This window comes from Quercus robur, chromosome 2 (assembly GCF_932294415.1).
Source record: "Quercus robur chromosome 2, dhQueRobu3.1, whole genome shotgun sequence".
NCBI classification, from domain to species: Eukaryota; Viridiplantae; Streptophyta; class Magnoliopsida; order Fagales; family Fagaceae; genus Quercus; species Quercus robur.
The window spans coordinates 11,589,297-11,650,244 of record NC_065535.1 but is presented as its reverse complement, the minus strand read 5'-3'; the positions used below and the strand labels follow the sequence as shown (position 1 = coordinate 11,650,244).

Here is a 60,948-nt window from a genome sequence, read left to right as displayed (position 1 = left end):
TTTTGTTGATAAATCCCATGATAATTTTATCCATAGAGATTCATCACTCACCAGCATATAGTGCCCACGCAATTGCTGAAATCGGGTTTGCATTATCATTAACCAAATGCTGAGTATTTCTAAAATTTTAGAAGGAAAGAGTTGGGAGATCGAGATTCAAATGATTACCTGTTGGTAATGTCATTCTTTGTGATGTCTCATACACACACACACATATATATATATATATACACACATATATAGAGTTTGAACCCCAAGTCCCCCAACTCCTCCCCACTACATTCTTATAAAAATACTAAAAATAAAAAGAAGGAAAGAGTCGGAAACCCAAACATTTACACAACATTAAAAGACACTTATAATAAAGGCAAAAGGAAATACAGAAATCCAATTTATTACAATAATTGGTCAAAGCCTTTAAAAGATCTCAACCTTGTAACATGTAAAAACATCTGGTAATTCACCTAAATATTACACTCACAAACACTGTTAAACTTACATAATACCGGGGAAGAAATTTAATATAAAAAAAAAATTATAAAAAATAATGGTAGTGATAGTGGTAGTAATTTACACGAAAACCTCATTCAGTTTCATATATATGTAACCTTTCCACACAAACCCCCAATTCCATCCATGGATTAACTAGCACAATCAAAGAGGAGAAAAACCAGTATACAAAACTAAGTAGCTACCCGTCAAGTAGATCAATAATTGACTCCAACTTGCCCATCTAGGACACTGGTGATCCACCATCATTTCCTTTTGAGGCATATGATAAATTCAAATGTCTTCACCTCTGCCATTTTCTTTCTGAAAAAAAGCAGGATCAAGCAGTAAGTTACCAAGTCTTAATGCAGAGATGCTACTTTATACTTCTTACATATTCTTTCCTTTGCTATCATCAATAAGAAGAGAATTCCAGAGGCTCAAAACAAACCTCTACCCACTGTGCTTTGCTATTGCGCTAGAATGGCATCAACACATGCCAAGTGGGATACACCATAATAACATGTAGAAGACATACTATAAATATTTGATTAAAATGCCAAATTGTGGTTAAACTGGTATATATATAATGGATTACACATCGGAAAGATGGTAAAAGCAGAGTAGTCAAAAGGATGCACTAACAGGACATACTTGAATCACAAATCTAACACTTTTTCAGTGTGGGGAAAGGCATTCAAAGTGTCAGGAAGAATGAAAATTTAATTTGTACTTAAAGTAACAATCCTATCAAGTAGATGATGATTACTCTAAGCATATTTTGTCTAATCAAGACGTTCAGCAAATATAATAGTGAAGAGTGTGCGCTGCAGTTCATATGGGAAAATTAAGAATGATGTGACTCATACAATAAGAGCAGGTGAATGAAATGGGGAAGTACATAAGAGTATTGTGTTAACCCTAAAAAACCTATTGAGCTAAAGAAAAAGGAAAAAAAAAAACTATAGGACTGCTATAAAACCATTTATACAATATGATAAAAACATCAAATTGTTGAGAAGAAACACATTCATAAAGTGACAGTAGCAAAAATGAAAATGTTAAGATAAATAATAGGGAATGCTACGAAAGATAAGGACTAAAGTCATTTGTTCAAAGGTAATTCCTATGGAAGAATAGATGAGAGAGTTATGTAAGATGGTTTGGCTATGCTGCTATGGGCAAAAGGATTAATGTACCAGTGAGAACACATGATTTAATTCAGATTGGAGTGAGGGGGGAAAAAAGAGGAGGCAACAAAATTATGATTTCAAATAAGATAAAATGACAAAAAAGAATACACATGCTGACCAGGATTAGTTGGTAATGATCAGTAATCCACCCTAATTTAATTGGGATTAAGGCCAAGTTTAACTTAAGTTGAATATAAATTAACAAGACTTCAAATAATACATATGAGGTCGAGAGAATACCATGCTGATAAGTAACATTTCCCTTCGCACTCTGCTGGGCTTGAGACGTTGAACGTAAAATACGTGGAGACCCTTGCCTCCCATTTGCACCCGGTAAGGAATGTCTCTTCTTTATGTAACTGTCTCTGTCTTGCACATCTGGACTTGATCTTGGAGAGTTATTTGCTTGGAGCTTGGCTCTAGCAGATTCTGTGGCTTGCATGAAATGGGGAAGAGAACTATTAGTATTGCTCTCTATTGGTTCTTGATCAATAGGGTCTGATTTTGCTGAACCAAAGGAATTGCGTCTCTTCCCATTTTTCTCCTCTCTTGGCAATTGTTCCACACTACCTCTTGAGCCAGAATCATGATTTGGATTCGAAGGTGATTTCTTACCCCCTGACAGGGATCTAGGCTTTTGGTTGGATCCACTCTTATCACTTCTTTTCTTTTTAGATTTCACAGATACCTGACTAGAAGGCGTCCCATGAGATTCAGGCACAGTTATATGGCTTCTGGGAGAAGCTTCTGGAGATGTCCGGTATGGTTGATGACCTGTCACAGAGTCCGGCTGTCTCTGCAGATCAGCTGATGCATCCTTCTCCAGCTTAGGCTCTATCAGTGGGGTGTCCGTGGTCACAATTAGATTTACAGATTCACCATTGACATCACCAAGATTCTCTGGCTTATCCAAGACAGAGGTAGATAAGTTAGATATTGAGACGGAAGATTCATCCTTGGATTCAACATCCATGTTTTTCATGCTGTTTGGATTGTAAATTCCATCCTCTAAAACTTTGGCTTCATGCTCACACTCCGGTGCTCCGACTTCAGATATGTCAGGCGAATCAAGGGTAGAAGAAATAGAGAGTTCAGTGCCACATTCAGAGCCACCTACTTGAACCCTTGAACTGTGAGGGGTTGAATTTTCTGCTATACCGAGCTCCTTTGTCCTGATTACAGTACTTGCTCCAGACAGAGTTGTGTCTACATGTGATTCAACTTCAGCATCTTTACCTGCACTGGTAATTGTACTAAGATCTTCGAATTTTGACTGGGCAGCAATAAATGCAGGATTGCTCGGCTTTCTTGATCCAAATACACACTTCTTCTCTTCAGTGTCCAACTGTTCTGAGGCAAGTCTCTTCATAGAGCGTTTTGGCTGTTCGGTTTCTGTTTCAGGCTTCACAGGAAGAAAATTGAACTCCACTTGAGAATTTGAATCTGCTTGAGTACTTTGATTTGGAAGAGAAATCATGTCCAACAAGGTTTCTTTTGCATCAGATGTATTTGTGCTTTCAGGCCGAGGCTGATCTAAATCATCTTCTGACAAAGAGGTAGGATTGTATGCCTGAAAGTTGAAGTCGTTGGGATCATAAGTAATCAGATTATCTTCGCTTTCAGATGGCACCAGTGATTCCCTATTGTTGGACTCAGCATCCTTTGACTCAGGAGATACTTCAGATGGAATTTCAGTTTCAAAATGAGACACCAAGTTCTCATCCTGTTCTCTTTCCTGTTTTTCTGTAATTGGCTCTGCTTTCTTTGACTCAACAATATCTGGTGAAGAAACAGACATCCATCTCTCCAACCACTTCCAAGCAGAATCATGTTTAGAAGGATCACACTTAACATGGATAGGTTTGGTCTTTGGTGTTGATTCCAACAGCTTTAATTTTGAAAAGTAATCAATTTAGTCAGGCTATACATTTGTAAGAATAAATAGGCTGACAAGACTATAAAACAGCAGAAAGAAATATTGTCATACCTGACGGGCAAAACCATTGCTTAGCAGCTTCTCAATGGAAGTGCATGTTACATTAGATTCCATTGCTAATTTTTCCTTCTCCTGTAAAATGGAATAACCAGGCAAGGTTGTCTAAACATGTGATAACAGTAATTGTTGCTTATTAAAAGGATAAGAATACATTGCCTAGCATCCAATAAATTGGCAATAAACCAAGCTCCAACAGTAAACAAGATTCAGTAATGGGTCAATTATGAATCCCTAACTTACCCTGTGATACTCACCATTAATGATACCGTTGATAGTTTACAACACTTCATGAAAATTTTAGACTCTAAAGTAGATTAATGATATTACTTAGTTTCTAAAACATTATTCAATCTATCTTTTCATTCAAGTACTACCTAGTAAGATGAAAGCTCGGGGGCCATTATCCCACTATTATGTGAAATCCTGGCAGCGATTGATAGGTGGTGAATGCATATGAACTGCAACAAAGGCTATTTGATTGTTCCAAAAAGCATAGGCAATATTTGCATGTCTGCACAATCACAAAAAGCATCTCACTCTGATTTTTTTCATTCTACATTGTTCCATAGGTAATATTTGCATGTCTGCACAAATCTTTATTAATTTGCTCACCCTTTTAGATCTTTTTTTTTTTTAAGCTTGAAATTGTTTGGGTATTGAAACCTACCCTCCCCCTCCCCCTTCTCTAGAAAATTATTATATTGAACAAGCAGAGTTTGAAGCACTAACTTTTGTTTCCATTTATTTCTTTAGAGGGTAATATTTCAAGATATAGTTATTGTAATAGATTAGCATTTTTACAAAGGGGGCACTGACTTCTTTTATGCGTTTATTTATTAGGCAAGTGACATTTCAAGAATGGTTATAACTTATAATAATATATTAAACACTTTTACAAAAGGAATCCCTGACTCTTTTATTTTGTTTATTTATTTAGCAAGTTGAGATATTGTTATCATAACAGATCAACATTTTTACAGAGGGAGTTTCTGAGGTTGATAGCCAGTATATAGATTATAGCCTATTGTCAAACCAATATGAACAAGAATACTACAACAACAACAGCAAGCCTTAATCCCAAAATTTTGGGGTCAGCTATGAATCCTCAACAAATTAGTTAGGATCAGTCAAATGTATTCTTTTCCTCCATTCTATTCTATCTCAAGTCATATAAAAAATAAAAAGCCTCATCAACCCTATATGGTTTGAATTTCGAAATATACTGAGTAAGATTCCAGTAGCATTACCCAGGTCTTTGAAGTATCGGTATTGTTCTCATGCTTCCCACCTAATTTATTTTCTGGATATGAACCCTCTAGAGACAAACGAGCACGGCGGGCTCGAACAAGAGCTTGCATTTTGGCAATGGCTTGAACACAACGTAGGGTTCCCACAGCATGACTTCGAACCAGATACCCACGAACAGCAGCTTGCAATTTAACAACATTCTTAAGCTTCAACAGCATTATCTGACCCTGGAAAATGGTTTTTAATAAAAAGAAAGGTAAGTATGGATACCAACCTAGCAAGTTTTGCACTCATACAGTTAAGACAAAGAGACTACCAGAAACCCTCTGATAGCAGCCTGGATGACAATAACAACAGACTCCTCTGCGTATACATCAAGCTTATTTTCGACAATAACAACAGACTCCTCTGCGAATACATCAAGCTTATTTTCGACAATAATAACAGACTCCTCTTTGCATACATCAAGCTTATTTTCATTTTCAGTAGGAACCACTGTCTCAATTACTTTTGTTTCCACTGAAGTCGACAGCTGGGGTTTCTCATCTATTGATTGTATCACTGAAATTTTCTCCAGAACAGTAGAGTTGGCTGGTTGTTGATAGTTAATATTAACATCTTCTGGGCTCTCCTTATTTGCAGAGGAGGGGGTTTCTGAGATAACAGTGTTGCTAAGCACTCGATGCCGGGCAGACCTCTTCCGGAAACTCCACCCACGTTTGTCACTTGAACCCTTGGCCTGGAGTGAAGCACAAATAACACAATTCAACACAACACAATACACACACATAAAACTGACTGCCCTCCTCTTATTGCTCTGTCCATTAATAGCATTAAGTTCCAATCTATATGAATTATGACCTCGCAACACTACTTCATTGGAAAATGGCTTCAGGAAAACTTGATAAGAGTAGGAAAAAGACAGTTCTCAGAAAAACATTATAAAAATTTGCAAGATCTGCAAATGTATCAAGTCAATTGATAATTGTACGAATGAACCCATCTCTATCTTTCGTCGCATAAATCTTTCAAACACATTGCACTCTTCCAATGTGATTTCACTCACAACTTTTTTGCTTTTTCTTTGTCGAATTATTGATACCAAATCAACTACACACTGCAATATAAATCTTCCAGTATTTTTTTTTAAAAAGTTCTCTTTCTTTCTTTCTGTAAATGACAAGCAGGACCAACATAATGTGCTTCACTATCCAGCAATCTTAATGAATATAACTGCTTCATTGTGAACAAGCATTTGTGCTAAACCAACAAAGAACTGATTGTAAGAACTCAATTACTCATAATGCTAGTAAAAATAGTAAGTCCAAACACACTGCATCAAAATTTTTTTTTTTTTTTAAATAAAAAAATCAGAATCATCATTGCTTAATTACTGAATAAACCAAATCAGAAACAAGAAATCCCTCAGATCTTAATATATACATATATAAGAAGAAATCAAAAGCTCGGCTTTAATTCAATCACACAGTTGCACTGAAACTCGGTTTAATTTGATTTGACTTCTCAGATCTTAAAAAAAAAACTACAAACTTTCCAATAATAGCATTTTTGTAACCAATACAAATCTAACAAGAACACCAAACCAAATCACAACAGAAAGAAAGTCAACGAAAACAAAGAAGACTGAAACCAATCAGGTACCTCGGAGACCTCGAGATCATCCTTGTCCTTTGAATCGCTACCGCAGGTGATTATTTTGAAGCATGAGGTAGATTTCACCATCTCTCTCTCTCACACCAGCCACCAAGACTCTACTCACTCTCAGTCTCAGTTACTCTCTCTCTCTCTCTCTCTCTCTTTCTCTCTTTCTCTTTCTCTTTCTCTCTCTTTCTGTGTCTAACTGAGACAACAAAAACAAAACCGCCTTGGAAAGTAGAATGTTACAAAAACGTAGTAAAGTTTAAAAGAACACGGACCTCAAACACGTTCCTTAAATCTAGCTAAACTCTAAAATTGGAGTCCGCCATTTATCGAGTCCGTTCCGTTGGTTCCAAAGCATTGTCCTGTGTCCGTTGAGAAAAGAGAGAGAGATAGATAGATAAATGAAAAGGCTGTGTCAGACTCAGATCTCTACACTTTACTTTTCTTTTTTTCTCTTTTGCTAAAATTTTATTGGAAATGAAAACAAAACTAGGTATCTTTCTTATCTTATCCACCCAACTTTAAATTCACGAGACTCGCGATAAATTTACGTTTTCTTCAGTAAATTTCGTGGTCTAGTCTGGTGTGAACTGTGGACTGAGTCCACTACTCTACTGTGTAGTACAATGTTTTACTTGCGATAGAAGTATTCAGAGTTTGCCGGTGTATCCATATCCAAATTTGGATCAGAACTGCCTTTTTTTTTTTCTTTTTTTTTCTTTTCCTTTTTCTTTTTCCTTTTGAGATAGGGTTAGAGAATTACAAATTTTATTTTTATTTTTTCGGTAAACCATGATATAATATTAATTAAGAATTAACAAGTCTATTACAAAACGTTTTACTATAATTTTTTTAAATCTTATAAATTATTTTTCATATTTGATTTGATTTTGTTACATCCTTAAGTTTAAATAGACGTCAACTCAACTATTAGCATTTGCTAAATTTTTTATATTGCAATAAAATCTAATCTACTCATGTCGGTATGGTTAAATGAAGTTTTAAAAACCGAATGATAAAGTTAACCTAAAAGCTCCTTCTTTTTTCTTAAAAAAAAAAAAAAGTTAACCTAAAAGTTTTAAAATATCTTAATCCTTCACATACTCAAATTCACAAATTCGAAACCACTGCATACATAGAGCTTTGACATAACTAATAATATGACCGTTGATGTTGTCATTAGTGTTGATAAAAATGATGATGCTGATGATGATGATGGATAACGTGATTAGCATTAATAATAAATAAGCTACATGGATTATATGAAAGTAAGATACTGTAATTATTTCTTTAAAAAAAAAAAAAAAAGGATAAGGTAACTTTAATAATAATTTACAACATTAACATTTGCAGAAAAAGATTGTGTGCTGTTACTCATTATTTTATCCACTGCACTTGTTTTGTACTGATAATTAAGGTTGTAAAAAGTGCTCTTGTTTTAGGTATGGTCCACTACCTAGCATTAGTCTAGTACCAATAATAGTAAAGTTTTTGTGCTACCAGTCCTATTATATGATATCTCATACGACCAGAACTTTATCAAAGCTGGGACATGGGGGGGCACGAGAGGGGCAGAAAAGGCAGACAAGATTTTAACTGTTCAAGATACACTCTTTCTTTTTCTTTTTTTTTTTAATTTCAATTTTATAGAAAAATCGATGTAGATCTTTTTGCAAGTAAATTTAGAAAAGGATGGGAGGTTTAGATTAGATATAAATATTATGTTCAAATCTTGTTAAGGGAAAAAAAAAACAATTTAATATGAATTACTATCAATTATTAGCTTAACAAAACAAATATTGAATAATAAGTTGTTGAAAGGTCTATGGCTTGGGTTGAAAGGACACCCTCACACGCCATTGATTGTTGACCTTGACAAATTTAATACTTGAGAAAGGTACCCGAAACTAAATTCTACTCATATGTTAGATAAGGCTATATCCATTTTCCACTACAATGCTAAAATGAGAATTTTAAGCGATTACCTTTCTTTTTTTACTCATAAACTATCAACTATATATATGGATAGATTCTCAAAAAAAAAACTATATATATGGATATGGTTATTTACTTATTTGTAGGTCTCGTCTTTTCCTCCTCTCCCTTTTACTAGTTCGTGAATAAAAACAAAACACACAAACATGCATTACGGTGCTCACAAGCAAGTATTGAGCCAAATTTTTAAATCCATCATTAAAAATATGTTTACTTATCTTTCACTGATTTTTTTAAAAAATTATTAATAATAAAATACAAGGTCTCTTTCAGAAACCAAACTCCCTTTCTACCTCACATATAAACCAACAAAAATACGTATTTCATTAATAAATAAATAAAAGCAAAGCAAAACAAAACAAAACCTATATAAGAATATTTTTTGGGTAAAATATAAAAATTGTTTATTCTTGATTAATCTATTTGAAGGGGGGAGGAATGTGGTTTGTTAACATAATTATTTGTTATTGTGATGTAATGAATTTACTTAATGATTATTTTCAATTAAATTATGAAAATATATAGAAAATAAAAGGATTTGTTTGAATATGGTAAAATTTATCATTGAAGTTTATATTTGAATTAATAATAAGTTTTGATAGGAAAATTTTGATTATTTTATATAAATTAAAAGTAGTTTTAAATGGGATATAAAAAGAATAGATAGAAGTAGATTTAGATGGATTTGAAAGAATTTTAAATGTGCTATATAAATAGTTCTAAAATAAATGGACACTTCATATAAAATTATAGGACACGAAGTTGAATAAAATTAATAGTGCAATTAAACTAATTTGAATCTTTCATCGCTCTTCCAATTTTATATTTGAATTTTTTATTAATCTTTCACTTTAATATCTATATCTATATCTATCTATACTGTTTATAAGAGGATTCATTTCTTAAATACTCCTATACTTTACTTTTAATAGGAACAAAACTTGAGAACAACCGGGTAAAAAATATCTCCAATTCTACTTAAAATGCCTACAAAATATGACACTCTCCTGCTAATCCATATTTTCAAAACAAATTTATCCAAAAAATTTGTTTAAAAAAAAACTTCTTAGTCCACTTTGTATTTTTATTTATTTTTTACTTTATTAAGACTCACCAAAAAAAAAAAAAAAAAAAGAAGCCCTCTCAAATAAAAAACAAAAAAAGGAGGGTTCCACTATAATTTTCCACCCCTTTCCCTTAGCATCATGTATAGTTCTTAGGTTCTATTAATTCTTTATATTATATATATATATATATATATCTATATATAATTTGATAGTTGGGATTTGGAAATATTTGAATAGTAGACTTTTTTGTTGAAAATATCATGAAATACTAATTGAATTACAAATATTGGTGATTGCTTCAAAATTTTTATAGGAAAAAAAAACTAACAAATGATGCAAAACTAGTGAATTGTGGACATTTATATATAATATTATGGTGTAAAATCTTTGTGACTTTATTTCATTGTACATTTAATATGTAAAACTAGTGACAAAGACATGTTAAAACTAACATGGATAATCATAATATACCAATAACCAAAAAAATACAAAATACAAAATACAAAATCCTAATAAAAAAGGACCACATGGGCATGCATGGCCATCCATTATGGGTTAGTGGTCCATTATTTTTTATTTTTTACATTTTCTTGTTTAGGTTGTTTGGTTTATATCTCGTTTTAGCAAATAATGCAACTTATCACGAGTCTATAACATTGTATAATTGAGGGATAAAGAAATGGAAAGAGAGGCAGTGGGGTTGGGGGGGACCCAAACTCAACTGTTCCTTTTCATGTGGGTGTAGGTATTAGAAAATGAAATAAAAATAAATAAATAAATAAATAAATAACGGTGGCTTATGAGTTATGACTTATGAGGAAGCAAGTAAATGAATGGGGGTTGGCAGTCTCAGTTTCCCTGTAACAACTAAGATAAGCCTATTTGAACCTAAAAAATCAATGATTTTTTTCTAATAAAATAATGTTAGCCCAATGGTATCTATCTAATCAATTTTGACAGCTCTTTTGTCTTTATTTGCCATGTGGCTTTCTGGAATGCTAACACGTACGAGCACATGGGGGTGCCCTAAGGCCACTCTAGCTAGCTGTATCAGAAAATTATCAGCTTTGTTTACAAACCAAAACCCATACCCATGTTTTAGTTGCAATGCTACAAGTGGGATGCCATGAACCAGTCATGTGGGGTTGCACTAAAATTATGCTCTGAGGCTGATAGGTTGGAGTTGGACATACTCAAAGCTCTTACGGACTTTTTGGTGTGAAGAATGAACCGTTGGCACATGGTATAAATTTTGGGTGGTCCAAATTTGTGTATACAATTATATATGTATAACAAGTGAGAAAATAAGATTTGAATACTAAGATTAGTATAGCAGATTCCAATTGTCTTAATTGATATAAAACCTTTTGTTTTAGAGGAGGAGATCTTGTTCGAATTTCGTTTATAATAAAAATCAATTGATTTCTTCCCCTGATGATAAAGTCAATCATTATGAAATGAACACTATAGGTTAAAAATCGACTATATATATATATATATACACTAATAGTTTAGTTCTTCCTCATGAAAAAAAAAAACCCGAAAATTTTAGTATATTGAATAAATAGGAAGAGACTTCAAAAGAATTTGGTAACCCAATAATCATTAACCTAACCAAAAGAGAAATTTCTTATATATTTCATGAATTTTATTGGATATTCATATTACTCTTAAATTATTCAAACTATCAATTTAAAGCTCTTTGCCTTCAGTTCCCACCATCAAAATAACACTATAATTTTGTTTCGACCCAACCGAAAAAAATTTCAATTTATATTAATGGAGCTGGGAAATGTCCCATCACAATCATATGAACAATTTACTACACCTTTTAAGTTTTAAAAGCTAAATGATCCATGAATTGAACTTGCCATAGCATGTACCCATGCATTAACCATGTATCAGCTCATTCTTAATAGGGTTTGGAACACAAATTGCACTGATGTTGATAAGGACGTGCTTTATTCAGTCCACTACACCTGCCCCTGCATGCCAGAGCACTACAATTAATCATTCAGCATATTGTAATTATGTGAATTTGGACCTTGGAAAGTTTGAGCACCTAGAGTACCGGCATTTCTCTATAAATATAGTTTGAAAGTGTTGATTGTGTCAATTGAAAGTGTCAATTGATCAAATTCCTACTAGGAGATCGACAAGTTTGCTGCTGCTGCTGACCCCCTTGCTATGAGGAGTGCAAATCAAAGTAAAGTTTTTTTTGTTGTATATACTTGTCTAGTATCTCGGTCTCGAAGTACTTGTACTGGATTCAACTAAGTATGCTCCCTAGTTCGAGTCTTGTTACTTGCACTTTGAAAAGAATTTCCTAGGTCAGTGCTTTACCCCTTTGTGGAGCCCATCCGGTGCAAACAGTGATTAGTCTCTGGTTAAAAGCCTCGAGAAAACACTGTGGGAAACCAAAAAAATATATATATATATATATAAATATATATATACTTGTTTAGTATCTCATGTAACTATTTCATAGAGCGTGCCTCTTACAGTCCCACATGTATGAGACCAAAAACCCTGTAAAAGATCTAGCATATAAAGTGGGTATAAGAGATAATTTATATCTAGATGGAGAGGCTATCTCATGGAAACTTGTTAAGCTATTTTTTAGTATTTTTAACTTGTGTTCTTTTTATGTATTATAATTTCTTATTTTTGTTGATACAACAGTTATCTCGTGTGCTTGCTCTAGGCGTTAGTGGTAGGACTCACATCATTGTGAGATGATTACACTTAAAAATAAAAAATAAAATTAAAAAAAGATGAAGAAAATTGAGAACCAACCCATCTTAATTAGTTGACGATTTACACTATGTTAAGAATTAAGATAGATACCCACTTTTATTAAGACCCTTGTTCTATTCTAACAAAGACGCATCCTCTGATACTCCCAGTGTTGATTGTGTGCGTAATATTTTTCTATCGTTTGATGCAACCCGTCGTAGGTAGGGATATGAATTACAATGCTTTTTTTCCCTCTTGAGCGAATAGAGTCATAGAGGAGGTTTTTTTTTGAGGAATCTGTAAGAATGAGTCATGGAGGACTTTAGGACTCGTTTGTCGGAGTTTATTTTCAACTAACTCCAGCTTATTTAGAATATGTGTAAAATTTTAAAACCATATTTTTTGTTAGGTACAACTGAATTTTTATTCAGCTTAGTTTTTAAGTCCAGTAAATTAATAGAAATAGACAAGCGTAGAACTTTTTTTTTTTTTTTTTAAAGAAGAAACGAGCGTAGAAGTAAGAACTATTATAAATGGATTATTATGACTACTTTCTTTTTGCTGAGAATGATACGCACGTATATGTATAAACTTGTTATTACGTGACTGATTTCCAGCACACCAACAATGATTTTGGTGCTCTTATCAAAAAGAATTTTATAAAAAAACAATGACTTTGTGCTTGCATACTTCGCACAGTTGTGAAGTCTCCATCGTTTCACTTATTTTCCTATCAATGAAGACACCTACCCCTTATCAAATCCATTTTTTTATTCAACGACAAACGTTTTACTTCTTAAATAATACTCCTTGTAATGGGAGTAGGATTAAAAACCCCAATCGAGGGAGTCACAAATCACAATCATTAGAAAGGGTGTGTATATATAGTCATGCCCTATATCTCCTTGTAGGTGGAGAATTATTTCAACAATCAACCATGTCGTTTAGGTACAACGGCACCATATGACTGTCCACCATTTGGGCCTCATCGCGCTTAAAAGTAATTCTGGTGGAGCCCTTTGTCACATGGGGAACGCACCATTAACACAGTGAATTGATACAATGTTCCTTTCAGAATTTTTCAGCACATATTACCTCTAAAGAGAAGCAACCAAATCATAATAAGAAAGACCATGACCCCATGGGCTTTCATGCTTTGCCAGGTTTCTTCAAAAGGTTGCACAAGCACTAGTGTGATACACATGGTAAGCTGAAAATAGACTAAATAGTTATTAAAAATGGTTTAATTCTTATATGGGTCTCTTACGATGTTTGAGACTGTATGGGCCAAAGTAAAAGGAAAAGAAACTGTGTGTGCGCGCTCAGATGATTCCATTCCAACGTAGATGTATAGCTAGCTTTTTATTTGCGTTTTGTTTTACAGTGTCAAAACAATCATCCTGTCCAAAAACAAAAGTAGAGAGAAGGTGATTTTGCCATCTCAATTCTGTGGTAGACATATAGGGAAAAGGAATTATTGAACGTGATATATTCGAAGAATCTCATACTATTTGTGGTTTTATTCACATTCAATCATATTTATCGGGGTATGTCTATACAGGGCCGGCTCAAGGTATTGTGGTGCCTAAGACGACAACTTCAAGTGAGATCTATTCTTATACTTTGAATATTTATTTAACTTTTGGTTTTTTTTTTAAATATTTAAAATCTATTTTTTAGAACAAAATTACAAATTAAAACAAACCCATCGCATTATTCAATGACTATACAACTAAAATAAACAATATTCATTGAATGAAGTAACCAAATTCTAAAAAATTATGATTGAAAATTTTAATAAAGTTATATATTTGATTTTTCTAAATATAATTTGAGTATAAATTTATTTACTAGTGTAAGATTAATGAGTTCTGGTTAACATTTATGTGTAAGAGATTAAATGATTGACCCATCCAATGAAAATATTTTTCTTTAACTAGTTTTTTTTATTATAAAAAACAACAACAACTTTTTACTTATTGGTGAATATTTAGGACTTAATTAATGTTTCTATTGGTATAGAAATATTTCTATTGGTAAAAATTTAAGGGTCTTTTTTCATTGATAGCCTTAAGCGGTTGCCTATTTGGCTCACCCATTGAGCCGGCATTGTCTCTATAATAGTCCCATGGTTATCAAAAACAATAGGCATAGGCTCTGTTTTTGACTTTTTACTTGCGTCTACGATAACGTTGTCTGTTGGGTTTCAAAAGATCTAATCTATTTGGATGGGCTGGTTTTGTGAAAAACAGCTTTATGCATTTGTCGTTCTTAGAAGTTTGGCCCTAAGATCTGTCGTGCAAGCCCTCAACCATGGGAAAGCTATCTTGCCACCATCATATGGTGGCCCCACATACTTGTGGGACCTATGTATTACTAGGGGAATTTTTATTTTGTATAACCATTATATGCAGCATCCTTAAGGGATGTTAAATATCATTTATACATTTAATATCGCATCATGAGAGACATTGCATGTATCAATTACACGAGATATTTTTTTCTTCATCATGCCTTATAAGTTAATTTTAGGATCTTAGTATTATGTATAACAGTCACATGCAACCATTGTCACACAAGTGCACAACAGATGAAATCCAAGGATGTATGATTCCCACTGTTTTTGAGAGATTGGTTGCTTGTTTACTTTTGGCCATAATGCAAAAAAGACCCTTCGAGTTTAGGTTAATTGCAAACTCTTACCCCTGAGATTTAAGAATTGCCCAATTAACCTATCTATCTTAATTTTCATTTACTATAACTGACGAAAAATTGTCACGTGGTGTGAATGAGACTACATTCCTAAAAATAAAATAATTTTTAAAATAATATGTGCATAGCATATGACTTTTTTTTTCTTTTCTTCTTTTTTTCAGTCAACTATAGTTAACAAAATTGAGATGGAGGGGTTAATTTGGACAATTCCTAAATCTCAAGGATGATTTATACAAAACTAATAGCACAAGAGGTTAGTATGCAATTGGCTCAAACCCTAAGGGGGTGTTTTTGCATTCTGCCCTTTATTTTTTATTCTTGCACATTTTGTTGTAAGATTAAAGATGGGAAGTGCTAAATTGCCAATTGTAGTTTGTGTTGTCCTATAGGTTTATCTATTTATTTATTTAAACTATGTTTGGTTATGGTGAAAAGGTAATAAAAATTGTGGGAAGGAAAATGGAGAGAAAAATATGATATTTCTAATGTTTGGTTGAGTTGAAAAATGATAGGAAAGAAAATGAGAGTGGATGGAATTTTCCACTGGCCTCACCATTTTTTTGAGTCATATATAAAATATAAAATTGTTGATTTTATCATTAAAATGTCAACAATACATATATTTCAATTTAACAACACGAGTATAATTGTCAAATTTTATGATATATTATCATTTTATCTTTTTTTTTTTTATCTTAAAAAAAAACTAACTAACAAATATAATGGATTATCTATTTTTTATTCTCCTCCCCCCTCCCCTCTCTTTAACCCTTTTAGCTTGTACCGCTACCATCTACTTTCCTCTCTTTCCTAACTTTGAAATACAACATAAGAAAAGTCTTGATGGATGATGCATCCTCAATACATGTATGGCCCATGGAATGAGGGCCGCGGATGGGCCTAGTAGTGATGGAAAATGAAATTGGGGTAGAGTCGGCAATTTGGGGTTATGGGTTGAGCACTGTTAGGCCCATATATATGTAACATGTTTCTAATGAATAGAAGATCTCAAGGCTAGCCCAAGTCTTTTGTTGACCTTACGTGAGTTACGTCTGCTATTGTAGTATCCAATTATTAAAAAGTTCAAGTAAATAAATTTTTTAATTTTATTTTTAGGATAAAATGTCAAAATTTCATTCAACCACAAAAAATATGCAACTGGAGCAACTAGTACAAGCTAGAGGAAACACCTCCAACCGAAATCAACAATAGGGACAACAATACAAAAGTTTCTGCTATATTTAAATTATTTGTCATATCCATTTAATTCTCCAAAACAACTAAAACAAAGGAACAAATGGAAGAAACAAATTCCTATGGAAAACAAAACATCAAAAAATACTAGGAACTAAAGCAAGACTGCCAAAATTAGCCTCTACATATTCTAAAGCATGAGCAGTAGCTTTTTTGGCTAAGGATGCAGGATCAAGCTTTAGAGTGCCTAGGCGAGCTTCATTCCGCTTGTTCCAAATCATCCATCTTTGGTCAACCACATCCACAAAGGACAAATTTGAGCATTGTAACATATTATTTCTCAAGCCTGTAAAGTTTCACACCTCCTCAGCCTATGGGTAGCACAGCAAGACATGGTCTATTGACTCCTCCCCATCCTCACAACATTCACATCCAACATCATACAAAATTTTCCTCCCAGTCATATTAAATTTAGTTGGCAATTTATTTTTACAAGCTCGCCAAATGAAAATTTTGATTTTGTTACAAACCTTAGCTGCCCATAGTAAATAAACCAATAACAAATAAACCAGTCAAACACTTTTTGTTTTTAGAAGGAAGTAGTCAAACACTTAACAATACCACGCTGCCTACATTTACAAGTCATTTGTAGATCTATCATCTCAAAATGAACTCACATATTATGCCAGTTTACTTGAATAATATTTTTTATAATAGTCTCACATTTTGCTTTAACAAATTGGTTAATGCAATAATATTGATTTGTTTTTTTGTGTAAACGGGAATTGAACTTTAGACATCTTATTCAATTATCATAAATTTTAAGAGTTAACTTAATTGGAACTCACAATAATATTAAGATATTGAAACTTGAAAATCCGAAGCCCTGTAATTCTTTTCGAGTTTTCCCCAAATTGAACTTGTAAAAAATGTTTGACTATGCTTTCAAACATCATGGTAATAATAACTAATTAATAACACCCACTTTTATGAATTTTTAAAAAAAACTATTATACTTTTTTTTTTTTAAATGAAAAACAATGTGAATGCTTGAATAGTTGAACCTGATAATATAAGCTCAAAAATAAATAACATTATCTACAGAATGCAACAATTAACTTGTCAACTATAAAATATTATTATGTGCAGGGGCGTAGCCAGGATTTTTTACATGGGGGGGCCGATTTTCGACGACGATGATTATCATTGTTGTATGGACAGTCTATATTTTTAGGTTGATATGGACCTTCTTTGAAATAAGCTCGTCGGATTCATCTTATTTGTTGATAGAAAATTCACATATTTGTTTACGTGATCCTGGATCACGATCTATCTCTTCGGATTGAATTCTTTAACATTTGGAAGGGTGTTCATTAGACATTGAAGTATCAATATTTATTTCTACAGCCACATTTGTTTCTACAACCATAGGTGTCCTAAATTCTAAATTGCTAACATTTTTTTTCTTAAATAATGCATCAATTATTTTTTGTTTGCTCATAATTCTTTAAGCTTTAAGAATATGACTCAAAAATAACCTAAAAATAACTTCAAAAATAAAATCTTAATTATAAATTTTTACTTAATTATATGGATGTTATTCGTACTTAAAAAAAAAAAAACAAAATTTCCACTGTAATTTAAACAGTCAACCTATCATCATTCCTATTATTAATTATATGGATGTTATTCATACCTCCTCATGCCTTCAATCATATATTTCTCTAAAAATCTATGAAAAATTAAAGTGCATGTAAATAGTTAAGTAATCGTATATAGTTGAGAAGAAAAAGAAAAAAAAAAACACTAAAAAAAGAGATGAAGGTGTAGTGCTGAAGAAAGAAAAGAAAACTGAAAACTCACCCTCTGAATGATTTATTTTAAGAAAGCAAGAAGAAAGAAAATAATGGTCAGGTTTTTTTTTGGATCGTGAGGACTGAGTTTGAAAGGAGGGCTTAGTTGAGGTTTTGTTTTGTTTGGGGGCTGCTGGTACCAGTGGAGTGGGCGGTGGCGTGTACACAGAAGACAAGAAGATAATAAAAATAAGAGAAATGATATATCTACAATATTTTCACAACATATCTTAAGTGACAGGTTGTTACTGGTTGTTATTGTTCGAACAAAAAAATAATCTTCGTATTAGGTTCAAATTTGAACCAATAACAACTAACCACTTATGATTTATAAAAATGCTGTAAAAATTTTGCGAACATAGCACATTTTTAAAAAGAATAGCAAAAGAAAGGGTTCTGATTTTGAGATTAAGAATGAGTGGTAAAATGTTATTTTGTTGGGTAATGTCTTTGGGTATTTAAATATAAGGGGGCCATGTTTTGTTTTATTAGAATATAAAAGAGGCCTACAATTGACACTAAAGCATGCTGGGGTCTGAGAGTGAATTGAATAGAAATGGGAGGGGGGGGGGGATGTACATCATTGGGGGAGCCAAATAAAATTTCTATATAGGCTGGTGGTTTTTTTATTTTTATTTTATTTTTTTTTATTTTATTTTTTTTTTTTGTAGGGGCCACGGGCCCCCAAGAAGCAATGTGGCTCCGCCCCTGATTATGTTAGAGGCAAATTTAATATTTTTTTTGAGTGAGTTTTAGTTAACTCAAAAAAATCTGTTGTTATTTTCGTTGTTGCGCGCAATGACAAGTGATGGCTTAAAAAAGTAGAAAGAAAAAAAAATGCAATCAGCCAATCACTAATTATATAATTAGAAAACAACTTATTCAGCAAAAATAAAATTAGAAACCTATTTTAAAATCTATAAAAATAAAAATAAGAGTAATGCTATAGCTACAAACTATTTTACAACATTTTTACAAACTATTGATGTAGTAAGTTCTTATTAGTTCTAATATGGGTCCATTATTAACATCACATTTATGTTTACTAATAATTATTTGAAAATTACTAAAGCCACATTAGCAGATTGTAAAAATATTGTAAAATAATTTGTGTCTATATCGTTACTCTAAAAATAAATCAAACCTACGCCACTGCTTTATTATCATCTGAGTCCAAAAAGCAAATGCGGTATCCGCGAATCCAAAGAGTTTTGACGATGGCTGTACTACAACTAGACTAGACTAGTGGAGAAAAGTAGAAATTAGAAAAATCTCATGACAGCGACTCGTAAACTGAAAAAAGAAAAGAAAAGAAAAAAAGCCTTAAAAAGAAAGAGAAAGAAAAGCGGAAAAAAAAGTTAAAATTATGCCAAAACAATGCGCTACAAAATCTAATCCGTAATACATTTTCTCTCTCCTTCTTTCCACGAAATTTATTTCCCATTATTAATAAAGAGCCCCTATTCTCGGAAATCCCAAACAATCCCTTTCTATTCCTTCTCTTTTTTTTATGTCTTACCGATTTTTAGGGTTTCCTTCTTCATCTCTCTATCTCATCGCTTCGCTCCGCTTCGTCCAAGACCCTAAATTTCCACTGCTACTCTCTCTCTCGGATCTCTTCTACTAGCCGTTACCACCGTTTCCCGCCCAATTTCAACTTCATCAAAGCCGCCAGTTCCTCTTCCCCTTTTTTCTTTTTTCAAAAACTGACCGTTAGATCTGCTATTTTAAGGGAACTAAGCTAAAAAAAAATTTGACCGTTGGAAATGGCTGCGGTGGAGGCGGAGAAGAAGGTTGAGGTTGAGGAGGAGCAGGAGAAGAAAGAGAAAGCCGGTGAGCTTTTATTCTGTGGCGGCACGTGTTGGGACGCGATCGGTCGCCGCAAAGGTAGCATCGAAGGCAACTTGGTCTCTCCGACTCGCCTTCGTCCACTCCTCGGTGTCAATATCCGATTCGTCGCCACTGGTTGCGGTAACTTTCTCTGTCATTTCGTTTTTCAAAATTTTTTTTTATTATTGGTTGTAGAAATAGAATGATTCGATTTTGACTGAAATGCGATCAATTTTGGTATGTTAAATTTTGTGTATTTTTTTTTGTGTATTGATGTGATGTGATGTGGATATATAGCATCGTGTCATTGCGTGGCGTTGGATGTGGAAGGGCGTTGCTATACGTGGGGGCGCAATGAGGCATGATGATAAGACTTTTGAACTTCAATTTTATGCATACATACATACGTATATATACATACATACATACATGTGTGTTGTAGTATATTAAGTCATGAAGCTTTGGTGTGCAGAAAGGACAACTTGGTCACGGAGATACACTTCAACGCGATAGGCCGACCGTAGTTTCTGAACTTCTAAAGTAAGCTACTGTTTTGTCATTGGAATGAAATCAATTTCTTGCACTGTTTTTGTTCCAATCAATTGAAGCGGGTATGGAATTGGAGTATCTAATGTAACTTGCTTATCAAAGCTTTGTCTTTTAAGATGGGAGAAAAATTCGATAGTCTAACAAAAATCTGACAGACATTATATTTGCCTACCTTGTTTACTTAATGACTCTAGTAGCAAGACTCATTGAGTGATGGTTATGATGAACGTTTGTGTGCTTAACAAGGCTTGCACATTTGGAGATTGCTTGACTGTTGTAAATTCTGGACTTAAATCACTTCGTAGAACTTTTAAGCCGCTACTTATTTATATGTTATATCATTCAAGTTGTTATGGCTTTGCCTTGAAGGTACAAAGTCACCAAAGCTGCATCAGGAAGAAGTCATACAGTGGTGGTTACTGCAGATGGAAATTCCCTCTCTTTTGGCTGGAACAAACATGGGCAGCTGGGTTCAGGCTCTGTACGGAATGGTAGGTTCATTTTTAAGAAATTGGTTGTATGACATTTCCAGGAGCTTGCATTTGCAATTTGGATAGCAATTTTTTTGCTAGGGCTGGTCACTTTGAGGTTCTGCTTCGCTATTTGTATATTTAATGGGTAAAATTTTACTTCATATGAGGCAGGGTGCATCGATATCTCAAAGTTTCCTATTCATGCTTATCCCCTCTGTAGCTTGTGGCAAATATATCTCATTTCATGCTGAAGTGGGGTAGTTTTAGGAAAGTTTAGGAATTGCATGAAGAATTAACCCTCTACTCACTGTGTGTAAGATTATGTGATTTCAATTTAATGGTCCATGGGGAAAGTGTGATTCAGGGATGTACGATGTGCTTTTATACAAGTTTCCCTTTGGAATTATATTGAATGCAGATTGCTGAATCCATTATTTGGGTTCACAGTTTAAAATTATTTGTCAACAAATATCATGTGATTTTAATTACAACAGGTTGTTTTTGTTGTTGTTGTTGTTAGTTTGCCTGTGGGAAAACATGTATTCTTGTTAATGTTCTTGGGCTTGTTTCTTTATCTCCATGAGACATCATTTAGCAACTAACCACCAGCTGCTTTACATTGTTGCTTTGTTGTTTGTAGAAATTGAGTCATCTCCTGTTCGCTGTCTTGTGTCCGAAGTAAAAAATACTGCTTGTGGAGCTGACTTCACTGCGTGGTTATCTTCTGTTGAAGGAGCTTCTATACTGTATGGTTTGTGGATGCTTTTCTATTTTTTGTTTTCTATATTTAAATTCTTGGTGCCTCCTGGGCATGAGGATAAATTGCTTAGCCCTTCAAGGGTGAAAAAGCCCCTAGATTACCCAGTAACTTGTTCTGGCGGATGGGGGTCAGTTGCCCAAAGGAGTTTGATTAATAGTGAGGATTGTTGTACAGTATTCTTTGTGATGTGCAACTAATTTGAGTGAAGTTATGTCATAAAAATAAAAAATAAAAATAAAAATCTTGGTTGTTCAGCCAATTCTTCATGCCTTTGTGGTTCCCAATTTATTCAGATTAGTTGCTGATTTGCAAAGTGTTTGTTGTTTCTAGGACTGCAGGTCTTCCACAGTATGGACAACTTGGGCATGGAACGGACAATGAGGTATGCTATTATGTTTTTCTGTTTACTTTTAATACTCTTCCCTTGATCTTTTGACAACCTGACACATAGTTGCTATGTGTCAGGGTTATGGGATGATGAATGCAATTATTGCTTTAAGTCTTGGTCATAGTGGCATGTTTCCTTACATGTATTTTTACTTGTGCTCTGTCGTCTTCATATATATTTTTGGGTCTTACTTCTTCTATGACCAAATTTCCCAAAGACCCCCCTCCCCCTTTGGATGACTTAATTTGCACCTTTTATCCAGCATAATTAATTTTTTTTAATGAATTTCCTTTATATATTTCTTTTTTATTTATATCATAACTAATAGACTAGTGTTATTTTTTATGTCAAACTTTCTTTGAAAAAGGAAAAGACAATCTTTCCTATTTTATCGGTGTTTTTTTAAAGGTCCAAAACTGATAAAGGAAAAAAAGGTTGGAAACAAAAATAATAATAAAGAAGTATGAGTTTTAAACAAAAAAGAAAAAAATATTGTTACTTCTTAAAGATATATAGAGTGATCAAAGAAGCTCAAAATTCATAAGTAATAAAAATAATGATAAGTAAATAATAAACTCCAAAGTTTAATATTGGCTTTAAGTTAAACATTGAAGTTTAGGTGCATATATATTCACGGTATAATTCCTGTATCAAAAATATATAATTACATTACAATTTTAAAAATGTTAAAATTTGATTATTTAATGAGTATTAATCAAAATATCACATTTCAGTTGAGTTGTATGTTATGGTTTTTTTTTTAGCTACTAGAAATCCTTTCAAATGAATTGTAAGTGGAATTTGACTAAAATAAGTGCAAATTGGCTTATTCATTGTAAAAATAAAAAAAATAAAACCCTAAAAGATAAATGTAATATAATGAATATGTTTTTGTGTGGAATTTCTTACATTAACCCAGTATTCACATGAATGGTATTATTTGTATTGGTCTCACGTACTTGTGTATATGCGTGTGGGTGTGTATGTTTCTTATATTTTTGTCCCCCCACCCCTCATCACTGAGTACCACTAAAAGTTTAATGGTAGTAAGTGGTGCATAATACCTCCCATTAGCTGTATTAAAATTGAAAATCTACTGATTTTTCATTTTAAATCTTCAGGTTTTTAATGACTATTAAGCATTGGAGTGTTTGCATATTAGAAACTTCTTGTAGTTGTATTCTTTTGTTTTCACTGCATATTCTGCCTATTCCTTTGTGTAGTCATAGAAAGTAATCGTCTGGTCGTATATTTCTTGGAAACTTTATGGAAGACATTTCTTTCTAAAAGGCATCTTGATCCCCTCAGAAAGTATCAACCGTTTCTAATAGGATCTTCCATGATGTAAAAAGCTTTGATACCAGCTGAGTATCACACTATGAAGTTGATGCAACACAAAAACTTCTTAATGGAAAGAGGGGGGGAGGGGTGGAGCTGATCCTGGATATGCTTATAATGGGCAAGATATAGGATTGGATTTAGGATATAGGCTTACAAAGAATAAATGATCTTTAGTTTTCTAATTCATCATGAATGCTCAATACAGAGCTATTAATGTACTTTAAGCTGTGATGAGGCCTTACTCCTTAGCCAAAATCACTGCCGACATTTGAAGCCTCTTAAATTTTGCATTGCCTAGTCTCTGTAGCCATTACCCTGGATAAAATTGTCATAAATTTATACACAGACGCACACAGAGACATATGGATGCACGATGTATACAGACACATGAATCCATGTAAAGTGAGACTTGCTTTAGTTTGAAGCTTGACATAATTTTTTGGATGTGCCTGCAGTACAACACTAAAGACAGCTCAGTGAGGCTTGCTTATGAAGCCCAACCACGCCCTAAAGCAATAGCTTCCCTTGCTGGGGAAACAATCGTTAAAGTTGCATGTGGAGCGAACCATACAGGTTACTAATAGCATCTGCTTCACCCCACCCCCACCTCCTCTCCCTCCTTTTCAACATACTGCCACCTGTTATAATGTTTGTTTTATGTAAATTCTTTAAGGCTAGTTTGTGTTCATTTTTGTTTGCACTAATACTGTAATAAAAACATCATTACTTATCAAAAAACATTATTGTTTTATGTACTTTTCTGGTTTTGGGCATACAGTGGCGGTTGATTCAAATGGCTTTGTTTACACGTAAGTGCTTCTTCAGTGTACTGAGTGTGAAGTAGCATTACCCTTCACTTTCTTCCTGTTGATTTGGCATTATATCTATGGTTATTGACTATTTATTGTTGAAATATGCTTAGGTGGGGTTTTGGCGGTTATGGAAGGTTGGTACTTAATATTTTGTATTGCGAATGAATTTTCTCAGACTTGATTGTTTAATGTAGTGCCTGTATCTTGTGCATGTAATTCCTTGAATGATGATGTGAAGGCTCGGACATAGGGAGCAGAAGGATGAGTGGTCCCCTCGTCGTGTTGATGTTTTTCAGAGGCACAATGTTCTACCTCCTGATGCAGTGGTATCAGCTGGTTCTGTTAACTCTGCTTGCACTGCAGGTATTTCTTATTCATTTCTGTGTTTAACTAAACTTGTTGGATGAAATCTGTTACTGATTTCTCTATCCAAAAAAAAAAAAAAAAAAACTCTTACTGATTTCTCTCATATTCACATTATCCTCTCAGCTGTTATCTTTTTATTAGTTGTCTGCTTGAAGATGTTCACATTTGTCATGATTTGTGAACTTAGCTTAAGGTTGATATATTTTTATGCGCATGGCATTCCTTGATTTAATGCCAACTGGGAAGTTAATTAGATGAGTTTGAACAATATGATAATGTGTTATGTTGGTAGAATTAATAGAATGCAAGTTGCTCTACTACCCTGCCCTGGATCTTATTATATAAGTGCATGAATGGACAAACCAATTAAGTAGACTACTTTGTATGGGATCATCATATATGATTCTTGGAAGGGCTATGGAAAAATTCAATTTATGCTTAAACCATGTTAGTTACCCACTTACCACCCCTTCTCTGATTTGCGTTTGTTTGACAGAGAGCTAAACATTGTGGCCGGTCTCTTTCTTTTGGATTCAAGAATGAATTTCTGATTAACTATAAGCATGGTGATGCAGGGTTGCAACACGTCTACATAGGGCTTTAGTTGGGCTTGCTATATCCTAAAACTAAGATGTTAAATTGTATTCTATTTATGCAATCATGTTCTTTTCTTCCTGTGATTTAAAGAAAGAAAGGACCAAAATGTTGGTTCAGCTCTTTTGGTATCCACTTGGCTTCTTGATCCACATGATTGAGGGTGGTTGAAATTACAGAAAGGACATGACTAACCTTTCAATTTGGGCTCCTTACTTAGTTCCTTAAGACCGAATTGTCTGTTTATCTATGTTACCTTATTTTTAAGCTAAATAAATATGTTATTTTGACAATTAGTCAAATTGGGATCCTACCATAGAAATGTAAGGGGTGCCTGCCAATGAGCTTTAGCTTTAGCTCTAGCTCAAAAGGCACCTCCTCTGGACCTCTGCCGATTAGAAAGGGAGGAGGGTAAGGTTGTGGATTCAAAAACCTACTGGGTGCGTGTAAACTTCATGGATTGGATTGTGGATTTGTAAGATTCTACTTACCTTGTAAAAAGAAAAAAGGGGGGGGGGGGGGAATAAGATATGTAAATATATTCTCTGTGAAGTTTAGTAACTTTTCCGAAAAAAGGAAAAGTGTGAACCTTAGTAGTCCCCAATTTACATTTTTTGTGTTTTTGTTACAGCCTTTTCCTTTTACAAATTGATTTTGTTTTTTTTTTGCTTTTAGCTGGAGGGCAGCTGTATATGTGGGGCAAAATAAAGACCACTGGTGATGACTGGATGTATCCTAAACCTCTCATGGATTTAAGGTTCTACTCTGCCCTGTGATTTTGTTACTTTAATTAGCAATTTCTTTTTTCTTTGTTTCCTTCGGCATCTATGGTTGCTGCTGTCAGCACTTAGTCGTTTCTTTTTGGTTCTTTAGACAGTAATTTCTCTTGCCATTTGTTATGTCTTTTTCTATCTATTATTCTGTTGTAAGTGTTACATATCGTTTGCTTTCCTTCTCCTATTTTCTTGGTTAGATTGTGCTTTACGTTGTTGAGTCTTTTAGAGTGCTTAGGCTATGTTTGGTTCCACTGATTACTCTGGCTCTGGTTTACCTGCTTTTCTTATCATGTTCATCATGAGTCCTATTCTTCCCTCCTTTTCTTAATTGTCTCTTATTTGCTTTTTGCTTTTTGCTTTTTGCTTTTTCTCTATTTAATTAAGTTATGGTGGCATATTGATGTTGGTTCTGGCATATTTAATTATAAGCCTCCGCAGTTGAATGGGTAGGAGCTGCTGTAGCTTCTATTCACCCCCTCCTCATCAGTGGGAAAAGGGTGGTGCAACTACGATACTCTTGGACACTGCGGAAACTTTTCTGCGTGCCTCAAAATGTTTTTAAATAACATGATCTCTTTTCTTTTTCTTGGTATTTGACCTATTACAACCTTGGAACTTTTCTATCTTAACTTCCTGAGTAATGGTTCAAAATTACTCTTTGTCCTGTAATTAATGATGTCTCTTGTGGGAAAAGAAAGGGTCAAAGGAAAGAATTTGACCCCTTTATATCAATACATTTTGCATGTTTTGGAGGCACGTATTCATAAATGACACTTTCGGAAGTATGGGATAAGGGGAGAAAATTTAAGTGTAACCTTTTGACACGACATACATTATGGGGGCAAGAAAGTGGAATTAGGACACATTATGGGGCAGGCAGTAATAGGTCAGCATGAAGATGGATCTCAAACTCAGGCTTGTATTACCATGCAAATGAGATTTTACCACAAGGACTTTAGGTTTCTCTCTTGAATTCTGGGACTTCAATTTCCTCCCCCCCCCCCCAATTTCTGTTGGTAAGAGTACTCGATCAAAAGACCTACGTCATCCCAACCAAGACATTTGGCTTAGTATGGACAAGGAAGCAATGCAGAATCGAGCTATGGTACTTTGTCAATAGAATGAATGTTGTAACATCCCTATTTTAACTTGATAATTGTTTTTTGAGCTGATAATTTCTTCCCAAGGCTTATTTAGGAAATTGGCTTGCCTTTATCACAGACCTTGGAATTGTTGATGCTTAAATGCTGCTGACCTGCTCTTGAAGTACATCAGAGACTGGTTGCTGGCTCAATGCTGGATGATTTCCCTTTTGCTGTTTTCTTTCTGTATATAAAATTGTCCTCTCCTGCCAGAATCATGTACTTGGCCTCCAACCCGGTTGTTCACGATCCCACTCACCCTTCAGAATTTGTATTGCCTTCAGTTTTACAAGTGTCCCTGGCTAATTGCTTTAGTTGCTGGTTTAGAGCCAATGCCATGTTTGGTATTATAATTTTCTTATATCTGTCTTCAAAGCATATAGCTCTTCTAAGTTACTGAAGGGAAAATTTATTTTGGCCGAGTTATTCTTATTAGGTTTCTTTGCTACTCTGCATATCACTTTAGATAATTTTCCTTGTCTGGATTTTTACAGTGGTTGGAACATACGTTGCATGGATTCAGGTAGTATGCACCATTTTGTTGGTGCTGATTCCTCCTGCATAAGTTGGGGTCATGCACAATATGGAGAGCTGGGATTTGGCCCTACTGGGCAGAAGTATGTGTTTATCACTTTGGATAATAATATTTTTTTAAGGATTCCATACTCTCTCTTTAAATTTTGTCTGTTTTTGTTTCTGCTCCTTAGATCGTCTGCAACACCAAAAAAGGTAGATATTCTTGAGGGCATGCATGTCATCAGGTGGGTATTTATTTACTTATCTATCATATTTATTTATTTATTATGTTTTTATTACAATTGAACCTATAGGATGTGACAATGGATTTTTTTTTATTTTTTATTTATTTTTAATCCCCTCCTCTCTAATAGTGTTGCATGTGGTTCTGGCCTTTCCATGGTGATTGTTGATAGAACAAATGCTGGTGATCGACTTGATCAAGTGAGTATTCAAAACAACTTTACAATCCTGTATTGGAATTTTAAAGTGCTCTTTGTATTTATGGTCTTACTACAAATGTATGTTTTGATTGTAATGCACGTTCACTCTTCTACAGTTCAGCCTCAATATCTCTAGTGACTTTTGAGTACTTTAAAAAAAAATTTATATATCCATTGAGCCTTGGCTCAAATGGCACTTACTCCTCAGAGTTGTGGGTGGAGGATGAGGATGAAAAATTAGTTGTGGGTTCAACTAGTAAAAGAAAATCCTCATAGTTGAGGATGAAAAATGTTGCCCAAAGGAATTTCTTTGACATTTAGGTTTTAAGAGTTGAATCATTGTTGGCGAGACATGCCTGGTAGTGTTTTGTGAATATAAGGATTCTGATATGCTCTTTGCTTGAAAAAATTAGCTGGATGAAATATGAATATTCTTAATCTTAAATCTTGATATGTGTTATCTTGCATTGATCTACTTTTATCTTCTTGATATGTTAGCTGCTTCTTTTTTGTTATATTCTTTCAATAACACAGGCACAGCAATTATTAACTACTGATTTTTTTTTCCCCAGCTTGATGTATATGATGGCAAAGGTTCTGGTGAAGGTATGCTGATGTAGAGGTTTTTAATATTTGGTCTGAATTATACTTATCAAATTATATATATGGTCTGAATTATACTTATCAAATTATATATATGGTCTGAATTACCGTTGGAAGATTTCATCATGTACATGTTTCGGATATAAGTAATATTTACTTGAGGCTAGGGACACTCGACAATTTTTGAAGAAGTGGGTAATGCTTTTATTTGCGGTTTTTTAAGTGTGACATTTCTACCTGGTCTCCTCCTGTGCCAGGCCTGAAAGATCTGACCTAAACTTGGCTGTCAAGAGAACACAAATCATTTTGTAATCCTGTTTTCAACTTAGCATTGAAGCTGTGTGATTCTAAACTGGTTACTGAACTCTTGCTGCAGGGAGTGAGGAACCTGAGAGCAAAACTGTTGCCAAGCAAACTACTAAAAAGGGTGCTGTTAAAGCTTCTAATAACTCCAAGAAGAGGAAGAAGTCTAAAGATTCATCCGACTCTGAAGATGAGGAGAGTGATGATGATGACAGTGAAAATGGTGAAGAACAGCCCAATGGGCAGGCAGAAAAGAAAAGTCAAGGTGGGAAGGGTTCTAATAGAGGTCAAGGTAAGGGTGCCGCTAAACCAGTGCGTGGACGGGGGCGCCCTCCTTCGGCAAACAAAAGCTCACAGCCGCCACCTCAAGCGAAAACCGGTAAAAGAGGAAGGCCTCGTAAGTCATAAGTTGCATATTCTCTTCAAGTGGAAATTTTGTCTCTCTTTGTGGAGAGGTGTACTTTATAATCCATTGGCTACTGTATTTGCAGTTCTTTTAATTGTTTTAAATTCTTCTTTTTATTTTTTAACTCATCATCTCACTAAAATGCGCTTGCGTAATTGATGAAAACAATTCTTCTGTACTAACATTTCATTTTGAGGTCCTGGCAAATTTAGAGAATGTTAGTGGTAGCTTCTACCATGTTCTTAACTTTGAATGAGATTCTCATTTGTTTCTATTTAAAGAATGATTGGTATTTCACCCTTTCTTTTATTCCTTTTGTTCCCTCTAACCCAATTGATTTCATGCATTATTAGTTGGAAAGAAGGTACATGTTAACATTCGATTGCAAAGAGGAAGGCCCCCAATTGATAATGTATTATTTGTTGGGAAGAAGGTAAATGTAAACATTGGACTTCAAAGAGGAAGGCCCCCGTAAGTCATAAGTTGCATATTCTCTTCAAGTAGAAATTTTCTCTTTGCAGAGTGGTGTACTCTATAATCCATTGGCTACTGTATTTGCAGTTCTTTTAATTGTTTTAAACTCTTCCTTTTCTCTTTCATTTTTTTAGCTCTTCATCTCACTAAAATGTGATTGCGTAATTGATGAGAACAATTCTTCTGTAGTAATATTTCATTTTGAGGTCCTGGAAAATTAGAAAATGCTAGTGGCATCGTTTACCATCTTCTTATTTTGAAGATTGTCTTTGGTTTCTATTTAAAGAATGATATCAAATTATTTCCTTTGGTATCTAACCCTTTTTGTTATTCCTTTTGTTCCCTCCAACCCAATTGATTTCATGTATTATGAGTTGGAAAGAAGGTACTTGTATACATTGTATTGAAAATGTGTGAATATGTCCTCTTGGATTGTTCTTACTTCTTAGTAATGGAGAGAAGAGAATGAGGTGTAAGATTCTTTCATGTATTTATCTCTTGCTCTCCTAGAACTTATGGCAACAAAATTATAAAAATATTAATTTGGAGCAATAAGGTAGCATTTTTTAATAGGTGAAATTTTATGCTTAAAAAATTAATATAATTTTAAAAAAATGAAAAAAAAAAAAACTGAATTTGTAGACTGTTCATCTCCTCTCAACTCTCTATGATCCCATTGAACAAAGTTTCTCTCCAGACTAATTTAGAGAGAAAATCTTCAAACTTCTCATATATTTCTTTTTTAGATGTGAATTTTGAAAATCTAACGGTTAAATTACATGTTCCTTATGTACTTAACATACATATCAATTTTCGTTCAAATCAGATGTAATTTACTATTCAATCAATAAACTTATTTTTTATATATAATTTTAAATCACAAAATTTTAAAATTTTAACATTTGTTTGATGACATAGTAATTGATTTTTGATCTTAAAATTTTGCAAACATGAAATATATAATAAAAACATATAATTCAATAGTTAGATTTTCAAAATTCACACTCAATATAGAGTTTGAATATTGAGTTTGAAGGGTAATAACCATTATTGTTGTCTCATCGCTGGGCGGAGGAAAAGGGGACAAAAACCTGTAAGAAGTTGGAAATTTGGGCTTCTAAACTTTTGTTAAACAGAGTTGAGATTTATAAAGTTGGATAACACAATAGTCTTTTGTTAATCCTTGTAAAGAGTATTCGCTCAAATCCCTCAATAGGTTGTCTCTGACAAATGCAGTCCTTCGGTGAAAACCCAACAAATCCAACATGATCAAGTTGAAAATTACGCTTGTTTTCTTTATCCAAACAAGGGAAGCTCAAAATATTACCTTGCCTCAATTTTACTCCGACGGTGAAAGTATAGAGGACGTGGACAGTCTCCAAAATTTGAATTTTTTTTTTTCCTTCTAGTGTTGGTATTTAAAATGTTTTTAAAAATTAAATGAATTTTTTTATTCATTAAAACTCAATCCAGTATTTTAATAGTTGACGTGGCACTATAAAATATCATATAAAAATGTCACCTTGTTGCTTCGTTAGCCTAGCCACAAACAAGAAAATTAACAGAATTAGATTGAGGGACCAATAGCACTCCTTTTTTAAACTTTATTTATGTAGTAAAAAGTAAAATCTCTCATTTGAAACTTTTAAGTTTTAAGGACTATTCATTTAACATAAGGGGGAAAAAAAAGTCAACATGTAACATCAAGAACCACAATGTATTTTGGTAAACTGGATTGCATTCAACCACGTTTTTTTTTTTTTTTTTTAAGTAAAATATTCCCCCTTCTTTCTACTTTTTATTTTTATTTTTAAATCCACCCTACTTGAATTGAATAATTCTTCTTCACTAGTACATCAATGGCTCTCCGTAAATGATCAACCAATTTCAAGCAATTGAGCGGTGTGCCTAATCTTTTCATCAAAGTTATGTTTTTTTCTTTAATATGTAATATACTAATATTATTCAAAGTACAATGAAGACATGAACAGTTTTTTTTTGGAACGAAAAAAACAAACAAACAACAACAACAAATACTGTTAGAAGGAGCTTGTGGCAAACAAAACCTAAAAGATATCATCCATGGGTAACAAATCCAACATGCAGCCATATTATACCCACGAAAATGACATATGAGTATCAATATGTAGCCAAAACCAAAACTATAGATTGTTAATAATGTCAGAAAAGAACTTTTCTTGGCTCTGGCTCAGAAGAAAGAACTAAACATAGAGTTTAGCTCAAATTCTAAATACATCTCATAGCCAACCAGGTTTAAAAAAATGACTAAGTTGAATAAAATAAATAATTATATATTGATAGATTTCGAGAAGCTTATATACGATCGCACACTACCTGTATTTCAAAATAAGTTAAAAGAAACCATGCAGTTTTGATTGAGGCTAGCGGTTGGATGGCCAGCCTACTGGCTCGTCTCTTGCTCACCCGTATCACAATTCTGCTGCTGGGGCGGCAATTGTGCCTGCTGTTGCAGTAGATGTTGTTGCTCCCGCGACAAATGGTAAAGCTGCCTGGGCTGGGCGTGCTGCAACTGAAACATCTGTTGATTAATGGAAAGCTGCTGGGCCATGAGGTTCGCCAAGTAGCCTTCACCACCACACTCTGTTGCAGCCAGCCTTAAACGTTGGACTTCTGTGGTCAAGGTCTCATTCAAAGCTGCACATCAAAAGCCAAAACAGGCAAATTTATTAACCCAAACACAGCCACACCGCCAGCAAGAACTTAATATACCATAATCAAATATGAAAATTCTTATGATGAGAGAATGAAATTAAAAAAGTACATATCAAAAAATGAAAGATTAGCAATGAACTGATCCAGTGCAGGTTTAATGACTTGCATCAAAACCCCCAACCATCATAAAAGGCCACAAACTTGCTTGAGATATCCATGCTTGAGACAAACATTCACACAATGATACAAACTAGCAAGGTAAGATGGGGATAACTGCAAATCTCAAGGAATGAACAAATTAAAAAGCCGCTGTTATTTGTGAATATTTTCTCCTTAGGCTTCATTTCTTTAAATGGATAAATCTTACTAAAATTTCCCACAACAATATCTCTATGGATATTTTATTAGACTTCCAATTTACCTCTCTTTTTGGCGGAAGGAGGGAGAGATTGCGGAATTTATCCCTTCAAAAAGTTTCAACAGGTGTGGAAACATTTTGTTAATACAGCATACTGGAGCAATAAAAATTCTCAATAAATTCACAATCCAACCCTTTACGACGTGGGAGATGTAAAAAATACACAGTGTGTTTTTTTTAGACAACATAGCAACGTCAATTAAAAAAGAGCATGCCTATGCATTTTTTTTTTAAAGTGCCTATGCCTGCTTTTATTGACGCTAAGGGCTTGTTTGGTAGGAGGATTTATGTTTTGTTTTCAAGATAGTATGAAAACAATTTTCAAAAAATTGAAATTGAAACTAGTTTTCAAATACTCTCTCCGTCCCAGTTTGTTTGTCCTCTATTTGGATGTCCTAAAATATTGTTCTGTTTTTAAAATTAGAAGTCATTAATTTACTAATGTTCCTATTATGCCCCTACTTTATTTCCAAAACCATTTGAAAAGAAAACCAACAAATATTTAAAAAATCAATATTGATTAAAAAGATAAACTAGAATTTGTATTTGAAGTAATCTAAAATTGTTTGTAGCCAATACCCAATAGTTTTTGTATTGTGGTAGTCGTAGATTTTTCAAATTTGATTAAGAGGATAAGTTACAATTTGTGCGGTGTAATTTCAAAAATGCTAATACTAATAAGGAGCAGATTTTTGTGTCTATAATTTCAGATTTAATATTCCTATTTTTTGATAAATTTATTTAAGGATAGTTTTGGAAACTAATACATTTTTTTAAAGCAGAAAAAACAATAAATGATATTCAATTAAAAAGTTTGATTTTTGAAACAGGACAAACAAATTGGGACGGAAGGAGTAATAATTTTTACATTATATGTGTTTGGCTCCCACTTTTAAGAACAATTTTCAAAATACTAAAAACAAAAAATAAATGTTTGGGAGACCAATTTTATTTTTTATATGTATTTTTGAAAAATTTACAAAAAGATTCGTGTTACTTTATATATATATATATGGATAAAGATAAGGGAATAGAGCTTATGTACTTTTTATTTATTTATAATGATAAGTTTCAAATTTGAAGTATGAGAATTTTTTTGTGATAAAGATAGGCTCCTTAATTTAAGGGATAGAAGAGTTTGGACAAATTTGTAGGGTTTATTGTTTTCAAGTTATTAACAATTATGCTATTAAAAACATTTTCTGTATCTTAAAAACATCTTCTCAACTGTTTTCAAAATCATGTTTTGAATAAGGAAAATTGGATACAATTTTCTAAAAACTGTATTTAGAGAATATCAACCAAACAATATATTCAAGTGTGGGACCCACTATTTTTTGGATTGCAAAACAAAAAAGTATATTCAAATACTTTTACCAAACACACCCTAATTAAGACATTAAAGAGTCTTTGGGATTTGATTTCTCAATATCACATTTACTAACAGGAATTTTATTCCTTTTCCTTACCAGTTTTTTTATAAGTACCAGAAGACCTTGAGAAAATCGTAAACATTGAAGTTCCCCCCCCCCCCCCCCCCCCTCTTCATAAATAAGATTTACAATAACAAAATGAAGCAACTATTATTCTAGTTTGTCTATGTTCATTCAAAGTTACATGAATTATGTTTACCAATTGAATATGTCAACAAGTTCATATCCTACGAGAAGGGATTAATCAATGCAAAGAGAACTATCAAATAACAATACAGCTTTAATATTGCCAAAAGGAGGAAAAGGTACAGGAAACAGGTACTTTGGCAAAGTTAGAAGTTTTCATATACTAAAGTGGTAATGGGACGAACTGGTAAAGTGAAATGAGTAGCTAGAGTCAAGTAGGTGGACTTTTGCAAAAGAGGATGGGGTAGCATTTTTCAGCTGTATAAAAATTGAAGGGGGTAAGTTATAATATCAACGATTTAAACTAGCTGGAAATACAACACTTGAAAACCAGGAGATAGGTTTTGAAAAAAAGTTTCTTAAACAGTCCATGCTTACATTTGGAGTAGTTGACAAATTTTTTTTTTTTTGGACTGATAAGTAATTTTCATATGAAAACATCTTCAAGAAATCAGAGTGGATATGGTGGAAGTAATTCTTTTGATAAGAATGTATATGGTGCAATCAATCAAGGTTGGTTCTGACTAATACATAAGAAGCAGAAGAAAAAGTAAACACACCATCTTTGAGTTTGGACTCTTGTTCCATGGCCTGAAGGCGAAATTTCAACTCCTTGTTCTCACTCTGAAGTGCAATAGACTCTCTCTGGATACAAGTATAGAAAACAAAATCAATAAAATATCATGAATATAAATAAAAATTAAAAAAGAAGAAGAAAAAAAAAAGAATCATATAAGATTAATTAATAGTTGTTATCATAAACTCATCATACTAGATACCGACCTGTAACTTTGTAACCTCTGCAGACAATGTAGTGTTCTCTGTCTCTAGAATTTGTGCCTTGTGCTCTAAGTCTGCAGTGTGCCGTGTCTTCCGCTCCTTAGAACGGGCAGCTGATTGACGATTGGCCAAAATCCTGGATGAGTAGATCACTAATAAGCAAATCAACTCAATGAAACATATATTGCCTAGAATACACCAAAAAGGGGAAAAAGCAAACCTCTTGGCACGTTTGGGGTCTGATAGTGCAATCTCAGTCAGTTTCGCATTTTCCTTGATCTTTTGCAGCTCAGCATCACTAAACTCAACATTTCCAAGCTCCATGCTGAACTTACTTGAGTTCCCATCAATTGCATTGCTAGGCAAGTGTTGAACCGCCACAGTTCCTATAGGCGGAAGCTTTGGTGATTCATCATCAAAATTCAAACTATCCATATAACTATCCATTGAAACACTTCTATAGTGTCGAACAGTAGGTGTCGTTTCTCCACCAGCAATTCTCTTTCCTTCCCTCTTCTCATTAGGAAAACCAGAACTTAACCCTTGCAAACTGTTTGGGTAGCCATTTATCCGACTTTCCACCTCATTATCACTGCTATCACATCCATTTGTCCTCGAGCCGCTGGCTCTGCTATCCAAATCCTTTTCCTCAGTACCAGATGAGTTCATTTTATCAATGTTTTCAAAGTTCATGTATACATTAATCAAGTCATCTGAAATTTCCCCCTCTGATTTCCCTTCACCTGTCCCATCAGCAATGTTATTGCCATCCCTATCCCTTTTCAATTCCGCTTTCATCACCAACGTGGCTGGCTTTTCCGCTCCCGAATTCTCTCTCCCAGAAACTGACCGTTCCAAAACTCCCCGACTCCCAATGGGCATCAATTGTGGGGAAGCTTGAATCATGGCTGAGAATCCTAACGGAAGATTATCACTATTAGAACGACGGTGTCCACCTTTACGAGGTGGAAGGCCCTCACCAACCCGAAACGCATTACCTCCATTTCCACCATGAGGCTGGGCATGAGAATTAACAACACTTTCTTCCATAGACACATCAGTCATAATCGGGTCTGAGAGAGAGCTCATAGAGGGCAAAGGGCTCAAAGGGGGCAAACTATCAAGCATGAAAAATGAAGGTTGAGATAAAGACCTAGTATGGGAAGGCCCCGGGCTCAAATTCTGCGAACCCGGCTGCCTAGAAGCTGGTCTGGACCCCGTAAACTGTGAGTACTGCATCGAATTAGCAGTGTTATTGGGGTGTGAGGGTGGTATACCAGGTCTCTTATTACTGTTCTCACTACTAGGACTCAAATTTTGTGGCAATTGACGCATAGGCACACCCTTTTGAAGGGTATTGAAATTTTGCACATCAAATTGATTCTTTGGCTTCAAACCAAATGTAGATTGAAGCCCTTGCATACCAGCCCCATTTTCATTAGTGCCACCCATCTCCCTCTAATACTAAACCTTCAATCAAATCCTAAAAACAAAAACAAAAAACAAAAACCCTAAGTACTGTTATATATATATAGTGATCAAAACTCTAAAACCCACACTAGAATCAAAGTCTACTAATTGACTAAAGCCCAATAATCTAAAAAACTAAAAGAACTGAAAAAAAAGAAGAACATACAGATATTGAGGAATACATGATCATAATCATAGTCATAGACCCTACCTCGTACAGTGAAATAGCAACTCACAGACCTCAGTGAACGGCAAAGACAAAAGTGTTATCAGCCCACCAAGTTTATCAACCAAGTGTGGCGGTGATATCCACGAAAATAGGTTAGAAGCTTGGGTTTGGAAAAGTTTTCAGAATCAGAATTGCCGCAAAGAGTATTGTATAGAAAACTTATTTATTTATTTGGGTCTTTGTCTTTTTCTTTATTATTTCTTTCACTCTTTTCGGACAATATGTAAGAGCTTGGATGACTTATGACTATATGTTTTCGGTCTACGTTAAAGCCGCGTGGATATAACGAGATTTTGATTTCTTTTACGCTATTTGATTACGCGATCGTGTCGGTTACGGTGTTTTTTTTTTTTTTTTTGTCTATCTCACGCCTTTATCTCCGCCATTTATCGTGGGGTACAAAAAGATTCATTAAAGATAAAAAAAAAAGATATATGAAAAATGAATGACAAAATAGTACTATTTATTATTATAGTATTACTTTTTTATAGGATTATTATTTTATTCCTTTGAAACCAAGGCTTATGCTTTTGAATTACCACAGCCGGCGTAGGTCGGTGGATTCTTTTTTTGGTAATTAAAGCGTTCAGACGGCCAGCGAGATAAAGATAGGGAGGGTTTTTAGGGTGGGCTTGTTTGTATTAGGGTTTAAAAATTTTCAAATTTCAGTTTTATTGATCTTATATTTCAGTTTCGGATTTTGTTTTTGGTGGGTATTTATTATTTAGTTCCGTTTAGGACTTTGTCACTTTGCACAGTGACAGTTTTTTTTTTTTTTTTTAAAAGTTGTTTTTGTAAATAAAAAGGGATTTGTCTCTCATAAAAAAAAAAAAAAAAAGACTTGTCAAGCTATAGAAAAAAATTCAGATAGAAAGTATTTAAAAACGGTCAGTCAAAATGATTAATTTGACTTAAATATTCTTAATTTGGATTCAAGAATTTCTATATAATTTAAGCGACACACGATTGTATTCATGCTTGTCTCAGCAAAACTGAAAGAAAGTTGTGACAAAATGATGTATTAAAAAAAGAATCAATGAAAATAAATAGTCTACGAGTGTAATAGAGCATTCATCGACAAATTGATCACCCTAAGATAATCGAGGATTCCTCACTTTTTTTTCTCATTCAAAACTGTACATGAGACTTTCTATAAATTATATAGTAATGAATTTTTTATTTTAAAAAAAATTATAGATATCAGTATCTTTGGTTTGATAGTTAGGAGTATAATAAGTCAATTTATAATCTATCATCTTTTTTTTCATTGAAAGTAAAATAGGAATTTAAAAAATAATAATAATGAAGAGGCTTGTTGGAAAACCTGTTGGCGGATTTGATTTGAATGTATATAAGACAAAATTTAGTTACAAAATTGGTTGTATCTTTAGGCTACAACGTTACTCAGTATCTTTTTATTGGAAGTGAATTTTGACAAATCCATCATTGGATATCTTTTTCTTATATCCTTCATGCTTGTAAGATTTTTAGAAAAATAAAAATCAATAGTTATATCATCAATAAATTGTTAAAATTGCAAGTTTTTATAATTTAAAATTATGCATAAAATATAAACTTATAGATCATATAGTGAATAATATTTGATTGACACAAAATTTGACATTTGTATTAAGAGCGTAAAGAACATGTAATTCAATAGTTAGATTTTCAAGATATATAGTAATGTTTATTTTATTAAGTAAAGTTGTAGCAAAAGGTTACAACTAATTTTGTAGCTAAACTTTATCTATGTATATATTAGAATTGTTACGTTGGGATGTGATTACATGTTGATTTGTCCATCCTTTTATGAAATAATCTTTTAATGTGCCCCCATACCTTTGGGCACCACAAGTGGGTAGCCATCTATAAACACTTCGGTCGATGACTCAATGATAAAAAATAAAACAAAAAAAAAATCTATTAATTTCCCTTTTTTCTAGTGGTGTGGATTAAAAAAAAAATCTATTAATATAATGAAGATGGTTTTTTTTCTTCTTACAATAACTGGGTTAGAGAATTCCTTACAAAGGAATCTTTTTTTTTTCCTTTTTTTAGAAACCCCTTACAAAGGAAATTAGTAATGCTATTAAACCCCAAAGGATTGGTTTAGTAGTTTTTAAAGTTTCATGATACTTTTATAAGATTGCTCTTTATAATAACTTTTATTTTTTAGAAATCTCCTTATAATAACTTAGTGCATGTAAAACAGGGGATTGCATTCACTTGCGGGAATAATTAGATACTCAAAAAGTTTAAATACCCTCGTTTGTCAAAAAAAAAAAATGCTATTGAAACTTAGTAATGATCTGTTTTATTTATTTATCGGGAAATAGTATTAATGTATTTTCTTTAAATGGAAAGTAATAATGTAGTTAAATCACATAATAATAACGTGAAAATGATGTTGGGAGAAAGAATGGAAAAAAAAAATTTAATTAGCCTGATATCTAAAAGAAGTAGACATCATCTCAAGTTTGACACCATTAAAACCCACAAGCCCTCAGTCTTATATCATGATTTAACAGGACTAATTCGCGTACGGCGAGCACCAAGTCCTCACTCTTTAAGAATAACATGAATGAATACTGATCTCATAAAAATAAATAAATTAATTAAAGATCTCTCTCTCTCTCTCTCTCTCTCTCTATATATATATATATAAATGAATACTTTTTTTTTTTGATACGATATAAATGAATACTGATCTTTAATTGGAGTCATTAGGCTTGCGTAAAATTAAAGTATCTTACTTCGAAATGAGGGACGGGTACATCTCGTCATAAATCAAAATCCGCAATGATTTCATTGTCGTTGGAGTTTTATACATGAATAATCCTTTAATTTATAATTTTAAATTTAAATGATTTTTGTGTATTTTTATCTTTTATATATAAAAGATTTTGTTAATAGATGTGCTAAAAGCATTTATTAATAAATTATTTTTAAAATTTTCTTATATATATTAATTTTGATAATTTTACTTTCTCTCAAATACGAAAATAAAATAAAAAAATGCAATTTTTATTAAAAATATAACATTATTTATTTTATAATTACTTAAATTTTATCACATTGAAAATAAGAACATCTCATAATTTGAAATTAAATGTGTGCATAAAGTAAGAATAATAATAAAATCTTAGAGAGAGAAGCTGGAGTTTATTAAGGAAGAGAAATGTGAAAATGAAAAAATAAAAAGAAAGAGCAAGAGTTGGGATAGAAGATAAAAATAAAGTGAGTGTGTATGTAAGGCAGACAAGCTCACCAAAACCCATCACCTGACTCACTTGATGTAACTTACCGAACCTGAGCCAATTGTCAGCGGACTCGACACCTTAGTGGTTGGCAACGGGTGCTTCCATCCAAAACTTGACAGCTCTTGGTAGAGTGGCAGTTCTACCTCTCCAAAACTCAATCTGAACCAATCTGTATTCTCTGTGATCAAATCTCCCTCATGAGCTCAAATATGTCTTCATCATGGGCAGATCTCCCTTTATTGTGCATAGCTTTGCCCAGATCTGCCATCTCTACTTAGCTATCCACCAAAATTTGTCACTTTGATTTCAACTAAAACCCAATCCACCACAACTAACACCTAATTCAACCCAATCCATTCTCCACTTCGGTCTGCGGCATATGCCTTTTTCTACCACCTAACTCCATTGAGTTGAGTCCCAATTGAGCCCAAACCTGAACCGATGCAACTTGATCCGTGCACACTTTTAATGGTAGGTTAGAAATATCTCAAACCACTATTCAACCCAACCTACTAAATTAATTATTTAGCCCACTCAACTTGACACAACTCACTTAATGGATCTGCATGAGTTGGGTCGGATCAGGTGGATTGATGGGTCAAACAGCTTTTTTGTTATGCTCCTTATCAAATTTGAAAGAAAAAAAATGAAAACTCCTTTTTTTTTTTTTTGGGAACTCGATTTTGTACTTTTGTAAAGTATATAACAATTCTCCGTTCTTTTCACATTCATTAATTTATTTATCTCGGGAAATTTTCAGATTAGCATGATTTTACCACACAATTTCGTTAGTGGTCATGTTTCCAAAACAATCTAGGAAAATAGCATCTTGAGTCTCTTAGATTTGAGTTCATTGTAGCAACTTGAGCCTAAGAGGCTTGAGTTCTATGTGCTGGCAAAGCTAAGGTAGATTTAAAATCCATGTTGGACTCGAGTTTTAGATACTCAAGTTCCTTTTCTTCCTTTTCTCTTTTTTCCCCTTCGTCCATGTTCTCTCTGTTCTCTTTGGACCACCATGGCCAAATCTCAATGGCTCTCATTCTCCGATCACCACCACTAACCCAAGTAGTAGTCTCACATCTAATTGATCTCTAACTCTCAAAACTCCAAACCCAATTTCAGAGACAACAAACCCATAAAACAACAAAACCAGGCAACAATACCAGAGAGAAACAACAAACCTAAGTCGGTCTAGTGTCGAGATCAACAAACCCAAGCTAAGGGAGTTGCTTTGGTGCCGAGATCATGATTTTTGGGTTTGAGTTTTTGCTTCGGTGCCAAGATATTATGAATTTGTGGGTGAGGTACAGGGAGAAAAGGAAGAACAGGGAGAGCGAAGGAAGAAAATGAAGAAAAGGACATCGAGTGTTTAAAACTCAAGTTTCACGTGAATTTTAAATCCACCTCAACTATGCCAAAACATAAAATTCAAGTCTTTTAGGCTCGAGTTGTTTTAGTGAACTTGAGTTTAAGAGACTTAAGATGCAATTTTACCAGATTGTTTTGGAAATGTGACCACTAACGAAATTGATGCAAATTTAGAGAAATGATATATACACAATATTTTTACAACAAATCCTAAGTGGCAGGTTGTTACTGGTTGTTATTTTTAGGGCAAAAAAGTAATCTTAGTATTATGTTCAAATTTGAACCAATAATAACTAACCACCTATGATTTGTTGTAAAAATGTTGTGGAGTTATGCTACGTCTACAATATTTTTACAACATTTTTACAACAAATCATAGGTGGTTACTTTTTTTTTTTAGGAAACAATAATACTTATTAGAACACACAAACACGAAAGTAACTCAAATGGTAAAGCTTGTGGTGAAGCATATAAAAGTAACGGGAATCATAGGTGGTTATTAGTTAGGGGTGTCAATGTTCGACCCAACTCGCGAACACGACACGAACCCAACACGGGTTTTTTCGGGTTAGGGTTGGGTCTTAATGGGTTTGGGTCATAAACGGGTCAACTCGAAAGGGACACGATAAAAAACGTGTCATAAGTGGGTAAACCCGAGTAACCCGTAATAGACACATTTGACACGCCAATTTATTTGTGTCAACTCGAAATGACCCACTTAATACAACCCGTTTAGCTCGTATAACAAAATAATATTTATTTTATTTTAGATATGTCAAATACTTTTTATATCCAACATATATTTTAAAATTTAAAAAGAAAAGTGAGTAATTACAAAAATTTACAAGGGATATAATTGAAAATTGAAACTTTACAAACCCTAGAACTGCTAATACTTTTTTTTTTTTTTTTTTTTGGCATAGAACTTGCACAAATAAAATTGGATGAGCTTGTAGAAGATGTTATGAATTTGGACATCAACAAAGAATCTATGGATGATAATCGTGGTCATAGTTATGATTAGTTCACTGTTTGCTCAATTTTTTCAATATTGATACTTAGCATTTGGCGAGTTCCAAAGATATTATATTTTTGTTGAACTATGTTATTTTATTTTTGTTAAACTTTGTCATTTTGAATTTGGGTTGAAGTGTATGCACTTCTTTTGGAGTGTAAAGAACTTATTTCAAGATGAATGTTATATTTTTGTTAAACTATATTATTTTGAATGTGGGTTGAAGACTTAAAGTGTATACACTGCTTTTTGGGATGTAAAAAAAATTATTTCTTGATGGATGTTATATTTAATATTATGCAGGTTGAAATGGGTTGTGTTACATTCGTGTTAACCCAACATGACTCGTTTATTAAGTGTGTCAAATGGGTTGGGTTAGGTCAACCCGCCTTATTAACAGGTCGAGTTAGGGTTGAAGGATCATGACACGATTATTAAATGGGTCGGGTTAGGGTTGAGCCATTTAGTTGAATACCCCTACCTCAACACGACATGAACCCGACACGCTAACTCGAATTGACAGCCCTATTATTAGTTACTTGTTATTGGTTCTAATCTAAATCTACAACTGAAATTATTTTTCTATCCCACTAATAATAACCCGTAGTAACTTGCCATGTATAATTTGTCCCGAAAACGTTGAAGATTACAGATTAATGGACTCTGCTTATCACAAATCATAGAAACAAAAAACAAGAAGAAGAAGATATGATTCTCGCAGCATCGACTCACTTTTTAATCATTGTTCCGACAAGCCCATCTCACAGTCACACAAAGAAATCATACCGGCTTCACTCTCACACAAGAACCTTGTCAAAATCGAACCAAATCTCAGATTCCAAATCCACCTCAATAATAATCAATGACCAATCAAGAACGTGAGTTTTCTGTGTCTGGCATTTTCACTTACACCATTAGTACAAAACTCACCACGTAGACTTAAAAACTGACATTGTGCAGGTGCGAGTGTTTCAATTTGTACAAGGAACTGGTTCCTTATGACAAGGCATGGGATTGGCAGAAACAAATTGTTAAGGAGAAGAAGGCCTTGATTGAGAAAAACCAAGATTGCCAGGATACACTAATCATTCTACAACATCACCCTGTGTATACATTAGGCACAGGTAGTTCAGAAGAGTACCTTAATTTCGACATCAAGGATGCTCCTTATGACGTTTACAGAACTGAACGTGGCAGGGAGGTTACTTATCATGGTCTTGGCCAGGTATTTGTCCCAAATTGCTAATTACATAGCTAAAATTTATAATTTGTTGGTATGTATGACTTTCATTTTACAATTTGGATAGCACATGAATTGTAAGAATAGTCTACTGAATTGCAAAGATATTAAGAACAATATATTCATATAATAAAAAAATTAAGGACTCTGCACCATAACTGAAATATTTGGTTTTTCCTCTTATAAGGTTAAAAACAAAGTTAAGGACAATGCACCATAACTGAAATCTTCAGATTTTCCCTCTTATAAGGTTAAAAACAAAGTTAAGGACAATGCACCATAATTGAAATCTTCGGTTTTTCCCTCTTATAAGGTTAAAAACAAAGCTAAGGACAATGCACCATAACTAAAATCTTCAAGTTTTCCCTCTTATAAGGTTAAAATCTTCGGTTTGTCATTGTGGTGTCCTGCATCCCCTACTAGTGATGTTTAATAGAATACATATGACCGAACTTGATTGCTCTTTTGAAGGTCTATGGTTAACCATTAAATTTTGGGCCCAAGGCTTTGTTGCTGTTGTTTGAATTTTTATTTTTATGGTGAATAAACTTACAATCCTTTTTTCACTAAGCAATAAGATTTAATGGATTATAGGGAAATTCTCTTTTTGTTTTTATACTCGCTACCTAACTTTTAATGCATGTGTTGGACTGTAGCTAGTTATGTACCCTATTATCAATCTCAGAAATCACAAGATGGATCTTCATTGGTACCTCAGGGCACTTGAGGAGGTGGTAATCCATGTTCTTTTCTCGACATTCTCCATCAAGGCATCTCGACTTGAGGGCTTTACTGGTGTTTGGGTTGGTATGTTTCCTAATCAGTCCATTATGCTATACCAGTGTGCATATTGCATGTTCTCATGTTTTCTGCACTTACATTAGCTTTGATTTAAAAACTTTTATAGGCAATGTACTGTATAGAACAAATCATGTTGAAAGTTTCTTTGCCTGTTCGTGTTTGCAAACAAAATTTTGAATTATTTAGCTTTTTAGTCTCTATTATAAGTAATATGATTATTTGTAGTTTTTAAACGTTTACTTTTTCGTTCATAAACAGAATGGTTAGTTTTTCTGTTCTGCTCTATTTGGATGCCATGAAAGGGAAATTTAAACCTTGAAATTTACAACATATGTTTGAACTCAATATCTCTTTAGATTTGTAGTTCTCATTTCTTTTAATCCATCATCTAAACGTTAACTACAAGTAATGAGCAAATGTGAGACAAAAATAGTTTCTAAGTTTCATGTGGTCATTTTTTTCTGTTCCCAACTTTCCTTTGAAAGCTTATGGTTGAATTTTTATATTATTTCCCTTTTATCTTTCGTGAACTAAAAATGGACTCTGAGATGGTGCTATCAACCAAAATAGCATACAATATAGCTCAACATCATTTTTGCTTGTTTGTTAGTTGTGTAGATCCTTATTAGTATCAAGACTCTGGTGGCACTGCATAGAAGGATATAATCTGAGAAAATGACTCCAGGAGCCACACCATATTTTCATATATTTTTTCACACATTCTATATTTTTGCTGAATTGGGGACCCGGACTTTGATTTGCCATATTATAGACATTAATTGTTTTTGCTTTTTGTAAAAGAGGCAGACTCTACAGCCTCATTCCTCTCACTTTGTGTTACTTAAATTATAATACCGTACAGTCATTTAATTTAGCATTCTGTTCAAAAGTTACCCTCCCTTCTTTATCTTAATCTAATTTTTTTTGGGTGAATAACATGCAGAGTGCCTAAGTGATTATAGTGACTGATCCTACTTTTCAATTTCACTACCGGAGATAAGAAAGTGGCAACTGTTGGGATACGAGTATCTCAGTGGATAACATATCATGGGTTAGCACTGAATATCAACACAGATCTAACCCCATTTCACTCAATAGTCCCATGTGGAATACGAAACCGTCAGGTTGGAAGCATTAACGAGTTGCTAGGAGAATTTCAGCCATCCACTAGATGTGGAAAAGCAAGTGTGCTTCATTCCAATGATTGTCAATTGATTGATATCAGTCACTCATCTTTGATCAAGGAATTTTCAGAGGTTTTTCAGCTCGAAATCTTTCATAAAAGCATCCTCATGTATGAGTTTGAATTAATCTGGTCATGAAGCAAAATTGTTAGTGAGATACTCGAGTGTTTATGTTATTGTAGTTATTTTTGTTTAGTTGATAGATAGGCCCGACAGCAGTACAGTCAAGAGGATTGTGATTTAGATTACTTATTTTGTAAATTAACTATTATCTATACTGTAGTTCACATTTCAAATTTAATTTAATCATATAGGATAAAACTTGTTGCTAGCAATTCTCATGACAATCTAATAGGCTAAATTCTACTTTTTATATCGGAACTCCTTTTCCCATTGTACGCTTGAAGACGATGATAGAGAGGTAAAGCAATGCCCTTTTTATTTTTCATTTTATACTTGGAGCACTCAAAAATTTTGAAACTTCTCCAATCAAGTTTGTCAATTAAAGTCCCAAATTTATAATATTGTTTCAATTTAAAGCCTTTGTCTATCTTTGTTATTTATTTTCATTATTCTTGGCAATGATGGCAATAACAGAGTAGATAAAAACAAGAAACCATATTAAGTTATGCATTTCACCTATGGTATGTTTATAAAACAATTTGGTATTCATTTAATAGAGAAGATAATGAGAGAAATCCCTCTTTAAAGAGAGCAAGGGTTTCCCTGTGACTACTAGAAAATCAAAATTGATTATATAGGTGAAACACAAAGTTTCAATCATTAGTTTCATTTTTTCCTTATTGCCATTATTCTTGGCATTAATGGCTGATGGTGAACTAAGAATTGAACTCTAGACTCGTCCATAAGAATTGTCCAGGCTAGGAAGACGAAAGTAGCTATGCTTAACAAAACAGTAGTCCATAGGCTTATGGTTGTCCATGAGGATTGTACAAAAACGATCCCCAACACTTGGAAAAGTTCCAGGGAAGTTTATTTACACAAACTAGTAAATTGAACCACGTGTTATTATCCCAAGGCATGAGTGAATCCCCGGTCACTATATCTTCTTACAGAGTACTTAACTGCTAATAACAGTTATAGAAGATGAAATATGATAACTCCCATAATGGTTGTGGAAGTTATCCTTGAATCCTCTGACTTCCTCAAATACAGGGGAAGTTACAAGTCAAATAATTGCTCCAAGAGCATACTATATAAACACCCCATTTGGACCAGATGGAAGTAGGTTTTTTATAATTCCCAAAAAGTTGGAATTCTAGAATCTAAAAGAGAGACTAACTTAAGCATCGGAGGGTTCTTGGCCGGTGTACTCCGGTCACCTTTAATAGTGTGTTTTCTTTTTCAGGCATTCCAAAGAGTGGTTAGATCTTTGACGCTCGGAGCATTCAGCCTACTGATTTTCTGTGCATCATCAATGGCAATAACATAGTAGATAAAAACAAGAAACCATATTAAGTTATGCATTTCACCTATGGTATGTTCATAAAACAATTTAGTAGTCATTTAGTAGAGAAGATAATGAGAGAAATCCCTCTTTAAAGAGAGCAAGGGTTTCCATGTGACTACTAGAAAATCAAAATTGATTATATAAGTGAAACACATAGTTTCAATCATTAGTTTCGTTTTTTCCTTATTGCCATTATTCTTGGCAATAATGGCAATAACAGAGTAGATAAAAACAAGAAACCATATTAAGTTATGCATTTCACCTATGGTATGTTCATAAAACAATTTGGTAGTCATTTAATAGAGAAGATAATGAGAGAAATCCCTCTTTAAAGAGAGCAAGGGTTTCCGTGTGACTACTAGAAAATCAAAATTGATTATATAGGTGAAACACAAAGTTTCAATCATTAGTTTCATTTTTCCCTTATTGCCATTATTCTTAGCAATAATGGCAATAACATAGTAGATAAAAACAAGAAACCATATTAAGTTATGCATTTCACCTATGGTATGTTCATAAACAATTTGGTAGTCATTTAATAGAGAAGATAATGAGAGAAATCCCTCTTTAAAGAGAGCAAGGGTTTCCATGTGACTACTAGAAAATCTTTTTTTTTTTTTTTTTTTTAGAAACAAACACACACACACAAGGAAGAGGTAAATGGGTTCTAACACAAAGGCACACCACAACTCCAATAGAAAAGCAAAATTGATTATATAGGTGAAACACAAAGTTTCAATCATTAGTTTCATTTTTTCCTTATTCCATTACTATCCAAAATAACAGAAATGAACAATGAAGGTGGATATATATATATATATATATATATATATATGTGGGGTCAGAATTTGGCAACCCCAGCCTACTTTATACTAAGCCCAAGGCCCACGCCGAGGAGGAAGAAATGCCCGAGGAAAAACGAAGAAAGCCCAAATGGCCTAGAAACATCACCGAGGATGATCCTATCCTCGGCCATCCCAGACCCTAGAAGGGAAGAGCAGCACGCCATCGAAGACAGCCTCCCAGAGCGTCCCAAGAAAAAGGACAAGTATAGTAGGACAGCTATGGGAGCATGGTGTAGGAGCAATTCAAGGAGAAACTGTCACCTCCGCATTAAATGCCCACAACTAATGTTCTGGCCGCATTAATGAGAAAATGATCCCTGAACAGTGCTGTCTTGATTGCTGCAACTCACAGAAAGTTTGGGAAGGTGGTTGATGGGACAAGCACTCGAGTAGTGACCTGCACAATCAACAAATGGAGAGCCAAGATCGATTGGAGGGGGATATATAATGTGAGAAATCCTCCAGGAAAAGGAGATCGGGAATTAGAAGGAGAATACGGTAGCAATTTGCATGATCTTGGAAACCTTTGTAACCAAGCACTGAAGAAAGAATAAGAACAATAATTTCCTTGGAAGAAATGCCCGAGGACAGAATTTCATACTTTAGCTTACGTCCTTGTTATTCAACTCACTCATAACCATGTCTAGTTGTTGTAACCCTCACTAAGGCCTAGTTCTTAAACACATTCTCTATAAATTTGTTGTATTGGGCTAGTTGGGCTAGAGTCCACTCATCTAACAAAAGAGGTGCTCAAACCCAGTCCTTACAATTGGCGCCGTCTGTGGGAAGAATTTGTGTGTTAGTAAGGGCAACAATCAAGCATGGTAGGATCAGGCCCCCATCAGGCAGGCTCCCATCAACCTGAATTGGCTAGATCCCAACAACAGGATAACTTTCCCAACCCTGAGCGTGATCGAAATGAAGAGAATGGAAGGTTTCGAGAGGAAAGTGTGCACACCACTCAAACCAGTAAAAGCTATTCTCGTGTGGGTAGTCTCGTGCTCCAGAGACAAAATAACAACCGGGCCATGCAACCAGAAGAAGTTATAAGTCATGTATCCCAGAGACAGAATGATAAGCAAGCCATGCAGCGAGAAATAGACGATTTGAAGAGAAAGTTGCGCCATGCACAACGAAGGTGATCTCATTTTGGGCCTAACATGCCCTCCGATAATGAAAGTGATGATGACCATAGGTAAAGATCAAGAACTCCTCCAAGCAAGACCTTCTCTCACGAAGAAGAGCACTACCGGAGGCGTGAACATAAAAGCCCATCTCCTAGGGGCTTGGAAAACGATGCCATGAGCAGGGCACTAGATCAACTCTCCAAATCACCTTTCACACGCCACATAGAAGGGGCTACACTTCCTTGACGATTCTAGCAGCCAACCTTCGCCATTTATAACGGCAAAACAGACCCATGGAGCATGTGAGCCAGTTTAACCAAAGAATGGTTGTCCATTCTAAAAATGAAGCGCTGATGTGCAAGGTTTTCCTATCTAGATTGGGACCAGTGGCGATGAGGTGGTTCAATGACTTAAAGACGAATTCTATAAATTCATATAGGCAGCTAACCCAATCCTTTGGCTCCCATTTCGTTACAAGTAGCAGAGCTCCTCGGCCCTTAAGTGCGTTATTGTCGTTATCCATGCATGATGGAGAAACTCTAAAGGCCTACACGGATAGATATTGGGAGATGTATAATGAAATGGATGACAATTTTGACGACGTTGCCATCAACACCTTCAAAAATAGTCTCCCAGCCGAGCACGGCTTGAGGAAGTCTCTAACTGGCAAGCCCGCCACCAGTGTGCACCAACTGATGGATCGGATCGATAAGTATAAACGAGTAAAGGAAGACCAGTTGCAAGGTAAAGGAAAAGAGAAGGTTATCCCTCAGGAGATGAGGGATTTCAGGTTGGACCGATATAACAGCAACTGCCCGAGGAGAGATTTCGGAGGGCAATCCGAAGCAACCAATACACAGACTGTCAATACTGTATTCTGAGAACCAGTGCATCGGGTGTTGAAGAAAATCAAGAACGAGCCATACTTTAAGTGGTCGAATAAGATGGTGGGAGAGTCCAAGAGGCGCAATCAAAACTTTTATTGCCAATACCAACAGGACCACGAACATACCATGGGGAACTGTAGGAACCTCTGGAATTATCTGGACCAGCTAGTCCGAGAAGGAAAGTTGAAGCACCTTCTTCATCATCCTAGTGGTCATTAAGGCCAAACCCATCAGGAACCCCAGAGAGATACTGCCCTAAGGCCACCTGTAGGGACGATCAATGTAATCTTGGCCGTGCTAGGAAGAACAGGCACGCGCCCTTCACAAGTGTTATCTGTGGCTCAGCGGCCTGCCGAGGAGTCCCAGCCAGAGCCGAAGAGGGCCAGAATGAATTTTCACCCAATCTTGAGTTTTTCAGAAGAAGACAAGATCGGGACCACCCAGCCCCATGACGATGCGTTGTTGATCACTCTCAAAATCGGGGACTACGATGTGAAAAGTGTAATGGTGGATGGTGGCAGTGGGGCCGAGGTTATGTACCCCGACCTCTACAAGGGGCTGAGGTTAAAACCGGAAGATTTGATGCCCTATAACTCTCCTTTAATGAGCTTCGACGGGAAGCTTGTCATTCCAAAGGGCATGATTAGGCTACCCATCCAGACCAGCCCAGAGATAGTGGAGGTGAACTTTATCGTGGTTGACACCTACTCTCCCTATACAGCCATCGTCGGTAGGCCCTGGCTCCATACCTTAGGGGCTGTTGCTTCCTCATTGCATCAAAAGGTGAAATTCTCGTCAGGGGACCAGGTTCTCAAAATCCGTAGTTGCCAATCCACAGCAAGGCAGCGTGTGGTGGCTGCCATCTCACATCAGCTCGATGCGGAGTCCTTGGCCTCTACTAAAAAGAATTTATAGCAATCAAGGGCCCCGGTGTCGCCTCCTGATACAGCTATCGAGGAGGCAAAATGCGAAGATCTAGAGGAGGTGGTTATTGGCGGTGACCCGAAGAAGTTCTTTCAGGTAGGGGCTCAGCTGCCTCTTCAGGAGAAAGAGGAGTTGATTGAGTTTCTCAAAAGAAATGTTGACGTATTTGCATGGGATGCCTGCGATACTCCTGGGATTAATCCAGCCTTCATCTGTCACCATCTTAATGTCAACCCATCCATCACTCCTAAGAAGCAGTCACCCCGTCGCCTATCGAGAGAGCACACCGATGCGATTAGGGACGAAGTGGCAAAGCTTAAGCGTGCAGGGGCCATCAAAGAGGTTTTTTATCCCGAATGGTTGGCCAACACCGTGGTGGTCAAGAAGAAAAGTGCAAATTGCGGGTTTGTGTAGATTTCACGGACCTAAATAAAGCATGCCCAAAAGACCCGTTCCTCATGCCTCAAATAGACCAGCTGGTGGATGCAACAACAGGCCATCCTCGGATGAGCTTCTTAGATGCCTTTCAAGGCTATCATCAAATACCACTAGCCCTGGAGGATCAGGAGAAGACAGCTTTTGTGACACCTACTGGGAACTACCATTACAAGGCCGTTCGGTCTGAAGAACGCAGGGTCCACTTATCAAAGGATGATGACAAGAATGTTCGAGCCGCAGTTGGGCAAGAGCATCAAAATCTATGTTGATGATATGGTGGTGAAGAGTAAAGTGGTGTTCGAGTATTTAGGAGACCTTGGCAGCACCTTTGATGTCTTAAGGAAGCACAAGTTGCACCTAAATGCTTCTAAATGCTCATTTGGCGTGGGGTCAGGCAAGTTTTTAGGCGACATGGTTACTCATAGGGGAATTGAGGTTAACCCTGACTAGATCAAGGCTATTAATGATTTAAAACCACCGCAAAACGCCAAGGAGATCCAAAAGCTTACTGGAATGATCGCAGCCCTGAATTGATTCATTTCTAAGTTGGCGGATAGATGCAGACCGTTCTATCTCTTGATCAACAAGTGGAAAGGATTTGAGTGGTCTGAGGACTATATTGTGGCCTTCTAGCAACTCAAGGAATACCTATCCCGGCCACCTATCATGTCCAGTCCTGAGGCCGATGAAGTCCTATACGCATATATTGCTGTGGCCCCTCATGCTGTGAGCTTGGTGCTAATATGGGATGACAATGGCCTTCAAAAGCCAGTCTATTACGTGAGCAAGTTGTTGCATGAAGCTGAGGTTAGATACTTACCCCTGGAGAAAGCCATACTAGCTATGGTCTATGCTACGCGAAAACTTCCCCATTATTTCTAAGCCCACGCAGTGGTTGTTCGAACCCAACTATCCTTGAAGTTCGTACTTCGGACCGCTGATTACACTAAAAGGATTGCCATATGGAGCACAATTTTAGGAGCTTTTGACATCAAGTACATGCCTCGGACCTCCATAAAAGGTCAGGTCCTAGTTGACTTGGTGGCCAAATTTGCTGAACCACCAGTAGAAATAGTAGCAGAGGAGCGCAACATGGATGGAAAAACGGTTGGAGTAATCTCTACGCTAGGACCACCATGTTGGAAGGTGTACGTTGATGGCGCAGCAAATCAAAGGGGGTCCAGAGTGGAGCTAGTCCTAGTATCTCCTGAGAAGACTATCATAGAGAAATCCTTGAGACTTGGGTTCTCGACCACGAATAACGAAGCCGAATATGAGGCCTTGTTACAAGGAATGGCCATGGTGCAGAAAATAGGAGGAAAAGCAGTAGAGATGTTCTCGGGCTCGAGATTAGTAGTGGGCTAGGTAAAGGGAGAGTTGGAAGCCAGTGATACGAGGATGCAAGAGTACTTAAGCCAGGTCAAACGCTTGCAGTCAGACTTCAATCTTTTCAGTCTGTCACACGTCTCCAGAAGTGGAAACACTCATGTAGATTCATTAGCCACGCTTGCTACCTCCTCGGCAGGGGGTTTACCTCGAATTATTCTTGTCGAGCATCTAGATAGAGCAAATGAAGTTGCAAAAGACATGGTCCATATCCATGAGGTTAGAGTGGGTCCTAGCTGGATAGACCCTATAATGAGGTTCCTCAAAGATGATATCTTACCCGAGGAGAAGTCAGAGGCTGAAAAAATACGAAGAAATGCCCCTCGGTTCTAGTTGTCCGAGGACCACAAATTGTATAAGCGCTCCTATTCTGGGCCATATGTACTGTGTGTTCACCCTGAAGCATCAGAATTATTGCTTGAAGAGCTACACGAAGGGATTTGTGCGAGTCACACAGGAGGAAGATCTCTGTCGCACCGAGCCATTACCTAGGGATATTGGTAGCCGGGGATGCAGAAGGAAGCCCTAGAGTATGCTAAGAAATGTGACCAGTGCCAAAGGTTTGCCCTAAATATTCATCATCCAGGAGGGGTCCTCAACCCTTTTTCCAGTCCATGGCCATTCGCCCAATGGGGCCTGGATATTGTAGGCCCTTTCCCCAAGGCAGCAAGAAATAAGAAATATCTATTGGTCGGCACAGATTACTTCACCAAATGGGTCGAAGCTGAGCCATTGGCCAACATCAAAGATGTGGATGCTAAGAAATTCATCTAGAGAAACATTGTTACACGATTCCAGGTCCCTCGTACCCTCATTTCAAATAATGGACTCCAATTTGACAGTAAAGCCTTTAGAAGATACTGCTGCGAACTGGGGATCACTAACAGGTACTCAACTCCAGCTTATCCTCAAGGAAATGGGCAAGCCGAGGCTGTCAACAAGGTCATAGTCAATAGGCTTAAGAAGAGACTGGATGACGCCAAGGGAAGATGGGTAGAAGAGCTTTTGCACGTCTTATGGACTTACTGGACTACACTACGGCAGTTAACAGGGAAGACACCTTTTGCCATGACCTATTGGGCCGAGGTTGTTAGCCCTCTAGAGGCAAGCTTCCCAACGCTGAGGACAAGCTCCTTCACTCCAAGCAGTAATGATGAACTACTAGGAAAAAGCCTAGATCTGATTGATGAACGAAGAGAGAAGGCAGTGATCTAGTCGGCCTATTACCACCAGAAGTTCAAGCAGCGATATGATGCCAATGTGAAGCTGAGACCACTAGCACCAGGGGACCTAGTGTTGAGGAAAGTTATGGATGTTGCCAAGAACCTATCTTGGGGAAAGCTGGGACCCAATTGAGAAGGATGATATCGAATTACTTCAGTAGCAGGAATAGGTGCATACTACTTTGAAGACTTAGATGAAAAAGTTGTACCTCGTCCATGGAATGTAAATAACCTGAGAAGGTATTATTATTAACAAAAGCATTTCTCTAATTCAAATTTTAAGTCCATTATGATTATATGTCTTGTATCTTGGCAACAATCTAAGCACTAGACAGAACCAAGGTCTTGTATGGTCCTCGGACTCAAACCTATGGGGAAAATAGTTACTTCTAGAAAAATCTAAGTACTAGACGGAACCAAGGTCTTGCATGGTCCTCGGACTCAAACCTATGGGGAAACTAGTTACTTCCAGAAAAATCTAAGTACTAGACAGAACTAGGGTCTTGCATGGTCCTCGAACTCAAACCTATGAGGAAACTAGTTACTTCTAGAAAAATATAAGTATTAGACAGAACCAAAGTCTTGCATGGTCCTCGGACTCAAACCTATGGGAAAACTAGTTACTTCCAGAAAAATCTAAGTACTAGACAGAACCAAGGTCTTGCATGGTCTTCGGACTCAAACCTATGGGGAAACTAGTTACTTCCAGAAAAATCTAAGTACTAGACGGAACCAAGGTCTTGCATGGTCCTCGGACTCAAACCTATGGGGAAACTAATTACTTCCAGAAAAATCTAAGTACTAGACAAAACCAAGGTCTTGCATGGTCCTCATACTCAAACCTATCAGGAAACTAGTTACTTCCAGAAAAATCTAAGTACTAGACGGAACCAAGGTCTTGCATGGTCCTCGGACTCAAACCTATGGGAAAACTAGTTACTTCTAGAAAAATCTAAGTATTAGACGGAACCAAGGTCTTGCATGGTTCTCGGACTCAAACCTATGGGGAAACTAGTTACTTCCAGAAAAATCTAAGTACTAGACGGAACTAAGGTCTTGCATGGTCCTCGGACTCAAACCTATGGGGAAACTAGTTATTTCCAGAAAAATCTAAGTACTAGACAGAACCAAGGTCTTGCATGGTCCTCGGACTCAAACCTATGGGGAAACTAACTACTTCCAGCAAGAGCTTAGGTGGCAGGTAGAATCCAAATGTTGGGCGGATCTTCAGACCACAACCTTTGAAGAAATTAGCAAGATCAAGCATTCATGCAAGTATAGCCTAAGTACACACTCAGTACCTCGGATCATATACTTGGCCCCTGCCCCCTAAAAATGTGAGCAAACGCAAGCTAAGTGTCCCCCTTAATGCCAGTGAGTTAGAATTTAAAGGTCTAATTTCAAATATGGTATGTACATAACCATTTTTACCCATTAGGATAACCAACTCATGAGACACGAGATTCACACTAATAATAATGATAATGATAACAATAAACACATAATGTAAAAGAAGGAATTTCATACATTTAATCTAAAGGTCTGATTACAATGATTCCAATGTTCAAAAAAAAAAAAAAAAAACAGCCTATTTCTTCAGTTTTATCCTGACTCCATCCTTGGAGAGCTGAGTAGAAACGACCTCAGGACCCTTGGAGCCTTCATTTGGGGGAACATTCTGGAGGGGCTGAACTAAGAGAGCTGACTCCTCGGCATGAGAGGCCTGAGCATCAACTGTAAACTCCGCAGTCTTTTGGGGCGCTTCAGGGTTTGAGCCTTCATTTGTTTCGGTCGCCCTAGAAAGCTCACTCTCCTTGGCTGGCTCGGCAGGAATGGTTATGGCCAGAGCAACTTTAGGCCGAGTAGTCTCAGTCTCCTCAAGAGCAACCTTAGCCTCGGAGCTAGCGGGGGCAGCTTCTCGGATGGCATGAGGGTAGTATACATTCTCCACCTTCCACAAATCGGATGAAGCCTCAACCCCAGCTTGTTTAAGAGCTTCATTCCAAACCTGGGAACAGTAGAGCCTGCATACTCTAGGTACTTAAGCCTTGAGAGTGGCCTGGGTCTCAGCCTCCCAAGTCATAAGCCTCCTTCTCGACTTTCTCCTTGGAGCACTCAGCCTCCGTTTTGGTGAATTTCGCCTTTGCCTTAGCCCTCAAGGCTTCATCCCTGGCACACTCCGCGACGTTCTTGGCCCCCTTTGCCTCAGCCAGTTTGTTCTTTAAATTAGTGATTTGCTCTTTGGCAATCTTCAACTGATCCTCGGCTTCGAGTAGGCGCCTCGTCTGGTTCTCAGCCTGTTTTTGAGTGCTAGCTAGGCCTAATTCAACGCTATCTCGGGCCCTTGTCATCTCCTTTAGATCCTTCGTTGCTTTCAAGAGATCAGTCTCGGAGTTTTTAAGGGTCCGCATAGCATCCAAGCGCTTGTCGCGTTCGAGCTCCAGGGTTTTGCTCTGTTTGTTAACTGCCTCTTCTAACCTATAAGTGGCTTGGACAGGTGGCCAATTGAAACAAGCACACGGTAAGTTGGAAACCAAGGAACAAAAATCAACGGAGTCACAAGTGTTAGAAGTCTTACCATGCCCAAGTACCTCTTGATGCTAAGAAAGACCTCCTGCCTCCTCAAATTCCCCAGCTCGGCCATATCGATGGGAAGTAGCAGGGACCTCTCCAACGCATCGGCCACGTAGGTGCCTTCGCCCCCTCGGAAGTCCCTGAGGGAGGCGTTGTCCATCAAAGGCTCCCCGTGGAGCATCAGGGCAGGAAGCCAGGCTTGGGGCTCGAACTGGGGGACGACTTCTTTCTCTTGGCCTTGGTGCCTGATTTTTAATTGTTTTGAAGCTCATAAGGATTCATCCTCCTCCCGAGAGGAGTGAGACCTCCCCCCATCCATGGGCTCTTTGCCTTTAGAAGCCCTCTTCTTTTTTGGATCGACGGGCTCGGGCTGAGGAGGCAAAGTCGACTGAGGAGGAGGAGGAAGTTTGGACCGAGGAGATGATGGCTGTGATTGGGTGGAAGATGACCTGGTATAAGCAGGCTGAGACTTGGGTGGAGGAGGAGGAAGCTTGGATTGTGACTTCCCCGGCGCATCCTTCCTCGATTAACCCTCAATTAGGTCGAGCAAGCTGGTTGGAGGTTTTCTCTTGAAACCCATTTCAACCTGAGAAGAAGTCCCTACTGATAAGAGATCCGCTTTAGTCAAACTGGGGTCACCCAAGTCACTGGAGGGATCCTCAGATAGATTAACTTGGCTGAATATACCAAATTCGTCCTCGGACGGACCCAAATCAACGACCTCTTTTTCACTTTCTACTCTTTCTCCCTCGGCCTTGGCAACTTGATGGGATGAAGAAGGGCCTGCCAATGGAACGCCTTCTAGGACAGGAGACCCTTCGGGAAGCAAGAACCCGTGTTCGGCTACGGTGATTCTGTGAAGCCGAGGATCTTTACCTCTGATCACGTGCTTCAGAGCCGAGAATGACTTTTGGATGGGATCGTACCCAAGGATCTTGTGAGCGACTTTGACTTGGTTGTCAGCTTCGTTTACAAAGACCTCCACCTTGAGGATGGTTTCCAGATCTCCCCGGTTAACCAAGTGAAAGTGTCGTTCAAAGGCATGTGGATCTGCAAAAAGAAAGCATATTCATATTAGCAACCGAACAATGTAAACTATGATAGCACCAAAGATTAACCCTTTCCTACTCTGAATACCCCACCTGGTTCCCTTTCCCCTGTTGGACAATGAAGGCCGTCATACCACTCCCCAGACACAATGAGAAAATCCTTATTTAACCCCTTACTGGTCTCGGGGAGGCATTGAATAAGCTGAACCTTATCGTCCCTCGTCTTCATATAATAGGATTTACCCTTTAGGTATTGGAGGTTGTAGCACCAGTTCACATCGTGATGGGTTAACCTCAACCCCATTTTCTCGTTTAAGGTGTCCACACAATCAAGGATCCTAAACACGTTGGCGGTGCACTGAGTGGGAACTAATCGGAAATGCCTAAGGTAGTCCCTCATCACCGGCCCCATAGAGATTCTCATACCACCTTCTATGAAGGTGATTATAGGAATCACTACTTCACCCTCTTGCCTCCTAAAATGCCACTCCCCTTCTTCACAGTACCTCAAACCTACATTACGGGTTATCCTATAATTGGCGATGAATTTTTCCATTGCCTCTTCTGACTTAACCAACTTTTTTAACTTACCCATCCCTAGAAACAGCTAAAAGACTCAAGGAAGGATGAAAGAAAGAGAGGAATAAGAGTAAAAGAAACTTCGAAGAGAGAAAACATGAATTAGAGAGAGAAGAAAACTTACAGAAATGAGGAAAAGCTCATCGGACAGGCTTTTTATGCTAAAAAGAGACGTGAGTTTGGCTGGAGATTTGACCGAACTCAGGATATGTGCGCAAGAACTCTTGAGTGTAAAAGTAAAGAGGCAAATCAGTTCGAATGGGTATTTATACCTCCAATTAAAAATAACCGTGCGGGTTTTCCCGCCTATAAAGTTAAAGAAATCCTCACCGTTAGATTACCATCACACCGTTGAACATGGGGAGCACAGAGCCGCCAGAATTTAATGAGGACGCGCTCCGTATATCGAAGCACCAGGAACGTGCCTTAGACAAGTGAAAAGGCTCTGGCACTGATGGAGGACAAGACATGACAAGCCATGATAAAGGCCTGAGGACACCATAATCCTCCTCTCCGTCCGAGGGGCCGAACAGCAAGATTTTGAGGGGCTATTGTAGGGTCAAAGAATTTGGCAACTCCGGCCCACTTTATACTAAGCCCAAGGCTCACACCGAGGAGGAAGAAATGCCCAAGGACAAATGAAGAAAGCCCAAATGGCCCAGAAACATCGCCGAGGACGATCCTGTCCTCGGCCATCCCAGACCCTAGAAGGGAAGAGCGGCACGCCATCGAAGACAGCCTCCTAGAGCGTCCCAAGAAAAAGGACAAGTACAGTAGGATAGCCATGCGAGCATGGTGTAGGAGCAATTCAAGGAGAAACTGTCACCTCCGCATTAAATGCCCACAACTAACGTTCTTGCCACATTAATGAGGAAATGACCCCTGAACAGTGCTGTCTTGGTTGCTGCAACTCACCGAAAGTTTGGGAAAGTGGCTGATGGAACAAGCACTCGAGTAGTGACCTGCACGATCAACAGATGGAGAGCCAAGATCGACTGGAAGGGGATATATAATGTGAGAAATCCTCCAGGAAAAGGAGATCGGGAATTAGAAGGAGAATACGGTAGCAATTTGCATGATTTTGGAAACCTTTGTAACCAAGCACTGAAGAAAGAATAAGAACAATAATTTCCTCGAAAGAAATGCCCGAGGACAGAATTTCATACTTTAGCCTACGTCCTTGTTATTCAACCCACTCATAACCATGTCTAGTTGTTGTAACCCTCACTAAGGCCTAGTTCTTAAACCCATTATCTATAAATTTATTGTATTGGGCTAGTTGAGCTTGAGTCCACTCATCTAACAAAAGAGGTGTTAAAAACCATGTCCCTACAATATATATATATATATATATATATAAGTTTAAAATTGAAACGATTTCATAAATCGATACTTAAATTGGCAAAATTAAAAACTTTAGACCTTATATAGCCCTTTTTATGTAATTTCCCCAAAGTATTTAAATGGGATGAAGTATACCAAATCAATAAAATAAAATGTCTCCAAAGATGCTAAAGAAATAAAATAATTTTATAGTATTTTTTTCACAACTTGTTAAAGTAGTCATGGAGATGGACTTTAGGACCATTTTAAAAATAGTATCATAGACTAAAATGAAAAATAAAAATGAAAATCTCAAACGTAAAAGACTAAAATGGTCATTATTCTTATAGCTTAGAGCATCCCCAATAAGGTTGCTAAATTGACTAAAAAGTCAATTTAGCAACTAATACTCTCAAAATGCCTTGTATAGCAAAGAAGCTAAACTCAAAATAATTTGAGTATCAACTAAGGTGAGTTACTATAGATAGCTGCACATTGTAGCTTTAAAAAAAAAATTGTAATGTGTGGTGTTAAAAAAATAATATTTTAATGTGTTGATGATTGTGATTGTTATTTATTGTGTTAGATGTATTATTTTATTGTGTTGTTTATATTATTTTAATGTGTTAAAAATGTTAAAATAAAAAACTTTGATTTTGGGTGTATTATAAAATGTGGTGTTAAAATAGATAAAATAATATTTTGAGTTGCTAAAAGCTATATTTTTTTGCTTTCTTACTGTGAATGCTCTTATCTAGCATCTCATAGTTTTTGCAACAAAGATATCAAAGATCAATGTTAGAGGAAGGGAGATTAATGGGGACATGGCCCCTTGGATTTTTTAAAATTTCCCTTCCCCCTATATATTTTTAATAAAATTTAAGATTTTTGTTTGGATTTTACTCAATTGCCCACTATATTTTTTAAATGTACAAAAGCTCATGAGTATTAAACTATTAATTAATGTCCAAATTTGTTCTTCTAATATTCATTTTTTCAACATATAAAACTCATTAATTTTATGAGTGTTAAAAGCGTATGTTCATAAAAACATGCGAGTATTAATAGGTTTCTGTATATTTTAATTTTTTTTTACTAACACTCATTCTTTTCTTCTAAA

At 35.8% G+C, this 60,948-nt stretch overlaps 5 protein-coding genes across 5 annotated transcripts; 3 read left to right on the top strand and 2 right to left on the bottom strand.

Moving 5' to 3' along the window:
* Positions 1–378: 378 nt before the first annotated feature.
* Positions 379–7,043, bottom strand: LOC126712364 (protein IQ-DOMAIN 32). Its single transcript, XM_050411667.1, has 6 exons — positions 6,589–7,043; positions 5,243–5,665; positions 4,926–5,153; positions 3,670–3,750; positions 1,923–3,570; positions 379–813 (listed from the first exon to the last, which is right to left on the bottom strand). The coding sequence occupies exons 1-6, from the start codon at positions 6,667–6,669 to the stop codon at positions 794–796; spliced, it is 2,481 nt and encodes an 826-aa protein (XP_050267624.1). The 5' UTR covers positions 6,670–7,043; the 3' UTR covers positions 379–793.
* A 12,571-nt stretch (positions 7,044–19,614) lies between these two features.
* LOC126712363 (uncharacterized) lies at positions 19,615–29,759 on the top strand. The gene is made up of 16 exons (XM_050411665.1): positions 19,615–20,119; positions 20,276–20,337; positions 20,451–20,518; positions 20,897–21,018; positions 21,641–21,746; positions 22,091–22,142; positions 23,945–24,062; positions 24,268–24,298; positions 24,412–24,435; positions 24,540–24,664; positions 25,937–26,018; positions 27,674–27,796; positions 27,887–27,940; positions 28,070–28,139; positions 28,711–28,744; positions 29,118–29,759. The coding sequence occupies exons 1-16, from the start codon at positions 19,915–19,917 to the stop codon at positions 29,450–29,452; spliced, it is 1,611 nt and encodes a 536-aa protein (XP_050267622.1). The 5' UTR covers positions 19,615–19,914; the 3' UTR covers positions 29,453–29,759.
* Positions 29,760–31,958: 2,199 nt separating this feature from the next.
* Positions 31,959–37,361, bottom strand: LOC126712362 (bZIP transcription factor 29-like). The gene is made up of 5 exons (XM_050411664.1): positions 37,117–37,361; positions 35,656–36,918; positions 35,439–35,571; positions 35,216–35,300; positions 31,959–32,600 (listed from the first exon to the last, which is right to left on the bottom strand). The coding sequence occupies exons 2-5, from the start codon at positions 36,885–36,887 to the stop codon at positions 32,347–32,349; spliced, it is 1,704 nt and encodes a 567-aa protein (XP_050267621.1). The 5' UTR covers positions 36,888–36,918; positions 37,117–37,361; the 3' UTR covers positions 31,959–32,346.
* An 11,778-nt stretch (positions 37,362–49,139) lies between these two features.
* Positions 49,140–50,326, top strand: LOC126694818 (uncharacterized). The gene is made up of 2 exons (XM_050391328.1): positions 49,140–49,456; positions 49,885–50,326. The coding sequence occupies exons 1-2, from the start codon at positions 49,140–49,142 to the stop codon at positions 50,324–50,326; spliced, it is 759 nt and encodes a 252-aa protein (XP_050247285.1).
* Positions 50,327–50,719: 393 nt separating this feature from the next.
* Positions 50,720–51,670, top strand: LOC126694814 (uncharacterized). Its single transcript, XM_050391315.1, has 2 exons — positions 50,720–51,139; positions 51,248–51,670. The coding sequence occupies exons 1-2, from the start codon at positions 50,720–50,722 to the stop codon at positions 51,668–51,670; spliced, it is 843 nt and encodes a 280-aa protein (XP_050247272.1).
* Positions 51,671–60,948: the final 9,278 nt, after the last annotated feature.

Bases quoted from the DNA above. Each gene is read 5' to 3' on its own strand.
- LOC126694818 (XM_050391328.1), top strand. From the start codon at position 49,140: ATGGTAGGATCAGGCCCCCATCAGGCAGGCTCCCATCAACCTGAATTG. The intron at 49,457-49,884 runs GTGATCTCATTT...AAATTCATATAG, and splicing joins TTGCGCCATGCACAACGAAG to GCAGCTAACCCAATCCTTTG.
- LOC126712364 (XM_050411667.1), bottom strand. From the start codon at position 6,669: ATGGTGAAATCTACCTCATGCTTCAAAATAATCACCTGCGGTAGCGAT. The intron at 5,666-6,588 runs GTACCTGATTGG...GCTTCACTCCAG, and splicing joins ATGATCTCGAGGTCTCCGAG to GCCAAGGGTTCAAGTGACAA. The intron at 3,751-4,925 runs GTAATGCTACTG...TCCATTTTACAG, and splicing joins CCGATACTTCAAAGACCTGG to GAGAAGGAAAAATTAGCAAT.
- LOC126694814 (XM_050391315.1), top strand. From the start codon at position 50,720: ATGAATTTTCACCCAATCTTGAGTTTTTCAGAAGAAGACAAGATCGGG. The intron at 51,140-51,247 runs GTTCTCAAAATC...AAGAATTTATAG, and splicing joins AATTCTCGTCAGGGGACCAG to CAATCAAGGGCCCCGGTGTC.
- LOC126712362 (XM_050411664.1), bottom strand. From the start codon at position 36,887: ATGGGTGGCACTAATGAAAATGGGGCTGGTATGCAAGGGCTTCAATCT. The intron at 35,572-35,655 runs GTTTGCTTTTTC...CTACTCATCCAG, and splicing joins GACCCCAAACGTGCCAAGAG to GATTTTGGCCAATCGTCAAT. The intron at 32,601-35,215 runs GTGTGTTTACTT...TTTGATGTGCAG, and splicing joins AGAGTCCAAACTCAAAGATG to CTTTGAATGAGACCTTGACC.
- LOC126712363 (XM_050411665.1), top strand. From the start codon at position 19,915: ATGGCTGCGGTGGAGGCGGAGAAGAAGGTTGAGGTTGAGGAGGAGCAG. The intron at 22,143-23,944 runs GTATGCTATTAT...ATGTGCCTGCAG, and splicing joins GGCATGGAACGGACAATGAG to TACAACACTAAAGACAGCTC. The intron at 26,019-27,673 runs GTTCTACTCTGC...GGATTTTTACAG, and splicing joins AAACCTCTCATGGATTTAAG to TGGTTGGAACATACGTTGCA.